This window comes from Pezoporus wallicus, unplaced genomic scaffold (assembly GCF_028554395.1).
Source record: "Pezoporus wallicus isolate ANWC-B61680 ecotype Strahan unplaced genomic scaffold, APGP_CSIRO_Pwel_v1 contig_3858, whole genome shotgun sequence".
Classification (NCBI taxonomy): domain Eukaryota; kingdom Metazoa; phylum Chordata; class Aves; order Psittaciformes; family Psittacidae; genus Pezoporus; species Pezoporus wallicus.
The window spans coordinates 1471166-1543254 of NW_026638754.1; the positions used below are offsets into that span (position 1 = coordinate 1471166).

Sequence of the window (72089 nt, forward strand, 5' to 3'; positions counted from 1 at the left end):
CTGTGTTTCATGCATTACTGTGAGTCATCTGTTTTTTTGCTTTCCTGATTCCATAAGATCATATATTACTTTGTCATAACTAATGCACCAATATTAATCACTATACATTATACATTAAATCTAAAGACAGAAAAGGAAAAAGGATTAAACAAGTTCCATATCTGCTCATTAAATTAATACAGTATCAGCTGTGAGCTAAACCTGTCAAAAAACTGAGCTGGTTTAGTCAAGAAGATTTATCAATGAAGCTTTTACATGGAAGAACTGTGATCTTTAATTAGCACTAAATTTTCTTCTTTGGACTTTGTTCAAAAGCTAAACTAACTTTCACTCTTGGGGCAAAGCAAAATAAGTTATAAAACATCTTGTCTGTGTAACCAAGAATAATTCTTCCAGCGGCTGGAAGACATTCCTGCTTTAACACACACATAGTTTGGGAATGGTTTAATGAAACCATGAAAAATACAGTGGTCTAAACCTGAAATGTTTTATATATTGAATATACTAATATTTATACATGGAATAAAATCATGGCATGGGAAAGCCATCTTCATTCAGCACTTACTTAAAGATATATGAATTAATGACAGGAATAAATCCTCTGATGTCATACAGTTATTCAGTTCCTTCAGAGCTAGAAACTGCTCTCAGGATTGCCTTCTTGGGCAATGGAAAACATGGGACATTCGTACTGCTCCTTATGATACCAGGGATTCCCTCATACCTCTCCTGTTTTTCCATGTGAGCTGTAACAGCTTCAAGACTACTTACATAAATGGAACCCTTAAGCTGAAAATTGAGCTTTTTAAGCAAGACATATCTTGGAGTTTTTATTTGTGTGTAACTTCAACTGAAATGCTTAGTCTGCTTTTAGAACAGAGAACAGCACTGCCAGAGCTGAATTTTTCACCATTGTAAGAAGTTATCAGCCTCACCCTTTCATTCCGCTATGCTTGCTGAGATGCCTGCTCAGTGGTGCCAATTAAACTGTTTTCAGAGCCACATAATAAATGAGGCTGCTGTGATCTACACACACCAATGTGGGTACAGAAATATGCATATGGACACAGTTAAGAGTGAAGGGGACTGCTTTGGAGGAGTCCATGGTAATTTAGACGTATCTTGAACTGCAACCTGAGGATGTTGTTTTGACAGCTTTGGCTTACCTAAAGCAAAGGTGTCACGGTTCCCTCTGATCACTTGTTTCATGCCATCCCTTGATACAAACACTGGCAGAGTGAACTAATTCAGTCAGGTAAACTGGCTAGAATATGTCTAGCTTTCCTGCTGGCTTAGGAAGGAAAGAAAGTTCACTGCAGGATGAGACCAGCAGAAGAGAGGTGGTAAAACCCAGAAACTAGGAGCTGGAAGGTGTGGGGCAGCCTGCTGCTAGAATCAAGTTTGATCAGTTCAAACTGATGTGGAAAGGGAAGTGCAAAGGGGCAGCTTTTCATTGGAAATAAGTCTACAGCTCTCAAAGAGAAGAAAAATGTTGGGTGGGGATGAGGGTAACCGTAAGTTGTTACCTTACAAAAGGTAGACTGATGAGCTGCAGAGCTGTGGAGGCCAGCAATTAATTGTAAATCAGTAACTGACACCTATGATGTTATTTGCTTGTTTTTTCTGATTCACATGAAAGTAATTAAACGTTAAGTTTACTCCATTACCTTGTCAAAGTCAGATGCAACTGCAGTCCCTCAGTATTATAAAAGGGCCAAAGACAGTAGTATTACTAAGTGATTCAAGCATTGATCAAAATTTGGTGCTGGGGAGGGGTTAAGCAGGATGGATTGGAGGAAGAAGAGGCAAAGAAATTAGTCATCCATGTAAGATGAAACCTGCTGGCTAAACTCCTTTGTATTACGCCCACAGCTAGATAAATCAAAATGCTGCTAACTCAGCACCCAGATTATCTTTGGGTCCTATGAGTAATTTGTTTGAACTATTTGGTTTGGTTTCCACAACACAAAGGATCTTTCAAAGTTACTTTCTTCTGAGTTTCTACAAATAGTCTTGCTTTTGATAAAGAACTCTTAACAGAAAGTTGTAAGCCTAATAATATCTGAAATAGCCAAACTAAGAAACATTTCTTGGAATCTTACTTAATGGTTACTCACAGTGATGATGTTAATTCTTACAGTCTTTGGATCTAATGGATGTGAAAGGACCTTCCAAGCTCAGCTGTTCTTTGATTCTGTGGCTGTGTGATTCTGTTAAACTACTCCGGCCTCAAGGCTGCAAATACCCACCACAGCTAGTGGTGATCTGACAAGAAAGAGTGTGATTAACTAAACATTAAAGATAAAAAGAAATTGCTGTCTCTAAAGGATGACTCATATCACCCTAAGACTAGTGTCTAAATAAACCAGATGAATCACACACTAGTAGTACTTACTTCTTTCCACACACTATAAAGGGAGCTCAGAGTGACTAGCTGTGATTCATATATTTTGTTCCTACACATCTAATATTGAATGATGAAAAGCCCTTGCTTAATAATGAGAGACAACTGTATCTGTCTTCAGAGGGAATACAAGAAGCTATAGACTCCCCTACTATCTGCATTTATACCAGGGCAGTAGCAATGATTGGACAGATTTCTACTGAGCAACGATCTGTGGTAAACGTAGGTGCTGTTACCAGCAGCACTGCTGTTACACAGCATACACCTCCCATTTGTAGGTCTCCCCAGTAGCTGAGGTTTGTTCTTTTATTTACTTATTCTGGTTTAGTGTTTGGTCTGTTTATCTTTTCTTTTTTTTTTTTTTTTTTCCAGATAGCTGCTTCTTGTAGCTTCTAGGAACATCCACAGATAACAGCGTATGGGTGACTGAGGCTTTTTTAGGCTGGTTCATGATTAAAAGTCTCCTGCCTCTTTAATCATTAGCTTCCTACTGATTAGGGAGCTGTTCATACACGGTGAGGATACCTATCTAGCTGCTAAATAGAAATGTCACAAACAGTCTGGTAGTTAGCAGGGAAGCTTGTTTAGAGAAGACTTAAAAAGAAGCTACTCCAGGTGGTGTTGGACTGTGCAGCAATCGTGATGATGCACTGTGTAGCGCAGTCTCTGTCGCCAGCTGGTGAAAGAACCCTGGCACATAAAAGACCTCAACCGATGGCAGCTTGGAGGGCAGCTGGCCATTGTGGCTGCGGGGACTCTGGGCTGGGGTTAAAGCTGGCCTCATCTGTGGGAAATGTGCTCTGTTGAGGCTTCTTGGTAAAGGGGACTGACTGCACATGGTGATAGAGAAGGAATAAGAGATCAGCAGGTTCTCACAGGCACTTTGCAGAGACAAGAGACTGAGCTACACAGTCAAGCAAGTAAACATGGCACAAGGCTATGCTTGAACCCATGGGGAATGGAGACTTCCACAGCTGGGAAAACTGGAAGTTTATGACTTCAGGCACTAACAGAATGGGTCGTCCTCTGCCTTCAGATCTGAGGTTGGCATCCTGAGAGCCAACGAAGGGGCACAAGTTCCACTGGGGAGACTCTGGAGCCTGAAATGTGTGTTAGTACCAAGATGATGTGGTGACTGATAATGATTGGAGATCCTCTTATGTAGGGGATAGAGCTGCTCTCCCAGGAAAGTTGCTTTTTGCTGTGGACCTGATCAAAGACATTATGGAAAAACTGCTGAGGGTCATGATGCCCTCACTGCTCATCCGCACAGGCACCAAAAGATAGCTGGAGATAGTCTAGGTGATCTACAGAGCTCAAGAGGCAAAGCTGAAAAACAGGAATCCCAGGAGAATTTTCTTCAGTCCTTCAGGAATGGGAAATGACTGGCAGGAATGAACATCATCTGAGTTACCCACTACCAACCAGTTGCGTGGCTGGTATTACAAGCAGTACTTTGGCTTTCACGACTGTTTTGTAAATTCCTTTTTCCTTGATTAAGACAAAGGGAGATGTAAGTCACAGCCAACATTTATTAGAGCACTTATTAATTAAGCTGTTGTTATTAATAGAAGGTAACTATTTGCACAGTATGTTTCCCTCACCCAGTTGACTTGAACACATGTATATACTTGGAATAACAGTTAAAGGGCCAGCCTCAGCTGCTTACTCAGAAGCAAAGTCATATTGATGAGTCAGTGGCTTGTACATAGGTGATGAGTATAGTCCACCCAACGGTCCTTTGTTTCACCAGCTGTATACACAATCCTATAGTATTCATCTGCGCACATCAGCCACCACTGCTTCTTGTGGTCTGAGCTACACAACCCATTGCTGATGTTAGTGTAAACTAGTGATCAAGTACAAATTCAGCAAACTCTTCATGTCCTGATTTCATCAGTTCGTGTGGATTCTAAAAGGCAACTAGTCTGTGGAGATCCTGGAAGCTGGGATGACCTGACTTCATACAAGGAAAACATTTTTCACTATTAGTATAATTAAGCACTGGAGCAGGTTGCCCAGAAAGGCTGCATAAACTCTATCCTTCGAGGTTTTGACGACCCAAGAGGACAAAACCTGGAGCAATGCAGTCTCAGTGTTAATCCTGCTCTGACCAGGAGGCGGGAATAGATGAGCACTCTTACAATCTGAATGATTTTGTGAAATTCCATTCTTACTTTATAAGTGGGAACTATAAAAATGCTTACAAAAATTAGTACTTTGAGAAGAGTATCACTCTTCCTTCACTGACCCCTAAAGCACAGCAAGGTTACAGTTCGTGGTATACTAAAATCTCACTATAGTTTGGTCATCTGCTTCCTACTGGGCTCAACTTTCCTTCAACAAAGAAAATAAAATAATGAATTATTTAAAAAAAAAATAAATAATTTATAGCAGCCATGGCAGAATTTCATCCTTAGTTGTATTAGAATTTTAAAGCAGAAGGTATATTCATGCTCTACTATACTAAAATGGGGTTAACAATTTAAATCACAGTTACATCTGAAAGTTAATTCAAAATCACTGGCATTTTATAATGATCATCCAGAGATGTGAAAGTCTGTAAAGTAACTAGAGCGTTCTCAGACTTCACAACAAGACTTTTTATGTAATTACAGCAATTAATATCCCTCTGTTAATAACTTACTTTTCAGATTAACAAGCCACCCACGTAATACAATATAAAGAGGCTTCTAATTACAGAGACAACATTGTGATTTTTGAAAACTGTTTAATAATGCGTGATAAGTGACTGCCAACTTGCATCAAGATGTTTTAGGAATACGTCATAGACCTGATGTTTGATAATCCTGTTTTGAAGACATGTTTTAAATTGCAAATTGAATTGAAAGGAAAATGCAGCACCCTTCTGACAGAAGGAGTAGAATCTTGCAGCACTGAGTAGATCTTTAAAAGTGTAGCAGCACTTGATAAAACAAGTCTGTAATTTGTTGTTACTTGATGTAGCTGACCATCTGATGCAAAGCACACTGATGACAGAAAAACTGCTTTTAATAATCTGACTGGATCAAAAGCTGACAAGAATTATATGATTTAAACAAGGCATCCTCCCAGCAGGAAAGACAAGCTGGTCCAAAAGAAATAAATAGATATATGTTATTTGACTTAACTGACATCAGAAAATTGTAAAATGCTGGAACTGTGTCTTCATTTGGTTGATCCAGAGCAATGTATCTATTCTAAGTATTTATGAAGATGCTTATTCCCTTTCTGCATATGAAGCTCTTGGATTCTTGACTGATTTTTTTTTCTTTCTCAAATGTCATATGGGTTTACAGAAGAATTATTGTTTATATTTTATACATGAATACTGGCATACAGAATCATCAGGTTCTTCAAAAAAGAAATCAGTAAGATTTAAAGAATGTTAGCTTTCTTTCTGAAGATTTTTCCCTAACACAATAGTCAGTCATGTAACCATTTCAAGTTGCTGATCGCAGGGTGAATAATTGCTGAGCTACCTGGTAATGACAGGTTCCAAACTGAGCTACCAAAATGTGATAAGTTTTTGTGAACGCAGTTTGCCAGAGGTTTGTAAGATGGCAAAGTTAGGATCAAATTCACCTATTCTTTACAAGCCCTGAAAAGAGAAAACACAAGCTTACTTTATGCAAAAAATTCGAGCATTCAGTGCACAACTTAGAAATATTAGACTTATAGTTTTAGAGGCACTTTCAGAGGGGATAACTGACTTAACAAAAAAAAGTGGCAATTTACAAAACCAGGAAGAAGCGGTATATTTTTCCCAAACCTTATCTCCTAGTGCATAATAAAGTTGCCAGGGTTTGTAGAAATTGGCCAGTTTATAGATTCTAAGTGAAATTACACTCTCAACTGTCCCACATTAAACAGAATGGATAAATATCCAGAAACAGGGGTTTCTTCTTCACAGCAGCTACACTGCAAAAAAAAAAAAAAAGAAAAAAAATGCTTCTTGTCAAAGCTGTTCTACTCAGTACAAAATATTTTATGTACGTACTTGGTGAGACAGAATGTTTCCTTACCTTAGTGATTACAGGATTTGTCAGGGAGATTCAGTATAAAAGAGCAAAATATCAGATGAGGAGCCTCCATATTTCTGTAGCTGAGGACCCTAATCACAAGATGGTCCAAGTGGAGATTGCTACATCCACTTAACTTCTTTGTTGAATGTAGCCATTAACTTCTATTCAAAACACCTGCAAAATGGCCCTCTGGCTGTCAGTAAAATTTTCACTGAGATGGGCACAAAAGTTATTAACTCTGACAAAAGAAGACAGAATTTTCTCCACAATTCATGTTCTCGGAAACACCTTAATTATCTGGTTTTAACAATAAATCAACTTCTTTTTCTCCTCTATTTTTCACCTCTACAAGGAAATAACACAAAAAAGAGACAACAATAGACAAATTTTTAAAACAGAACGATGCACGGTAGGATGTGAGCAGTGAAGTTTTCATCTCAAATGTTTGATGTTTGACAAAGTTATAACAAACTGAAAATAGATGCTGTACTGGGAAGTGTTGGATGGCCTTGGTTATTGGTAATGCAATTTGTCATTCACAGAAAATAAGTGCAGAAAGAAATGAAAGAAAAAGGAGAGGTAGACATGTACGTGGGCACACTGCCTGCTGGCTTTCTTTTCTTGTGTACCTTACTGTGCATATTCACTTAGTAACAGATAAATACAAGACATTATCAAGCTATATTAAAATACTTTTTTTGAGAAAAGAAGGCAAAACATGGATGAGAAAAGTAAACTAAGACTTCAGTCATTCCATATAAGGTAGAGGGAAGAAGATGGAAACCAACTAACAGAACAGCAAAGGGTAAGAAAATGCATATGTAGGAAAGAGAAAAGGAAAATATATTAAAAGCTCTTATCTGATGAACCAAGTTTCCTTTTATTAATGTTTTGTGAATCCTTTAGTCTTTACCAGTAAAGGAGTTACAGCTGTTGCATATAACAAACAACTGTCAGAAATTCTGCTGTAATTTTTCATGCCAAATACATACAGAAAAGAAAAAATACATTATACAGGTAACGAATACATGAAAACAGAAAATACAAGATATGATTTTAACAGCTTCTATTTTCTTCTCATTCATGCATTGTATGTCATCCAACAGCTTTGAGACAGCAATATATCCACTGTTCATTAGAACTAGATGCTTGACCACTTCACAATTTGGGTTTCAGTCCTTAGCTTAAATACTGTAACTATTTTACTGCTGCCCATTGAACAAGCCAGAATCTAGACAGTAATGTACTTCAAGGTATGCAAACATACTGATAATCTTTGGGATTCACAGATTTGTTTCTTCCTTTGTGATATGTACAACAGTCAGTTTCCAGTGATACACTATAAAAGACATGAAATCTGGAATGCCTCCTAAACAACCAGCCACCCATGCTTGCCTCTGCCAGTGTCATCTTCAAGGCCCAACCCCTAATCCTCTCTGGACATCATTTCGTAGTAACATGAATTGCATGCCTCAGGTATAAATAACACCTTTCCCATTAAATGAAGGAACAAATATAAGGCAATTCTCTCCATGGATGACTTTCAAATCTCATCTGGCATTCCCATCTGCTGGATCAGAGTCTAAACTTCATTTAAAGAGGCATCAAGTGCTAGATTTGTAGCAAAGTTATACAATTACTTATGACCACTTAAGTCTGAAGAAGGATTAGAGTGCAGTAGAAAATCTTCCAGGACTAAAAAAAAGAGACGTGACAAGCCCAACCAGGGAGTTTGCTCACTGTAGTTTAGGTATTTGTACTAATTTTATTCTTTCTTACTGTACACCATACATAACACCAGAAACTATAAATCATCCCCACTGAGGCTAGTCCTTTGACAAGCTGTAAGCTACTGGGGAGGATTTCAAATGGGCACCTTTCTGGTTGGGCTAAGAGTGGATTTGATCAGTGAAAGAAAAAGCAAGAATGTCTGACCTATCAAAGTAGCAGCTTGGAGATGTATGACCCTAACATACAAACAATCCACTTGAGAGAAAAAATTCTGCTGGCAGAGCCAAGCCAGAAGATTTTTCAATGGCTATAAAAGGATTCTGGTATGCAGGAAAGCTGATGATCACTTCCTGTTTCCTAAGACTTAACAGACTTTCTTTTCTCAGATGTGGGTGGCAAATATCGTAAGAGTCTGTAATTACAAATGGACACATAAAGAATTCAATTACCTATTAATGTTCCTTGGCATTTGCAGTCATAAAAGCATGATCTCATATACTGTAACTACTTTGAGTAGTGTAGACATCATCTCTGCAAGCCTTGGCTGAAGTTATTAAATATACATTATAGCAAAAGAGTCACTATGATTCTATCCATCTGGTACTTATGTTATGCCTTTTTAGACATTATATACAATCTTTATCTAAATTATTACTAATGGAAAATCTGAGCGCTGCAGAACATTTGCTAGAGCTCTCCTGCATGGGAAAGAAGCCAAACAAGTGCTCATAACATTATATTGTTAACAGAGCTGTACAGGAAATTATTTCCCATCCCATTTTTTTTTTTTTTTGAGAGATCAAAATTGTCTTGCATTGTATTGGAATGAAACCAAGAATGTCCAAAATGAGAAACCTGACAGAAACACCCTTTGCCCTTTACTGAACAGCATACTCCCATAGTGAAAGCATTTACCATAGTTACATATTTCTGGTCTGATCCAGGCAAAGCAGGATCAGATATTGGTCTTCTGTAACTCATGTTAATGCTTTAATCTTAGGTGAGATAGAAATCATTTTCTTATTTTCTCTCACTGTAATCAGAAATTCCACTTCTGATATATGCACTCGAGTTCCCCTCTGCATTTTTTATTTCACCTACCCCAAAACATTCCATGTAACATTTCCTTGTTGTATCCAAATGGATACAAAAAGGCCAATGTTCTTCTTTTCTGAAACTGAAATGTTTTTTGATAACCAGATTAGTGTATTAAGCCGCTTTGAGGCAAGACAGACTCCTACATTTATATTACACTTAGGATTCTACTTACAAAAAATCTTAAAAGCAGACAGTGTCATCCATTATAATGTATGAAGCACTGAGTAAACAGTGCAACCGCAATAATTTATCTGGAAGCTAGTCTGAAGTATTTGCTTCAAAGTTTAAACAAAAGAACTGTATATCAACAGCTCTACTAGAAATACATTTTCAGCATTGCTAAGTCGTTATGATACTATTCTTTCTCCCGTTCAAGGATGGACACATAAACCATCTATATAATCTACGCATCTAATATTTGGAGATACATAGTTACTGCGGATGCATTCATCGTTATGACATCTGAGTGCAAAGGAAATCATAAAACCAGGAAGACAAACTGACATATCATATACTCCCTGTGGTCTGTGGTCGCAGAAGGGAGTACGGAGAAGTATTAGCTTTTTCCCATCTTCTGCCTGTTGTCTCCATGAACATTGTTGTGAGAAAGTTATTGCCGGGGTGCATCTTGCCCTTTCTTCAAAAAATACCAAGATTTAAAACAGGTATTCAATATTTCCTAGACAACTATGAGAAAGACCAGCTCTGTGCCCCAGAACATTTCAATTCTATGAGCCTGGCAACTTCAGAATCCATAAGTGAAAGAGCTATACAGGATTACATTCACAGAATAGAAAGTTATGTCTGCCAGACTAATTAAAGTTGTAGAAAACACAAAACCCACAATCTTAAAATGCATTCTTTATTGATGCAGATCTCAGAGGAAGTGTGTTCCAACAGCGATCTGCTGATTTGCAAAACAGAAGTCTGATGTTACTTTCTGCATTTTCTATTACATACATGAATTTGTAGGCTCCATATACAAATTCATAGATAGCAACGCTGTTAAAGTTTACTATATTTTGGCACTAAATTACACAATTGCAAGATACATAAATCACAACCAGAGCATCTCCAACTTAAGAGATTCAAGAAAAACATAAGCAAACCAAATCATCAGTAACCCAGCAGTATCATAGCTTAGTAGGAAAACAAAACAAAGCCAGAGCAATGTCTTGATCAAAACTACTATTATGCTATTATTTTCAAGGAGATAAAAATAAACAAAATACAGTTAAATTATACAAGATTTTGTTTCACAGTATTTAGCTTCCTAAAACAAAAATATGCTTCTATAACCACTCCCATATGAAAAGCACGTAATGAGAACTATGATACTTTAATCTCTCTGCTTAGCACAGTCAAAGGTACCTAGCAAGTCTTTGTAGTTGCTGGCATTTTTCATTATTACATTGTACCATTTGACAGCACATTCACTGAACAGGAATAATGTCCCGCTTAGTCCTTTGATCTTAGTTGGAGACAGCTGTGAGCATGGAAGGAATTCTAACTTCATAGTCCCAGACGTACCAACATTTCAGACACTCTGACTTCCCCTTGTTTTTCACCCCCAAAACTAGCAGGAAGGAGCCACTAAACCAAACAAAACAGAATGAGAAGAAGAAATGAAAAACAAAACTCCAAATTGAAACAAACAAAATTAATGCAACAACCTTTATTATTCACCTCTCTTAAAAACAGACATTGAGCACAGCAGCATTACCTGATGGCCTATGTTCTCTCATTTTTTCTACTGTTACATCCTGAAAACATCCACTCTTAACTTTGCAATTAACTCCTTGGCAAAGGTCTGCTGCACAGATCCATCGGTAGGAGTGACTGGCCCATGCCTTATACCGTGATGCCTGCCCCAGCAGAAAACTCAAACAGGAGTTTTGCTTCTACCTGTTAACAGACAACAAACAGAACTAGTCTCATTTTCGCTTTGGTGCAAACACCTTTCAACAGGTGATGGCAGATAAAAAAATAGAGCACTGAAAGAAAAGTGTATTTGGCCTCTGGGGAAGAAACAAAATGACCTAACACTTACTTGAGAAAAGTTGATGTGTGGAGAGAAAAGATAAGATCCTACAGATGAATGACAATATAATCTATTAAATCATACGTCACAACTGCATAGGGTAGCTGTAAAGTCTGCATGAATGATTGTTACTTTTTCCAAAGAAGAAAAGAAATATGAAAGAAGAAAATATTTCTGGAAGTATTCTATCTTTTAAATTCTTAATTATTTTCTCATTTTATACCACATATACCTTATATATAAAATATATTTTATATTATCAGTGACATCCCAGGACTGATCATGTGCATCTGAGTTTGAAGACTGGGACCAAAGTATAATTTTTTTTTTTCCACAGTATTCATCCAGTGCCAACAGGAGAAAAATTGTTGTTTGGTTCAATAAATAGCAAAAAAAAATCACTACTGTAAAATGTGTGGTAACACATGATGAGATCAGGTTCTGGAGTGTCAAAACTTTTTGAGTGGATTCGGGTGAAAGTAAATCCACTTGGGCAAAACTAGTAATTTCCTCCAGATGTTATGGAGGTGAAAGGGAGAAGAATTAGGCCACGAAACTGGCTTCAAAGAGCAGTTCTACTCAGTCTCAGGGTTTGGGCTGGGCAGCAGGATCCTGCTGCTGTCATACCTCTGCCGGGGTCACCCTGCACAGCAGTCCCATTCCCCACCACCCCCATAGCAAATGGGCAAAACCAGAGCTCCTCCACTGGCTCAACCAGAGCCCAGCCCTACAACGGTGACTTTGTAACTGGTTTTACTAGGATGTGTCCATCCGATGCCTAGCGCAGCTCAACCGCCCGGCGGCCTTCGGGGCTGCCAAAGGAAGGTGGAGGCTGGGACCCAACCCTTGTAGACATGGCACTTCCCAGGGGGTCGCTGGGGGTGTGGGTACAATCTCGGCAAGGCAAGGGCTCAGCCGCTCTCTTCCCCCTCCCGCTCATGTCTGTAAACCATTGCAGTCTGACACGATGGACTCTGCTTTCCTCCCGAGAGAGGCACGCCGCCTCCAGGCGCCTGCGCTTGGAGGTGAGCGCGGCTCAGCGAACGCCTTCCCCATGACCCTATCACCCGGCAAAGGTGACTCAAACCCCGGGCCGGCCCGCGCCCCCCGGCCGGCACCGGGACGGGATGGGACGGGATGGGACAGGACGGGCAGGGCGCGGCCGCTGATTGGCTGGCGGCCCGTTGGGGGCCGGGCGGGGATTGGCTGCCGCCCTGCCTTTGTTCGGCTGCAGCCACTACCGCAGGGCAGCGGAAGTTTGAGAGCGGCGGCGGGTGCGGTGGTGCCGCCGCTCTACCGCCGTGTGCAGCACCGCGCTCCGCCCGGTGAGCCGCCCGCAGCGCCCCGACGGCAGCCAGCATGGACCTGGAGAGCAAGGTGAAAAAGGTAAGGAGGGAGCTGCCCGCAGAGTTACCTGCCGCGCCGGCCGGCACTCCCTCTGCGGGGAGCGGCGCTCCGCTGGCTCACGTCTGTGTCCCCCTCGTACCACCTCAGCGCGGAGCGGTGCGCCCCTCCCCGCTGTTCCGTCGCCCCATCTCAAGGGTAGGGGGTCGGTGCGGGGCTGGGGAGCTACGACCGAAACGATCTCCGGTGCCTTACCCTCAAACGGAACAAAAGGCGTCTCCCCGCTCCTCGCCTTAATTGAGACGCCGCAGTTGTTCCGCAAGTAGCCAAGCGGATACCTATCCCTGCCTTGTCATGCACGTAAAAGCACGAATTCCTCCCTCAACCCCCCTGAGGTCTAATAGTTGTATTCAGGTATATGCTCTGTGTATTTCGGCGTGCGTGAAACCGAAGTTGCCTGCTGCCAAAATGTCTGTGGATATGCTGAGGGTTAATCTGTGATTTTTCATGAGATTGGCTCATTACAAATGTGTTGTCAGCATTTGTGGGGGTTACTTTCCTGAGACTGAAATTTAGGGCTCGTTTTCCTCTTTCATGTTCATATTGACTAGTTTGGAGTCAAACTGGCAAGAAGTGAAGGATAAGTAATAGGAAGTTATAGGTAATCCAACTGTATTAACTCTCCTTCCAAAATTCACCATTTAAAATTTCATATGTAAAACCGACTTCAAGTGGGAACATCTCTAAATCTTCTAGTTCTTTTGCAAATTAAATGTAGCACTTGAGTGATGACTTCTTTTAGCAAGAGCCTCTTTGTTGTATCTGTTATGGCACTGTTTAATAAAGGCAGAAGGAATTTTGTATGTGAACATGGGTTAAATGTGTACATAACACTTATTGGTGTATAGAAACTAGTAATTTGAAATGCATATTGTATGGACATGCGTGGTTTGTATTCCTGAATTGTTATGTTTAAGGGTATTAAGTTGTTTTAAAGTATGCATTTGCGCTCCTCTATACCTGTGTGCTTTTCTGACTTGCAGGCTAGAAACTGACTCGTACATGGGAACTGACTCATTTGTAAAGTGTGGAAGGCTACCTGTTAAGTCAGGCCTCAATCCTAGTGAAGCAGGTTAGCTCTGAGTTGTAACTTTCCCCAAGTAATGTCACCACATAAGATTATCTCAATGAGGGTCCTGATTTAGAGAAACTAACTTTCTTATTCCCCAGTCAACATTAGGCCATCAGTGTGTGTCTGACGGATGTAGCTAAGTATTATCACTGTTTTTAGAAGGTGGTTGTGTGCACAGGGTTGTTTCCCTTGCATGACTGCTGGCATGTAATAAAAACAAGGTTTTCAATTATTTGTTTGTATTTTCTAAGCATAATTTAGAACTTAAATTTTATGGTGTCATGGAGCTTGTTCACTGAATGTTTGTTAAATTCCAGAAGGAGAGAGTGTGTTCAGTATTAAATCCTTTCCTTTTTTGACTCCTGATATTTACTTCATAAAAACTTCTTCAAATTTTGCACCCTGGAATGAATGAAGAAATTCTTTACTGGAATGGGTTGGACTGGGATGGGCACTGGAGGCACTGGAATGGGTTGCCCAGGGAAGTTGTGAATGCTCCATCCCTGGCGGTGTTCAAGGCCAGGTTGGACAGAGCCTTGGGTAACATGGTTTAGTGTGAGGTGTCCCTGCCCATGGCATAGAGGTTGGAACTAGATGATCTTAAGGTCCTTTCCAACCCTAACTATGCTATGATTCAAATCTGCAATAGCTGCATGTCTTCTGTTTCTGTCCTTTAATTTCTGTTCTTAACCAGCTTGTTTCCTTTAACATCTCTCTTTTTTTTTTTTTTTTTTCCCAACTCCCTCTTTCTTGAAGGGTGGAAGAAAATTCTGAGAAGTTTCCAGTCGGTTCATCAAAACTAGTAATCTACTTGGCCTTTAAGAGAAACTTGTCTTAAGGTGGAGATGTCCATGTCAGACTTTTTAGTCCATCAGCAGTAATGAGTTACTTAACAACATGCTGTGGTTCTCACCCTTATCTTTGTTTTGCAGCTGGGCTGAGATAACAAGTCCTTTTACAAAATCTGCTTGTTACCTTTATATTTGCTTATTATTTTGTAGTAATTTGCACCTATTTACGGTCTGGCACATGGAGGTAGATGTTAGTGACTAGTGAGTGGCTAACGTGCCTTTTGGGTAGGAAGTCCCAGGAACACGGGGCAGGAGAAAGAGGGAATTGACACAGTCCCCAGATACGTTGCATTTACCATGCTCTACTGACCTCAAAGTCTGAGTTTAGAAGTGGTAACCCTCGTGCTCAGCAGAGCAGGGGTAAATGAATGTCCAGTGGAGCAGTGTGTGGTGTGGAGGGTTATATGATCAGCTAATACTGTAGGAATTTTTTTTTTCCCCTGCCCAGAACTGCTAATGTATGACTGTGCAGGGTAATATAATGGATTCTTTTCTGATTCTAGAAAACTTAAGGGATAAAGTTTCCTATGTGGCATTTCTAAGATTCCTCCAGTTGTCAGTAGCCCATGAGTCCATTCTTCAATTGTGAGTTTCTGCATTGTCTCTTTGGAAAGCTGCTGTTGGTTTTCAAGGAGCTGGTACTGTGTTGGCAAAAAAACCATGCATGTATACGTGAATTGTACATTTGTATCTATCTGTCTGGGTTTCTATGAGGAGAAAATGCACTTCTGAAATGGCTCAGGTTTGTAGTTTTTCTCCCAAACTTAACAATTCTCGCACAGTACATCTGACGGGGATTGCTTCCCCTCCAGTACAAGTCAACTAAGACTCAACCAACCTACCTGCCCTTCAGCAGGAAGAACTACTGCCCCACCTGCCACAGTTTCTAGCCCATCCTTTCAGCACCGAACAGCTTATCTATTTTCTGTCTTGTGAGAGAAAAGTAGCAGTCCTATGCAACATACCCTTTAAGTGGAGACACAGTTAATGCAGCTCATACTTTTGACATAACTTCTGTTTGGTTTCTTTTGTGTCATTGTTGTGGTTTAAGCCCATGACAACGTTGTGGTTATTAGCATTGTTCTCAGGCTTAAGTAAAAAACACAGCACTGCACTAGCTACTAAGAAGAAGAAAAATGACTGCTACTGCTGAACCCAGGACAGTCATGAAACTCATCCTGCCATCTTCAGAAGTGGTTGGAAGAAGCAAGTCTACTGTATAGCCAGATGTCTTTTGGTCTGAATCCTGGGTTCTGGACAACCACAGTCTGCAGCACAAACTTCTGAATGAGTTTTCAGCACTGAGATTATATGCAGAATGTATGCATGTATGTGGAATAATGTGTAACCTTTTTGTGTTCAGGTTACCATCCTTCGAAGAGGTATAAAAGGACGGGCAAACACCTAGCTAGGGAATAGTGTGGGAAAACATAGTTGCAAGGCAGTCTTTTTAGCTACTATGTGAATACTAAGTCTCATACTTTAATGTCTGTTAAAATTTCCCTTTAAAGGGGATGGGAAGTTTATTTTAAGACCATGCAGTTTTCTCCTTTTTTTTTTTTTTTTCCAAGAGGAATTGAATTTGCATTTCAGGATCATGAAGATATCTTTGTATATAAAAAGACATGACAGAGCTGAAGCCTGAAAACAGCAGCTCCAGCTTGAAAAGTACTTGAGCAACAAACAGACCACTGTTTCTCCCAAATACAATATACACTGTGTTCTCAAACCTTGCTTTGAGGGTATAGGGAAAGTGAAGATTTAATGCTTTTTGTTGAAGAGTCTGTTAGAACAAAGTCCTGCTAGTCTGGATTCCTGCCCTGTCTGTCACCCCTGTGAACTTGGTGAAATGAATCAGTAGGTCACAGTCCTGCTCCACAGTCCTGCTGGCAGCATGGTCTCATGCTTCACTAGGGGGAATAAAAGAATCTGGCACTGAGTGTGTTATATATAAGCTTTCACAGTACGATACTTGCTTTATGAAAGGAACTTTGACTGCAGTGGAGTTGGGCAGAGGATCTGGGGAAGAAGTGGTGCAACTTCTCCAGTATGGCATGTCTACATGGTTCTTTTCCTATGGTTTGACTTGGCTTGATCTGTTAGGGTGGCAACCAAACACCAGTGCTCTAGACATAGCTAAGTCAACTTAATGCTCTGTAATGCTCTTTGGTAAATAAATAATGAATATAGTACATATAGGTGCAAAGTCAACTTTTCATGTGTTGCAAACCATGATTTTTGCTATCTGCTGGCCTGTGCTTCCTGTTGAGGTCACTGTTTGTTTTGGTGTTGCTGCTATGGAAACCCACAATAGTAGAGCTTCCCCCCCCTTTATGTATAGTAAGATCAAAGAAATGCAATTGTATTCATAGGTGAGTTTTGCAGAGAAGAATAAAGACAAGTGTGGTGATAAGAGGAGCTACTTCAGTTTTGTTAACAAAGAAACTGAGTAATTGCTTCCTGCATATGTTGTGGTGGGATATTTTTTTGGTTTTTTTCCTCTTAAATGCCTCTTAAAAAAAAAAGTTCTTCTGGAGCACCAAGCTGAATGTGCACCCCTGCTGACGTGCCTGGATATCAGCTTGGCAAAGACAGCAACGCTAAATTAATTTTAATTTTCACGGTTTTGGGGATCCTTTGGTTCTGTGGTTTTTTTTTTTTTGTCATGTGGGTTTTTTTTACTGTGGAAAAAGTACTCCCCAGGTGTTTGACCATAAAATATCACAGAATGCCTGAATAGCAGGCCAGGAAACTCTTTGAATAACTTCTAAGTTCAGGTGAAACCTTCTTTGATATGGCGTAATTATAAGCCAAGTATTAAACAATGAGATGGAAAATTAGCTTAACTTGGAGTATTCTGTCACTAAAGCCACAAAGATTTTATTCTGCAAGTATTCCTGGAAAAAAAAAGAAACGTTTTCCCTTTCCTCTAAGTAAAATAATAATATTGAGCATTGTGAGTGAAATTTTATTGCTAAAAGTTGCTTCAAAACATATTTTTTTTTACCTCATGAAAGTATATGCATGTCCTGCAAATTAAAGGCTTCTTCCTAGCAAGCGTACAGGTATAATGGGGTAGATGCTACAATTTTGAAATACAGTACAGTATATATTTTATTTTACAATCTAGTTAGGTATGCATGTTTGGTTTACATAGATCTATAACATGTGTATAGGATCTGTGTGTGTATGTATATGCTTTATGAAGGGTGTGTATGTAAAACCAAAAAACCAAACAAGCCTCACCCGATATATACGTTCTGCTGAAGTGCAGAGTCAGTGAGGCCTGTAGGAAGAGTAAGGCTGTGAAGATGTAAGCTTGTCATACCTCTTATCTAGTTTTAGACTTGGTCAAGTGAACAAGTCAAGGAAGCAAGGAGGCTTCTGTCATGACAGTTCCAGATTACATCAGATAATTCCATGTGTTTCTGGGCTGTTGTTGATTTGTTTGTTTTTTAAGTCTGCCTAACCCTTCCATTGTGCCTTGCTTTCAATCTGAGGTTGTCTAACTGCGGCTTCTGAAAGAATTGGCTAAAATACCCCATGCACTTTCATGCATGTCTTAAGGTACTAATAAAGAGAGTGTGTAGATTTCCAGGTCTGCTTCTGAAAACATATTGAAAGATAAAACTGGGCAAGAGCACAGATGTCAAAACAAAATATGGCAGGTATCGTGAAAATGCCTCTGCAGCATTGGGTGATGGGTAGTGCTTATTAGTTTTATAGACAGTTTTATAGTGGGTGTCAGCTGCATTCAAACTTAGCTAGTGCAAGACTGAACTTTGTGAATAAACACCACTTGTTTTCTATCCAGCTGATATATCTTTAATAGCTGTTGGTGTTTTGACAGTGGACTGTGTAGCAGCGTCTTAAATATTTATATTCTAAGCTGTTTGATATTTAGTTTAAGACATCACAATAAAATAAATTCTAAGTACTTGTGTGCTATCATACACTGCTGAAGCTCCTTGATTTATTCTTCTGCCTATCCTGCCTGGATCATCTCTCAAATATTTTTCTTGGATGCAACTCCTTTTTGGCATCCTTTTCTTCCTTATCCAAACTTCTACATCGTAATTCCAGTCAACCTTTTCCCTAAATTGAAATGCATATTTAAAAAAAGCTAGGACAGACTTGCCATCAGTTTTAATAGACATGCTAAACAAAAACATAGAGTGGTTTGTGGGATATTGATCTTCACTACAGATGAAACTTTTCCTGTCTTCTCATAAAGTGTCTATAGAAGTAAGCGTTGTCCAGATATAAACGTACCTGGTACAGATATAGTGATACAAGATCAGGTCTTGGTAATAAAGCATGTGTAACACATGAGTTTTCTAATGTGCCTTGTTCTAACCTGTTCCTTTTTTTTTTTTTCCATAATTGGCGTTACCTTCACTTCTTTGGAAGCTCCTGAAGTACATTAGGATATGCTAGAAATCTGTTCTGTTGTGCTGTATAGGTGCTTTTCTCAAGTTTACATTCGGAATGGGGAAAAAATATCACTTGTTGAGAATCTTCAAACATTGAAACAGATCAATAATTAAGTAATTCTGAAACCAGAAGATTCCTGGGATTTTGTTAAATCCAAGAATAACTTTAGTCTCTTCAAATCTGCTCTTGGAGCACTCAAGGGCACAGGAGAGAAAGATCTACAAAAAAGAACTGTGAAGAGGATTTAAGTCTGTTCTGGGGCTCACTATTAATTATCACTGCCCACTAATGACAGCCTTCTTACTGTATAGCCACAACTTTTCAAATTCTGGAGGTGTCTCAAACAGTGGAAAAACTTCTGATCTTCTGCCGAGGCTAGGTAATGGTATTGTGCCTTGCTGTCTGTGGCATCATGAAAGATTAATACAGCTTGCCTGTGCGGTGCTACAAGATTCCCACCATGGGCAGGAAGAAAAGGCACCCAAGACCTGAGTTAGTCCCCCTATTTGGTGGGACTGAGGTGGTGAAAGAAATCTGGTGGGAGGCAGACCTGGAAATGCCAAATGGAGCTTCTGCATTTTCTAACAGAGCCCTCTTACCTTCTTACTGCTGCATGCCAGGAGCTCCTTTGCAAGGGGGCAGGAAGGTCAGAGCAGCTAGCTTTATTTGTGCTTGGCCTGATGACTTTTAAATGGTAACTATTAAGACTTTTGGTGGAACTCTGTCAGGATACTCTCTATATTGTTAGTGCCTAGCTGCTTAGTGTGAGAGAATAGAAAAGACAGAACTGGACTTCAGTCACCCACAGTGATAATACCGAGAGACAGTGGACAGAAGTTGCCGTGTGAGGAAATTCTGCTTAAACATACGGATTTTCTTGGCAGCATTGTAATAGGCTGTTGTACCTGCATCTGGACAGGGCCCTGGATAGATAAGGTTTCACTGCACTTGCTCTTTGTGGGCAATTGGATGACCTCCAGAGCACTCTTTCAACTTAAAATAATCTATACTTTAAAAGCAAGTACAGACAAGCTTTAAAAACTACTGCTTTGTCTTATGCTTTAATTCATCCAAGATATCTTAGGGCTTATCTTTGTTTTTCTTATAACTGTCAACAATATTCTTGACTTCTGTGCCATTACACTTTCTTAACTATTAAAAGAACTAATCCTCCATTCATCACATTAGGTTTTTTCCTACCAGCCCTGTGAACTGTGGTACTGTTTGTTCTACACAGGGAGAAATTTGTCTGTTTTATCATGTTTTACCATGTAAGAGAAACTGTAGCTGACAAAATATAGTTGCATTTGTATCAGCCTGCAGACTAAACTGACATCCATGATATTTTTTTATTCTTAGCACTCCATGTGGGGAGATATTTTATTGTCTGATGGTCTCTGAAGTCTGATGTATTTATAGACAATACTAATTTCAGTATTTGTATTCAAAATTGCAATGAAGTAGGACTTCAACTGTAGGTTTAAATTAGTGTCGTTGGACTTTCATTCTTTATCATGTTCAATAAACTTAAAAGTAAGCCTTTATAATAAGCCAGGTTTAAACAATTTCATCGCAACTGCTGTGCCTCTCCTGAGCAAGGCATTAGAAACTTGCATGGGACCATTTGGGTTTTTAAGGTGACAGTAAGCCTCTATGCATGGTTCCGTAATGCAAAGACATTCACCTACTGACACTGGATTCCAGTCTGAACTGAAACAGGTCAGTCTTTCACGAATTCTCACTTACCTGTAACAATTTGAAATACTTTGCCCTTGAGGTCTATTTAATTTTGAAAGGAGCATGGAATGGATGATTTCAGTCATATTTATATCATCTTCTGCACTCAAACTATTTAGATCTGTATTGCTTATGTTAGTAATATCAGATGGCTTTGGAAAGGTTTTGCTGTAAAATGAAAATTAATGGCAGTAGACAGGCAGGGACCTTCTTCTGGCAGTATTTCAGCTGACCTATCTGTGCCATTTCTCCCATAATTCCATTTATGGGGAAAGCTGAATTCCCTCCTGTCCTAAGGCATGCGATCCTGCTCAAGTGTGTGCTCAGCCTGCTCTGCATCTCTGGGTGCTCCAGCATGGAGTTGGCCAGAAGGTCTGGGGAATAGATGTAGGCAGCAGCAATGAAGCGCATTGTAGTTTTAGGCATTCTGAATTTCCCTGATTACAGCAGAATTGGCTGCTGAAGAAGAAATAGTCACTTCTGAGGCTGATAGTTCCTTATCACTGAAGGAGGTGCCATTACAGGCACATATAGGAATATTTGATATGCACTGACCTTCAGATAGAGTAGAACCCGGAAGCGCAGAGTGTGCTGTTGTTACTTTTATCTGTATTTTTGGGAAGCAACCATATAGTTTTCTGTCAGAACAAAGGCAGGGGCTGTGCAGCCATCTGGAATCGCATCTAATTTGTTTCTCGATGTGCCCTTTAGTTTTGAGCTAAACTTTTTCCAGAAAAAGGTCCAAAGGTCAAACCAGACCTTGCATATAGAAAGGTCATCTCATTTCTGTTTCACATCAGGCTGGTTAGTTTGTTTTTGTTTTTTTTTATGGCAGTGCAAACACATTTTTAGTTTAAGAGCTTTTTAGCGAGGATGAACTTAAAAACCAGCCAAACAAAAATAGGTGATTGTTTTGTGTTTGGTTTAGCTTCCTTTTCCTCTTTAGAGAACATCCTGGCCAACCCTTCCTCAAGAGTGCTCTGTTTTCTTCTGATGTACAGTGTGTGTATGGCGAGGCTCTTGATGAGAAGACCCCTGTAAATGCCTGTCTTCAATGGAGATGAATATCTATTAACCCACTAGCTTTATGTATCCAATATAAACAAAAATGTAATTTATGAAAGAGAACTGAATCTTTAAAATTATGTTTATTTTAGATGCCTACTGGTCTGGCTTCAGGTTAGCACCTATAGCATATGAACTTCTTTTAAGCCCTTAGGCTCACAAAGGTATGGCCATGATCACAGCAGGATTGTATCCCTTCTAGATAAGAAGGGAAGAAATAATTTAATGTCCCTCTGTCCATCCCTGCAGATGCAAGCAGAATCTTAGTAACTGCCAAAATACCTCTTCTCCCTGAACTGACCGTAATCTAAAGGAAATTTTTTGTAATTTCCTCGGGGATGTCTAATGACTGTGGAGGCAATGATCCTTCAAACTGTAAAATACCTTTAAGCATAGTCTTCTCTGCATCTTGCGTGTTCTGTGTTGAGCGGGTGGCTTGTGAATAATCTTGTCCTTCAGTTTGGACAAAACCACAGTGAAGGCTGAGCTGTTTATAGCCTTGTATATACAACAATAGTAGTATGACTTCTCAGAGTAAATTGCAAAGTTCTTAATAATAAAACTCTCACCACATCTACTTAACCCTGGCATTGTATTAGTGTTGCCAGAACTAAGATTAGTCAGTTCTAGTTCACTTTCCATTCATGGTAAAAAATAAACTGCAGGTGAGCTGTCTCCTTTGCGATGACCACCCTTCCCACTGTGCCTACCCTTCTGGGCTAACTGGGTGTGCTCCTCACGCTGCTGGAGCACTGGGTGCGGGTTCCCCTCTACATGTTGGGCATGTGCCTGCATATCCAACCATGGCCACAGTTCCATGGTTATTCATCCATCTGATTTAAGAGCAACATTTCCCAAAGGTTTAAAGAGCATATTCATATAACTGTAAATTTAGTGCATAAGTTACGGTGTTTGGGGTCTATTTTTCACCTTCAACTTCCAGCGGTTATTAGTTAAATTTGCTGATGTGTTGATACATTGTGTGGATACCTGGCCTTTACTCTGTGCTGATTTTAATATTCTCTCATATTTCCTCTGCATTATGAATTTGTCATCTGTCCTTTTAATCTTTTCACAGTAAAACCCTTTGAAAATCCTTTATGGTCATTGCTTTTGCTAACTGTGCTGTTTCTCTTTCTCCTTAGAAAGTAAGCTGGTATTAGTGCAGCTGAAACATAGTTGTAAAGGGTATGTTCTGCTCTCAATCACTATCAAAGTAGTCTCAAATATACCCTGGAATATTAGACTAATCACTTAGATGTTTTCTTTATTCCTATCAGATGGCCAGGTTAGTGCATATAAATGTGGGATCTGTTTACATCTGGATCTTCTGTGTTCTGCCAAGTCATATACTACAAATCACTTTGTCCTGACAGCTGGATTAAATGTGCTTTGACTTGAGGTATTATGGCCTGGCTTGCTGTGTTTTCACAGCCACAGACCTAAAGAAGGACTGCAAAGAATCTGCTGCTTCCCTTGTGTGAAGCTTGCAGATCAAGCCAGGCTGGGACGACAAGTCACTGAAAGAATACTTGGTTTTGGCTAGTGCTAACTTTTGGCTTGCTAGTTCAACCCTATCAACAGGCTTGTGCAAACACTGTCACTTATGTGGGTACAACAGAAAGGTGAGTGGACCCCAAAATATTGTTCTACCATGATAGCCAAATGCTTAATCTTTTACTTGGTTGTGGACTGTAGATTATAAAGACAGCAGTAAGATCATTCCTGAAGCGTATTTCTTGAAGCTGACTGTAGTCATCTTGCTCTGTACACAGATGGGCTTGGGCCATGAGCAAGGATTTGGTGCCCCCTGCTTAAAATGCAAGGACAAGTGTGAAGGATTTGAGCTTCATTTCTGGAGGTAAGTGACACCAGATGTCTCCTAAGCTTTGACTCAGCACTACAGATCTTGGCACATCTATGCAAATGTGTAAGTAACTGCTCTTGTTCTCTCTCTCAATTAATCTGTTCAGATGCTTTAAAGCTGTGTCTAGGTTCAGGGCCAGGGCTTCTCAGCTGCATTATAAGAGTGTTTAAGTATGTAATCACTCGGGAGCATACATTTCATCTGCGCTGAAATTAATGGTAGTGCTTCTGCTGAAGCATTTGCTTTAGCTTAATAAACAGTTGAAGTAGGTTTGTTAAAACATCTCTGTCCTTACAGTAAGAGAGCTGACAGGGAAGAAGTGTGCTTTATTTCAGTAATAAAATGCATTCTGAGCTCCTGATGAAATAAGTAAGTTTTGATCTGAGATTCTGGGCAAAATTCTTATCTGTGTTGAAACTTTGTACACCTCTGCGAATGACTTGGGGAGATGGGGTGAAGAGGCGTCATAATTCAAGTAAGTTGGATAGTACTTGCCCTTGGACGATGCACTGTTCCTAAACCAACACCAGTTGGTAATAGTGGGACTAAATACTCTGCTGTGTTTGTTCTATGTCATTACTTCTGTAGAAACTTTGTATTCTATTAAGACCTTCCTTGTTTTAGTAAAACAAGATGTATATATGTTATACAGTAATACATACAGCTAGCTAGCCCTGTTCACTGATTATACTTTAAGATGTATAAGATGTATACTGTAAGATGTATACTGAAGGTGTGCTTTAAGATGCAGCTTAGTGGATTCCCATTCTTTTTTTTTAAAAAAGAAAGAATTCCTCTCATAGGGAACAGCTTGGAAGAGGACATAAGAATAAATAAATGATTGTTAATACTCTAGCATGTGCTAGCAATGAAAATGATTCTATTTCACCAGTGCTATTTAGGTACAGTCATAACTGTATCTGCAGTAGGGTTTTATTTACGGGGTTTTGTGGGTTTTTTTTATGGTAGTTTTCACATTCTACTGGCAACAGGTGCAGGACCATACCTAGGAGATTTTACATCTTAGCCCAAGTATTTGACTGCATCTGTGACTCAGTTTAGAAAATAAACAGGCAAACAGTCTACAGCAAAGTCTTCTGTAAGTTGATAAGGGTATAGCTTCTTGGTTATGTATCTGTAATATGGAGGTACAGAAACAGCTTACAAATAACAGCATGAGGCAAGAAGTGCTAACACACTTTAGAAGCATGATCATCTAAAGATAAAAGGACTCATTAATTTATGGAAAGATTCTTTTTCAGTATGCATTCAGTCACTGAGGGGACTCATGTAGAGGTACTAGTAAAAAAAAAACAACACAGTTAATGTGTGTAGGTATTTCAGTAAAATGGAATTAAAAGAGCACAGGAGTAAATAGTATTTGTATTAGTAAATGTGGCACATACCTCAGAAACCGTTGAAAAGTTAGCCATTGAGGCAGTTCAAGAATGGGTTAGAAAACAGCTGCTTCTCTAACAGAGCTGCTTCTGGGGAGAGTAAGGGTGTGAATCTGAAGTCTGAAATCTGTTTTGTATAAACCATTTTAAAAGCAAATATGTATTAATGTGCTTTGCTTGATAGAGAGATTTTGGAGAATCTACAACTTGAAGGGGTGGATCCCATCTGTTTACTAAGTCATTAGCCTTAAATTTGAAACTCTATTTTAATTAGAAGCAAACTATAGTACAAGTGGGCAGGGTGTTGTCTTTAAACCCTGAATTATCAAAATCAGTTAAAGTTGAGTCATCAATTTCACTATTGCTAATCTGTGAAAGGTAAGTGTTGAAAGAGAGATTGTAGTTAGAGAAACTATTGTACATTATGGGGAAGATTAACTGGTGAGTTGACCCCAGCCGGCAGCCAGGCACCCACAAAGCTGTTTGTTCCCTGTCCCCTCAAAGCATGGTGGAGGAGAGGAAAGGAAGAACAAAAATGAGAAAACTCACGGATCAAAATGAAGTCGGTTCAATAGGAAGGATAGGGAGCAAGTGATGCAAAGGCAATAATTCACGACCTCCCATCAGCAGATCGATGACTGGCCAGTCTTAATGCACTGTCTAATCTGGAAATGAGAAACCCTGCCCTTCATCCTCTACCCCTGTATTATTGCTAGATCATGACATCAGATAATGCGGAGTACCCCTCTGGCCAAGTTGAGCCAGCTGTGCCCTGTCCCAGCTTCTTGACCACCCCCAGTTTACTTGCTGAAGCAGTGCCAGCATCAAAAAAAGAGGCAGCCTTGACACTGTGCCAGAAGTGCTCAGTAATAGCAAGTGCCATCAATGCAGTTTCAGCCACAAATTCAGGTGGACGCAGTACAGCGAGGCAGCAGTTGTGTTTGCAGGCTGTGGTCTTGAAGGTGACACTGCCCTCTCCTGGCGGGAGCTAAGGAGCTTCAGCAGGTCACATGATTCTTGGTTTGATACGTAGCAACTCTAGTGTACCTCAAAGAGCTAAGATGTTATTTGTTTATTTCTGTAGGAAGGAGCTTCAGTTCTGCCTTTGGAGAGTTAGACTGGAAAGTGCACGTGGGGAAAGAAAATCAAGCATACCTATTTAGTAGCAGGGTTTTACATGGAGTTGCTGCACTGTTCTTTATACTGGGAGTGTTTGGAAAATACCTCTTCTGGGCCAACAAGTATGCTTTAAGCACTTCGTGCTATGATTCTTGGCACAGTGTGTGGAATGGTTATATAGGTGCAGAACTGTTAATTTAGGCTAGGATAGAAATGGTGGTAAACAAGGCCCTTAGCAAAATTTTTTCCTAAATTTTGAAGCTCTGAAAGCTGCAGTGTTGTGAGCTGAACACAAAATGAATACAGCAACAGCTGCGGTCTACAGTAGCAGCTGCTGAGTGATTACCTGCCTTATCTCCTTTCAGACTGCTTGGTAGCCTAGAATTAGCAAGGCAGGCTGGCTGTAACAGTCTGTTCCTCCAATACATGTTTGTTCTTTGGATACGTGTTTCCCACTAGAGGGAGGTGTGGGGCAGGAGTCAAAAGCTGCTAAAAGCAGGAGGAAAGATTCTGATTTATCTTTGTCATGCATATACTGGAAAGCAATAATTCTCTGATGTGGGTGCCAAGATATTAAAAAGCTTCTGGAGGCAAGAATCTTGGGCTTGGGAATGATTTATCAGCATCTGGCTTCTCTGCACAAATACAACCTCCAGGCAGGGAGAGTTTGAAGTTGGCTTTAGTATTTTCTAATAATACAACTGACAGGCAAGTACCGAGGCACAGTTCAAAGTATTTGCAATTACCATAGCTGTATGAATAGAAAGAAAAAGTAATAGAAGGAATCATATAAAGAGGTTAGTCTTTCTGTGTGAGACAAAAGCCTCAGGACTTACCAGGGATTTGTTGAGGGCTTCTCTTTGCTTACAGCTGCCACCTCCTGTCACTAGGAGCCACTGCAAAGCCAGAGTAGGAAGGGTCATGATCCAAATTAATTTTCCTCTCCATAGAACAAAATGTAAAAAAGCAAGAGTAGTAGTTGACGTTTTGGAGAAGGAACTTGAAGTCTTTGATACCTTTTTTCAGTAGATGTCCAAGACAAAGGAATTTACCAACCTGGAAGAGAAAGTAGAACCAGTTTACCTTCTTCCTCTTTCTACCCACCCAAGGCCTGGAAGCAAAGTACAGTCTACTAATTCTGTGATATGCAACTTTTAATTCCACAAATTTTGAAGCTTCCTCCTTATCTTCCATGTTTTCAATGGGAAAAAAATTGCCTAATTGATGAGATTTGACTGGAGGAAAATTTCTCTCCCCTGCTGAAGTCCTGAGAGCTCTAAACACAGAAGCAGGGTCTCTAATACCTCTTTCAGTAGGTGTCTTGCTGAATGTCCTCAAGTGAAGGGAAAATCTTTTTGACAATGCAGATGGAGAGAAGAATAAATTCTCACTGCCTGTCTTCTTGATAGAGCCAAAGGAGATAGTTCCGTCCATACATATACTTGTGTTTATATACACACAGATGTGTGTATATATGTGTGTGTGTGAGTAATAGCAACTGATGCTCCTGGCACATGTAGAGTGTTTCAAGCATAAGTTATCAGACAGACTTGTGAAGTGTAAATGTGAGGTAATGAGACAGGGTCACTTCAGTAAGATAGCTGTATTGCAGTCAAAGAAATGGTGAGCTGATCTATTCTAAGCAGAAGTAATTGGCCATATCCCTTCAGCAGAAAGGACAATGACTAATGAACAAGACTCTGATGTGGAAGCTTAGTGGAAGAACATATGACTAAATTGCAAAAGGTACTATGTAGGAAGAGTTGTGTGTGTTTAAATATCAAGTGGGTATGTTTTAGGGTTGGAAATTAGTCAGGAAAAGGGATTGTAAATCAGGACAGGAAACATTTTTTGGCTGTTAGCAAGGTACAGACATCTTCATGTGGCTGAGATCCAGGGGAGCCTTGGGGGGGAGCAGTGGAAAGGACAACAGCTTAGCGAATTGTTACTGAGATATGCTGACACCAGTGGTGACTCAGCTTTCTGCACATTATTTCTGGATTTTTTTTCTCCTGCATTTGGAGATTTAATGATCCACAACCTCCAATGCCAGGGCCACGACACTTGCAGTTTTGTAACATGGTCCCTGTAACAGCTTCTTGCAAGGTCTATGTAGGCAAATCATGAAAGAGCAAGGAGATAACATCAAACTGAAATGTACACACTCAAATTCTTATTTAAGTAAGTTTGGAGTGGGGGGAGAGTAGCGATATCTCATTCTTTTCAATGCAATTATAAAGAACAGTAGTTCCATGCCAGCTTTCACAGTGGGACCCAGGAAGGACCTGAGGACAAATTGTATGCTTGTACTCTGTTGCAGCTATGTGTTTATCTGTTAATCAGGGCAACAAAAAAAATCTCTCACAGCCACTGAAATTAGTGAAAAATGTTAAGCCTTCAGTGAGACTGAGGATGATAAAAGCAAGTGCATCAGAGTGTTTTCCTAGTTGGAAACAGAAAAGGGATCTCAAAGCTGCTCTGCATTTGGAGAGAATACTAGTAGAAAATAGATAAGCCATTTCATGATGTAGCATAAACAAAACCAAGGTGCCTTGTGGCTTTTCCAGCACGTGTGAAAGTCTTGGAAAGAATTCCAGCACAGCTTATCGTGGGCAGTCTAGTCTTAGCAGGCTGTCAATGCTGCTTCAATGCAGTTGGATTCTGTACAGGGTGAGGAGAGCTGCACAAGCTGTCATGCTGCTCTTGACCACAACATGAATTGTGCATACTGAGAACTGGTTTGCAAGCAGAGCAGTTCTGGACAGCGACTATACTTTGCTTGCATGAGTCTGAGCAGTTTACCTGAGCTTGTTGACCCATATTATTAGATTACATCCTGTCAAGAGACAATACTATTGCTAAAAAATTAAACTGAAAAAAATGATGAAAATATCTAGTAAGTTATTGCTCAAATGAACTGTTAGAATTCAAGATGCATGTGTGCTATGAGGCATGTAGCTGCATGATAGTCATCATAGAACTGCGTGATGACTGTGATATAATAATGAACTAAACCTGCAAAAATAAAGTCTGTTTCTGTTGCCTCATTTTAAATCTCAAAGAAGACATCATGGAGAGCTGTTAACAAGGTATAATCCTATGTGTACCTTAAAAGGTAAGCAGAGTGAATATAAATTGATTTATTACTGTATTAAATACTCTCTTAAGTATTAGCTAGGTAAAGGATTCATCTAGACTAATGTTGAAGATTTAGCAAAATTTGATGTTGTAGTAGCTTGAGATGCATAGTGCAGCATTTAGGCTTAAGGGGCAATGTTAGCTCATGATTGAATGTTTTGGTAAACTGTGAGATTGCAGAGTGCTTGGTGTTTACTGAGTATCCAGATCCAGTATGAGCTTTGAAATTCTATGTCTTTCCTGTCGCGGAAATGAGTTGGAAGTCATGCAAGCTGTCAGGCAGCACACGCTTCAGTTACTGAGCTCTTTAGGTTTGTGTGTCGCAAAGCAGAGTCTGTTCTGCCTAACGTTCTTATTTTGTTTGTTATTGTAGAGTGGCTTATATCTATAGCAGAGTTAGCTATTTTTGTTTGGGGTTGGCTTCATAACTTAGCAACCATAAGTTATAGTAACCTGTATAATCACATGACCAGAGCAGCATCCATCACACACACTGAAATGATAGTATCCCACAGTGTGCACACTACATATGTATACCAGTTTATCTTTGGGGCTGGCTGTGTACTGATTTCATGGTCAGGTATGTGCAGGTTCTCTGTTCTTCCTTTACCATCACTTAATTTGCCTTCTATAGTCGCAGCTTCTATTTGTCATGTACTCGTTAGGTGTCTTAAGATAAGGTATGTGTTTTGCCTTCAAGGCTTTAGAAAGCAAGAGGTAGAACAATGTTAGAGTTCAATGGGCTTTGGCAAGCGGGGTTGAGAAGCAGTTTATAGGTAGGTTTGTTATTTCTTGTGTGAAGGATAAATAATGGGATAAAATATTATTCATTCCTCTTCAAACTCTAGAGATCCTGAAGGTTGATCTGTTTTGTTAGGCTATAATAACAACCTTCAGTTATATCCAGGTTCACTAATTTGCATGTACTGTGTTTGACTGCTTTGAACTGAAGTTCTGGGGAAGCCATTAAGAAATAGTAAACTAGCTTGTCTAATCCAACTTTCTGTTTATTATATGTGAATTGTTAAATTATGCTTAAGGTAATAAATTGCCATCTAATATCCTTTATTCAAATGAGTTCAAATGTGTTGTATATGAAGAATACCATTTATATCTAAGTAAGTAAAGCCTTCTACCTTTTAAGGATATTATCTGTGAGAATTCCTTCTACAGTGTGTGCCAGAGGAGCTCTGACTTGGTTCAGAGCTGTTTGAAAGGCTTTGTCCAGATAAGCCTTCCATTTTTTTCATCTTCTTTATTAAATGCTGACTTTGAATAGATCTTGGTGCAATTGCACTATATATATGGCTGTATGTATTTTTTTTCCTTTCTAGGAAATATTTGTTTCTACTTGATAGCAACCCTGTGGTAACCAATTATCATGCATACAGTGAATATGAAGAAAATAAGTGTGTGTAACTGAGCATATAAAGAGAATCTGAAAGAAAAAAAAAGTCCAAATAAGTGATTGCTGGGGGAGGTGGTGTCATATTGATGCATTTAAGTTAACTCATGGGTGACTAACCATACTAAATCTGGTAGGCAGGTGATGACAGACATGTACATGTGTGATCAGTACTGAGATATAACTGAAGGAATGGTATAGCATCATGTTCAAAATGCCTTAGCATAGCTGACTGATAAATATCTGATTGCAATCCCTGTGAACAAAGATGTAAATAATAGATCAGGAGAAATAAGGAGTATCTTGAAGATGTGTTTGACACATTGCAGAGTAACTTGTATGTTCTCTAATGAAAGCATTGAAGACAAGGCTTTGGGTTGCCAGTGATGTTTACTACACCTGCAGCCGGGGTCAGATGTAATTTTCAGCTGAGACTGTAACTTTGTTGCTGTTTCCATAAATTTCAGGAAAATATGCCGCAACTGCAAATGTGGCCAGGAAGAGCATGATGTCCTCACGAGCAACGAGGAAGATCGGAAAGTGGGGAAACTCTTTGAAGATACAAAGTACACGACCCTTATTGCAAAGCTGAAGAGCGATGGCATTCCCATGTACAAACGCAATGTAATGATACTGACTAACCCAGTGCCAGCCAAGAAGAACATATCCATCAATACTGTGACTTACGAGTGGGCTCCTCCTGTTCAGAATCAGACTCTTGTAAGTCAGAGTCACTACTTCATATTCAAGGCAGGAGTTGATGGGAGATAAAAAGAAGTAGAGCCTACTGGAAGGATAAGTTTGCCATTTGTAATTGTCTTCCTTGCAGATAGGATTAAGTGTTATCTATTAAGCCCCTAGAGCCCAGTTTCTCTAACCTGTTTGTTTGGGGCTTTTGTTTGTTTGTTTTAGTAAAGTTGAAAAATTTGCATGGAGTTTGGGCTTAAAAGAAGAAACAAGGGGAAGGGGGGGAGGAGGAACACACCACCCAACAAACTAACTGCACAACAATTTATGTCATTGTTTAAAGCAAAGGGAAACACTCGGTCTTGCGTATAGCTTTTACTGTATATGGTAAGAGCAAGATCAGTGCTGACATCTAAGAGATCAACTGTCTTCCAGTATGTTTTCAGCTGAAGTAGATGAGATGGTAGATAGCCTTCTGAGGATTTTGCTTCACTTTTCAAACTTTGATTGCTATTTTACTGTACTACAGTTTTGTGTGTTCCATGCTGGAATTACATTATCTCTGACCTACGCCTCAAAATATCATTTTTCAGTGAATTAACCAAACTTTGTTCATCTAAATCAATGGTTACTTTAAAATTCAAAGTGGTAACTGAATGTTGTCTTGTCCTTGCTTTACTAAAACTGAGCTTTTTTCTTTATTTAAGTAAAATTATTTCTTCAATGGGCTGTGTGCCCCAGGCAGACTATTTCAGCTCCACTTTTTTTAAAGCTATCCTCATGATTGGTAGCTTTAGATTGCCTCTTTGAAGAGGCAAGGTGCTGTGTAAATGCTATTTATTCTGAGAAGTAATAGCTCTGTTCTTCATGTTGTAAAATGCTTAAAAGAAAGCCTCTTACTCTGGGAAGAAGCCAGTTAATGCATCTGCTGTATTTTATCTTCATCTACTGTGTTTCAGGAGCTTAATGTTTATGGAAAGAACCTTGTTTTTGACAAATTTGACTGTCGCTAACAACAGTAGAGATTTTAGTCACATGTTTGCCTAAAAGGATGGGTATGTAGTTGAAGTGGCATCTTAATATCTAATTCCTTCTGGTTCAGGCTAGACAGTATATGCAGATGCTACCAAAGGAGAAGCAGCCTGTTGCTGGCTCAGAAGGCGCGCAGTACAGGAAGAAGCAGTTGGCTAAGCAGCTGCCTGCTCATGATCAGGATCCTTCAAAATGCCATGAGCTCTCCCCCAGTGAAGTTAAACAGATGGAACAGTTTGTGAAGAAATACAAAAATGAGGCACTCGGTGTAGGAGATGTTAAGCTTCCTGGTGAGGTGGAAACAAGAGCTGCTGACAAGAGCAATTTGAACAATGGTGACAGAGGTACCTCAGCTGCTGTAGGAGCAATGGAGGAGAAGTCCCCAGATCAGAAGACATCTCAGTATGTAAGTATAAAATAGGAAAGATAAAACAAGAAGGTATACTACTATCACAGTGCTTTTCCTGGTCATTTAAGTCTAATTAACTTGTTTGTGAATTTAGAATATGGAAAATCTGGGGAGGGAAAGAAGGAACTGGAAATCTTGAATGCCTGCAGAGAATCCTGGTCTTTAACTGTATTTAGTATATTGCAGAAAATAACTTCCTAGATGACCTTTTCATCTTTGTTGCAAAAACATGCGTGCTTGGAGATGTAGTATAGCAGGGTGTTTTTTGCAGAATAATAATCAAGAAACTTAGTCTTGCAGACTAATGGCTATGCTTTCCTCCTCTTAAAAAGTTTAGTTTAATTTTAGAAGCTTGTTTTCTCCTCTTACTTGGAAGAGCACCAAAATTACCCACTTGACAAATCGTTTAAACTTAAACAAAACTAAGAAGTAATATAAAGTAACACCTTTCCATGTCCAACAAGCCAAGCCATACATCTGTTTCAACTAGCTGCTTTTTCATATTCACTTTATATTCTTATCTATGTTTGTCTTTGGCATCTGATTTCTGCCTTGTAATAGCTAAACAAAAAATAAGATATGTAAAATTTTCCAGTCTTCATTGATACTTCTAAAACTATAGCCTTAAAGCATTTCTGGCATAACTTGCTAACTTCTGTAGTGCATGTCTCAGCTACCAATTACAAATAGAAAATAGATGTAGGATTACTGAAGTGACATTATATTAGTTTAGTGAAGGTAGACCTTCAATTTAGAGTGGCAAAAGCTCCTATAACTTGATTTCCAGGAATGTTGCTATTATACATATGAAAAATTATTTGTCTCCAGGTTACTCACAGAAAATGAATGTAGAAGTTTTAGACTGAGATAAAAATTTGCTTGTTAACGTGGTTGTAGAATAGGGTATCCATTGTTATTGGAGGCTGTGGAGTGCTGGTTTTTGGTATCTTTCTTTTTTGGTGGTGTATGAGTTTTGGGGGTTTGTTGTTTTGGTTTTTTTTTATGACACAGTGTATTCTGGTGTAATTCATATGGGAATATAAAATGCACTTTTAAGTTTTAGCTTTGAACATGCTTATTTACCTCAATCAGTGATATGCTGTGCCGTTTGGTTATCAGTAGTTACTTTCTAAAATTAGTTACTCTGGCTTTGCTGCTACCTTGTCATGGAGATTCTAAGATACTAAATAGTTACTTTATCCCGGCTTGATTATGTTGCTGTCATTTTATCTTAATGCAGTCTCTCTTGCTGGATCACTTAGTTTCACCACAGCAATTCTTCATTTACCTCCTTTAGAAAGTCCTACAGAAATTCCTTGCACTGTACCCTGCTGACCAGCTGTCTTGGACTACCTCAAGTCAAGAGCAGGAGGCATTCTGTCCTCTTGAGTAATCATTTCAAAATGTGCTTCACTTCTACGTTACACCTATTTATCACTTCCAGACTTTTCTTATTCAAGCACTTGAGTATACGTCCTACTTTTTAGGCCAGGCATATCTCATCACTGTGATGAATTGGAGGCTTAGAAGTGTTTAATAGTGCAAGTGAACATCTGAGTTTATCTGTTGTTAGCTTTGAGTTTATGTTGGGCAAAATCAGGATTTAGGTATGTTAAAGAATTTTGTTTGATTTCTGCAATGTGACTTAGTCTCAGCTATGTGCTGTAGCATTATCTCAACTTTTTTTTTTAAACAGTTCAAAATAAACCAATATGGAGAAAAGCTCTTAAATATCTTGCAGAATAATTGCCATTCTTGTCTACACTTTTTTCTATCCATTAGTTCTGCATCTTTGTTCTCCAGATTTTCTTGTACATTGCCTTTTAGACTGAGTCTGAAACATGTATTCCTGTAGCTGTGATAAACGATCTCTTGAAAAAAATATTTTTTGCTATAGGAATAGATTGCTATTCTTTTAAACCTATTTTTAAAAACAAACAACCCCCCACCACAAACAACCAGGTCTCCACTAGCAATAATTGCTGCTGTGTTTAAAACAAACACAAACCTATTTCACCATGACTGAAAGCTGAATAACAAATTTACATTCAGCATAGTTGCTTCTTATAAAGAAGCAAAGCTCTTTATACACCTTTTATCCACCAAGGCTGAGGGTATTGCAAATGGTAAGTAAATGAATCAACTTGCCCTCATCTGGGTCTGTACAACTACTAAGCCTCCCAGCCGACTCCTCGTGGAGTGTGAGGTTGAAGTTACAAAGAGAAACAAAAAGCTTTATGTACATATATATTTTCATTTTCCCTTTCATTAGTTCCCCTTTCATCTTGTTCCAAGATGTTCTTCCTCCCCTTTTGATGTCTTTGTGTATATTTTGAAAGTGCTTGTCTGAAACGAGTGTGGGGATCTGATCAATACCCTTCTCAGCTGAGAACCTTTATATGTTTTTGGTTTTGTGGTGTGGTTTTTGGTTTTGGTTTTTGGTGTTTTTTTTTTTCTACGTATGCACGCAATTAAAACAGCTGTTTATGCTGGGCTTGAAGTGATGTGAATCATAGAGAGAACCTTCCCAGGATGTTCAACTGAGCCCACAGACCAACTGGAGTTCAGGAGATACCAAATTGGTGATTAAACTGTAAAGAATTTTTTTTTCACCTGTGTTATTTGACTTGATGACAGGACCCTCTCTGTAAGCAGGAGTAGGGCAGAAGATTTACTGTGGACTTTTTGGAACTATTTGTATTGTAGCTGTGTTCATGAACTTTTATAGTCTCTTTTCCCTACTCGCTGTTCCCATCCCAAGATCGTTACTCGCAGACTGTTGGATAACAGCCATGAGTGACTAGCATCCCTAGAACACAGCTTTACACAGAATGAGTTTGCAATACTCACAGTACTTTTTGTCTCGCCAGTGATGCAGTTACGTTTTGATCTTCTTACGCCCAGCTGTTCTCTTGTCATGTGTTCTAGTCATAATCTAGTTGGTTACCTTTGGAGACTCCTTATTATTCTCTCCTTGCTCTTGAGTCTGTAAGGCTTATAGCACATAACATGAATTTTAATTGCCTGGGCTTTTTTTAGAAATGAACTGTACTTGCAGAAACATGAGTTTGGGGAACTACAGTAATCCATTTGAGAAGCACTAGTGCTGTGTCAATAAAATGTGTGTCATCTTGTATTGCTTAGACAAACCTGTAATGTGGCATCATGCCACACTACCATCTGATCGGGGGGCTAAATTCATCAATTTCAGCCTGGGAAGGTGGAATTATTAAACATGCTTGTAATATATAACTGCTGTAATTGTATCTCTTCTTTCCAGTCCTGCTATCGCTGCAAACTGATCATGAAAGAAGGTGACCCAGCTGTCTACGCAGAACGTGCTGGATATGACAAATTGTGGCACCCAGCTTGTTTTGTCTGTTGCACCTGCAGTGAACTTCTAGTAGACATGATTTATTTCTGGAAGAATGGTAATCTGTACTGCGGAAGACATTATTGTGATAGTGAAAAACCTCGCTGTGCTGGATGTGATGAGGTAGGAAATATCCTAGTCCTTTGTTTTAGCATATGTTTGCTCCCCTGAGAACTATGATTTCTAGTAAAATATTTCAGTGTAGGGAGATCATGTGCCTTTACCAGTTTTAGCCGATTGTACCTGCAAGGAACTGAAACTGATATAGACATGCCACATTCAGGAAGACCCAGTTTATTTTGGCTTTCATGCAGATTTTATGCGGCCCAAAGTGACATAGAAGGTAATATGTAAGTGCAAATTCTTCTGTGCTCTGTTATGCAGTTTTTGCCTCATAAAGGGCACTAGGGGGAGCATTTTACCAAATTACACCGTGTACAGCATACACAGAACAGGCTGCCTGGTGTCTTTGGCATCTCTTGGCTCTCAGTAAATGAAACACAGGCTTTTGGGAAACTGTCAAACAAGTGAATGCTTTTGGTTTTGTTATTGAAATAATTTGAGATGGTGGAATTTCCAGGAGTTCCCTGGAAATTATGAAACATCCCGAGAGTAGCTTTATTAAAGGAATACCATTCAAATGCATGCATTAATACTTGTTTATATCTTCCTCATAGCTAATATTCAGCAATGAATATACACAAGCAGAAGGTCAGAACTGGCATCTGAAACACTTCTGCTGTTTTGATTGTGATTGCGTTTTGGCTGGGGAAATCTACGTAATGGTGAATGACAAGCCAGTCTGCAAGCCCTGCTATGTGAAAAACCATGCTGCGGTAAGATCTGTACAGACATGTTGGTGCTGTGAAGGAATAGGAATGTACATCTATGGAGCTTGAAACTTTTACTTGCCCCCAGTGTGGGAGTATCTGAAGAATGTAAATTGAATGCAAATTTAGGCTCAAGCCAATCATCTTTTTCCCCTTTGGAAGAAAAGAAAACAAACAAAAACCTTAAAAGCAGACAAGTGTTGTCAATTCATAAACTTGAACAAAAGCCACTGGCAGGGTGGGTGAGGGGGAGGCTGTTCTGAAAGTACCTTGAACTTCTCTAGCGGTGAAGCAGGATTTTGTAATGGGAGGAGTGAAGTAGGTGAAGGTGAGTAATGCTGCTAAACATTCAGTTTCTTTCGATCGTAGTTCATTGTGACCAGTGGGATTCAACTTCAGCTGGTTTGCTGGAAGCCCATAGTGGCAACTGCAACCTAGGTACTTTGTTTCTTTGTTCTTAGAACCGTCTGAGTTATAAAGGAGTGTGACTCTCAGAGTCAAGCTAGAAGTTTGGGTAAGGATGGCAGTTCTTGATTCCTAGTTATGGGAAGAATTCTGAGATGATGGTCCATTCATATCTACCAATTAACTACCTATTAGTTGGGAGTTCAGTATAATGTGCATCTAGACTGTTTATATACTTAATGGAGGGATAATCTATTACCTCTAGCTGTCAGTTAATGATTTTCTAAGGTAGGTATGAGGATTTATCTTTTGGAGAGGCTTTTTTTTTTCTCTTAAAACATTAACTTAAAAATTAACCTCCTTTTAAAACATTGAGATCTAAATGATAATTTTTGACAACCAGATTTTAAAATTAATTATATCTAAGACTTTCTAGGAACCTTTTTTGTCATTGCTTTACAGCTGCCAGTGCACAGGAAGATTTGTTATCTCTTCAAATGTATGGGTTAATATATGGAAATCTGTGGCATGACAAGTTTTTATCATTATTTGGGCACTGGGAAATCATAACCATGATATAACTGTTCATGTTTAGTCCCAGAAGCAACTAACTTCTTGTGTGCATTTTATTTTTTCTTTATATCCTTAGATGCATTCTGATCAGAAACTCTGCTTTAACAATAAAAGAAAATTGAAATACTTAGTTCAAAGGGTTCTTTTAACACCTGCCTCTCTTCTCCAAAACCACTTAAGAATTCCAGCTTTTATGGGACTCTAAAGAGCATGTGTATGCTTCATTTAGGTATTTTTTTCCTGAACAGATCTGCCAAGGCTGTCATAATGCTATAGATCCAGAAGTTCAGCGTGTGACATACAACAACTTCAACTGGCATGCTACGCAAGAATGCTTCTTGTGTTCCTGTTGCAGCAAGTGCCTAATTGGCCAGAAGTTCATGCCAGTGGAGGGGATGGTCTTTTGCTCTGTGGAATGTAAGAAAAAGATGATGTCATAAGAGAAGACATGCATAGAATCGAGCATTGCTGCGTTCCAAAGGCTCTTGTATTTCTACTGTAAAATATATAGTATCAGGGCATTTAAAGTTATTGAAAGTGTTTAATAGCATTTTCCCAAAGATTTTTCTTTTTGAATGACTAAAACTTGCTATGTAATCTTAATTTCTTAAACATAATAATACTTTCTTTTTTGGAATATTGTTCCTGACTCTTATGTCAAATGACTTTGTATCCCAGAAATGTAAGAAAAAAAATGCTATGAACTATACACACTTTAAGGGAGCTCTTCACCGTGAAGGATCTTTTTGCTTTATCTTGTCTAATGGAAGAAGAAAACGTGAAAATGCTCCAATTTTTCTTGTATTATAAAAGTAACTCTTCCACTTTTGGTTTCACTAATTTATCATTTTCATAGTTTCCCTGCTTTCATCAAGCACTTTAGACAAAATGATCAGCTTTACAACCTCATACAGTTTTGCTTACTAGACTTCAAGTATGCAGGGAGAATGTAGCTTAAAAAAAAAGTTCCCTGCAATTGTTTGCTTGTTGACACATTAGTTCTGAGGGATGGTAACCACTGTCACACCTAGTTTGTAAAGTAACTCTGTACCAGCAGAAAACTGCTGATACATGTTTCTCTTATAACTGTTCATTGAAAAGTTCTTATTTTACAAATATTGGTGTCACTTTACAGATACTGGGCAGAAGGAGAGAAAATATAGGAGGAGGTCTTGCCCAGATTTAAAAAAAAATAGGCAATAAAATCCACCAATGTTAGTGTGTGTCACCCTTATCCTTTCAGAACTGGATTCTGATTTGGTTTTTTTGAATGAATGTTGTTCTTGTAAATTGTGCCTTCTGTCAGAGGGACATGGCTCACAATAACATATGTATTTCCAAGAATGTAATTCTGCAAAAGGATCGTACTTAAGCTTTTGATTTGTAAGTTCTTAGTTCTTAACCAAAGCAAAATGAGTCTTTCAAAGAAGACGTCCAGAACTTGAGTGGAAAAAATCACAGCTGTGTATTAGATTTGTTTACTAGATAAGCCAAATGTGTGGTTCTCTTTAAGAGTTACAGATCTAGGGTGAAACTTGTTAGCTTTGTGCCAAACAGTGAATGGAGAGTCTTTGGCCTAAAGAGGAAAAAAAATGAAATTTTAAAAAATCTATGCAAGTTTTATGTTCAGCTCTTAAGTTTTATGGTGGCTGTATTGTAACACAAATAAAAATTAGTGGTGTTCACTTGAGTTGTCTACTAATTCTGTTCTTGTTGAATCTCCTTTAGGGGTGGTAATGAGGAGGAGAAATGCTTCCAGACTTCTCTAGCTTTGACACTATTTCCAAAAAAACCTTAAGGCATATATTACTATCAAGCGCTTACTGTCTTGTGTAATATTGATGTGCTTAGAGGTGCAGATTAGTGGACCTTGTTCTGACACATACGACTTCAGAGCTTAATGTGGATTTAATTTTTGTTCACATAAACTATGGCATTAATTATATTTTAACATAGCATGGGAAGTTTTGAATTCACACAGTATAATGTGTATTGTGATCCTTTGAGTACTGCAAAAATAAGACACTTTGTATGTTGTCTGAATTGAGATTTAAACTTCAGGTCCATGTTCTGAAAGCCTCTACAGCTTTTCCCAGGGATACTCAGGATGTACAACAAAGTGTGTATCTTTCATCTCATACCAATGAGGTGGTATTCTTTCCAGAGCTGCAGTATTAAACCAAGGAAAACCAGGATGCCTCAGTAAGAGAAGGTATTTCTGTTTGTTTCCGTTGAAGTGCTCCTTAATCTACAGCAGGACATGCTGCGAGAATGACGTTTGAGGGTTGGTGTAGGGTCTTATTTAATGATTATCTCTAAGGATGGCTTAATAGTGAGTGTTTGGGTTTTACTTGTCTTGAGTGTATCTGTCCTCACCCACTCACTAACATCTATTCTAAAAGATGCAGATGATCTTTATAAAGAACTCTGTGAAAATCGATTGTGCAGCTTTCCCTACCGTTCTCCTGCCATCCCATTTAACAGTACTATATCTCTTTAATGTGATTGCTTGCACCAATGGCAGTCTTACTTTTGACTTCAAATCTTGTTCTGTGCAGTTTTGTTTGTTAAACTTCATTGTGTAACTTTTATTTAAAAGGATAAACAGGCACTATCTCAGGACTTACTCATTCTTTCAAGACTTACTTGCTAAGGAAATTTATGTCAAACCAAACATCTTAACAGTTCATCATTTTCTGGGACTGCCTTTTTCTGTGCCTCTTCTGAAGCATGCTGTCTTGCTGTTTTTAGCTAGCTCTCTTTGAGAATCTTCCCTTGCCTTCTTGATCCCTTTTGGCTCTCTTCTGTGGAACCTGATGTATCTAGGTGTTTCTGCTGTGATGTAGCCAAAGCTTAATTTATGTCCATGCAGTAACTGGAAAGGATCATGCCATGGGAAGGTCAAGTGTAATGTGTAGCTGAGGCAAAGGTACTGCTGTGTGACCATAGATCAGAAGATGATTAGGAGTGATAAACAGCTCTTATAATGAGCTAGAAAAGAATTTTTCCTGAAGATAACCCTTTTTGTGTTAGTCAAAAGATAAGTCAACATACTGGAGCTTAAAAACAAGCATTAAGGAGATTTTGTTCTCTCACTGCCATAATGAAAATATTGGCAGTTAAGTGTCGGGGTGTTTTTACTCTTGTACTTTTTGGCTCTTTTATCATGAAGGTCCCTTCAGATCTATTTATCTTACTAAGTTAAGAATAGAAGATGGAAATTTTTTGCGTGTTTCAGTGATAAAAGTACATACTTTGCAGATCAAATCTGAACTTAAAGTATGAAAGTTGAAGTTCTATGCTTAAGAGTAGAGCTTTATTGGTAAAAAGCCTTATAAGCACTCAGTATAACAAGAAACAGCAAGAAGAGGCACTTAGCCAGCTGTAGTTATCATGCCACTGTCAGTGACATTTAACTCTTCAGAAGTTAAACAACAAATGAAGACAAAGATTTACAGCAGAATACAAGATTGGCCTTGTCACTCTCAGCATGTGTGAGGAGGAAAATCCCAAATATTCCTTTGGGATTATAACCTTTTGTTTGTCTTAGCATTGCGTTCTATGTTGTGTTTTATGTGGCTACTTGACAATGTAAGTTGTTATGATTCAGTCTGATGTTTTTAGAGTTGTGCTTTTAGCAACTGGTTGTAAAGAACAAGTAGGGTTATACAGTAGAAAAACTTAACAATAGGGATTAAACAAAAGTGGGGTTTAGTTTAAGCACTAAAGGTGCAGCTGAGAGCACCAAAGAGACCATCTCATCACTGGCCTAATTGAGACATCTGATTTTTATTTTCCATGTGGCAATTAGCAGTCAGCTTTTTCAAAGAACCCCTGCAACTACCAGGTTTCTGTCCACTTCTACTGAAACTTTGAAATTTTCCCAGTGCCCAAAATTTACAGAGAAAGTGCAATACTGTTCAGATTATTAGTTAATTCTGTTTCAGTTAACCTGTTGATAACCTTGGCTGGATCATCTAGGTATGACCTATTGCAGAGCTCAGGTGCCCAGAACACCCATTGGACAAGCATTGCAACACAGCCTCTGTCATGCTCCAAGAGCAAAGAAGGTCTGTAGCACTCTGACCAGGCATGACTCCTGGTGCTTTTTAGGAGATACATGTTTATACATGTGACAAGCTTTTAGCATACTTGGGCTTTTATGGTTTTGGTTTGTTTCGTTTTCTTAACCACTTCATATACTAAAACTTGTGTATGCCATTCCAAGTATCAGTGTATTGGAATCATTGAATCAACTAGGTTGGAAAAGAACTTTAAGATAATTAAGTCTAATTCACATCAATATATATTGAGTGCTTTTGTGTGTGGTAGAAAAGGACATGATGGGCCAGTAAAAAATGTTTTGCTAGGCCCCCACAGCTCTTCATGTGTTAGGACTGTAGAGTGCCCTGTTTTATTCTGAACTAACAGGAGCCCAGCCCAGCTGCTGGTATAAGGCCTGCTGCCCACATACACACCATACTCAATTGGGCACAAACAGTTTTTTTCATTATAGCTTTCTGTGTGAAACACAGGGAAGTTACGTTCACCTTCTGTTGTGTCTCTGGATGAGTGAAGCATTTACTTCCAGAAGTGTGAACTCTGGGCTTGGTGTTCTCAAGCATTTCCCTTCCGAATTCTGCCTCACACCTTCTGGAAGAACATCCCAACCACCAAGCTGTAGTGTCACCTATCCAGCAGTGAGCAGGATCACACAGGATTAGATTTGGTGACTTTGATCTTGAGAATAGGTGCTTGCTAATGATATAAAGCTGAAGACTCTCTATATTTACAAAGGCTGTAACTAACTATCCTGTTCATGTATTGAATCTGCTACCCTATTGCTTCAAAGTGCCAAGGCTAAAAAAAGTCTTTAGGCCAGCACCTTCTAAGTCTACTCAATTTATAATATGGTAAATAATAAGTAAATTTAGGTTTTAAGTATAAAGCTTAAAAATATTACTTAATGAAATTAAATGTACTGCCAAAGAGGTCCCAGAATTAGGTGTTAAATAGAAAATAAATCAACAGTCCAGGAGAAGTGGAGAGGAAAACGTTCGGTCAAAGTACCAAAAATAACATGTTGATTATTGCAGTGTCTTTGTTAACAAAATGATGGATGAAATAGCATTAGGGAACAAAAGTCCAAAACAGTGTGAGGCAGAACTAGGTTCAGATTGTAGAGTGCCACGCTGTGTTCACTGCATAAATCACAAATAATGAGCCAGGTATTTTTTACCCTGCTCCCTGGTGACCACCTAGGCAGTACCTACGTCACCGTGCCGCTATCGGGACAGCAATGCTGAGTTTTACAGTTGCTATGAGCAGTCACAACAAAATGTAACAGGTCAGAGTTTCTCCATTGCCTCCCCCCTAACCAAGTGAAAAATGACCCAAATAAGAGGATGTTTCTGCTACAGATTAAGCCCAGCATTGTTCAGGTTTGGCTTCAAGCCTGGCATTGTTGTTGAAAACTTGCACCCAGTTCGTGAGACACTAGTCAAGCTTCAGCTATTTGTAAACTTTTAATTTGTTAAAAAAAAAGTAACATCACAATAAAATATCAAGAGTATTTATTGGTTGCCCCAGATGCGTTGTTTGTGTGAATCAAGACTTGATTCTTATGCTTGCTTATTGAAATAAGTCAGAGAAGCCACATGATGTTCTTGAGTTACCCAGCAGATGCCGTCTGTGCTACACTGAGCAGACATGCTGCACATGCACGGCAAAGCCCTGGGAAGCGTTCAGCACAAATGAAAAAAGGAGGTTTAATCTGATAGAAAAGAGGTGTTCTGAAAGTTACGAGAAAGAAATAAGCTGCAGAGGGGTCTGTAAGCCCCGGTGTGTGTGCAAGAGTGGAAAGCAGTGTGTTCATGGATTTAGAGAGAAGGAGGAGGCACAGGGGCGGTATTTTAGGATGAATATGGGTTGAGTCAAAAAAAAGGGGGAAAAGTGAAACAAGCCATGGGAGATGATGCTGAATCATGGAGGCACTCTGGAGTAATTTTGACTTACTCTGAAAAAGTAGAAAACTTAAGGTGGCAAAGGATGATTGCTCTGAACAAGGAAAGCTGATGATACTGTTTAGTTACTATGGGTAGAAAATAGATCAGAAGCTTAGGGAACAGCCTGCAGTAATCAAGGTTGTGGGATAAGGAGGACATCAAGAGGATGGGTAGTGAGGAAAGGTTTTTCATTAGTAATCTATCCTAATGCTGAATACTTATATCTAAAATCTGATCAGTTACACCTGTATGTTGATTAATAGACATGCCCCATTTAAATACTGAAAGCAAAATGGGGGAGTGTGTGATAATGGTCTATGCTGAAATCTGCTGTCTGAGTTTAGCTTTATGACACTTCCTAGGAAGCAGGAGGAGTCAGATCAGGAGTGGATCACAGGAATAGCAAGAGAAGGCATTAGGAAAACTCAGAATGAATCCATATGTTCCCAAACAAGCAGGACACTAATGCCCATTAAAATTTTCCAAAAGCTATGGGCATCCAGGCCAAATGTTCATACACCGTTAAAAAGCAAAATAACAGCAAAACAATTACTTTTATTTTAACTGTGAATTCAGGGTTTGAGGGCTCTAACATCGCAGAAAGGTTTAAGCTGAGGAGACCTCTTTGAGTCATCAAGTCCAATTCTCTGCTGAAAGCAGGGCAAACTTCATGGCTATATCAAGTTACCCAGGGCCTTGCCCCACCAAGTTATAGTGACCAACATGCTTATTCCACCAACAGGTGCAATTTATTTTTTGATATTTCATGGCATGATCTGCTTTTCACTATCCTGTATCACCAAAAGGTACCCCCAGATGCTCTTTGTCCTTCTAGCTGAGACCATTGCTCCATTGAGTCTTTCCTAATTAAACCCAGAGCTCCCAGTAAAGACATGCAGCTGGATCCTGGGACTGGGAACAAGCATTCCTGAGCACTTGAACCAAAGCAGCTTAGCTCCCAGTGGTTTTGTGATTAATTGACAACCTAATTGTATTATACTAAGCTGCAGCAGGAGTTTATCCCTTACAGACTTCAGAGAATCTAATTGGGAAACCATACTTATAAGTGTATTTATGACTTCTATCCCCATTTGCATTTTACTGGGTAGCAGAGACTCCATACAGGTGAGAACTCCAGTCTGAGGTTTTTCTGCTGTTTAATATATAAACTCTGACTAAAGCATTTCCCATGGTTAGGAAATTTGTTAGATCTCATTCGCCTATGTGAAGTTTGTCTTTTAGGTGCTGAGGCTGAGCAATAACAGACAAAACTTGTCTTGCAAGTTTCCCAAAAACTTGTAGAAACTTCCTATGTGTTAGATCTCCATCCTTCTGCCGAGTTTGTCTGGGGTTACAGGACAAGAGACTCTGTCTGTCTCTCTCTCTCTCACACACACACCTCCTACATGGAAAATGCATCCACACATGACTCAGTCTGAAGAGTCCTTCCAAAAATTCTTTAGTGTAGTCTGCACCCATTTCTACCTGACACAGAACAGGCTGAAAACCCCATGTTCAGCATTTCCAACCAGTGCGTTTTAGTGGGGTGACTGCTCAGCATGCTGAACCTTTTACGCGTTTCAGGCTCTGGACCTAAAAATGACATTTGCTGTCAGCTAGGTTTAAGGTACTGACACACTTACGTGGTCTCCAGGTGCAAACAAAAGATTGTGTAGGAACCTGACTTAATGGAAGCTATTGGGGCTTAATTTGCCTCATTTGGACAGATTTCATCGAAGAAAATGTGGAAAATAAACAACAACATAGCTTAAAGTTCCAGCTGAAACAAGCTGGGAGGCATTTTGAATGAATAACTTTGAAAGTGTATTCAGGACAGAAATCAGAAATAATCAGTAAGAATAAAATCAGTAAACAGTTCATCAGTTCTTAGAAAACATTTTAATGACCTTCCAGAATAAGAAGCCAGAACATTGTGGGCAGAATGCAAACAGCATCTTTCTCATTCCAGAAATTCAGTGCACATTTTTCAGATCAAAACCTCTCTGTTATATGCATTCAGAAGCTTTTCAAGGCTGCCTTTATGGACTTGCATCTATTCCATTGCTTCTTTCTGTTTTCATATTTTCCTTCGTATTTATTATTTTTTATATTTTCTGGGAATTATCTCTAAAACTGACTATTCCTCTACAAATTTCTTATTTACAGCAAAAAAAGGGACTCTTGGCCTCTTCTAATTTAATCATAATGCATTGAGAGTATCAATATAAGCTGTTTGGAATCCCTTTTAGTAATACTTTCTTCCTGTCTAAAGGCATAAAGAGTCAGCATAGTTTAGTAGACTGCAGAATATGACTGCAAAGCAGAAACATCTGAAATCTAATTCCAGTCTTCTGCTGAGTGCAGGGGGACATTTTCTAAATTCCTTGGCCATTCTGTTCCTCAGCTAACATCCTATGTGTGAAGGGGGTAAGAGCAACACCACGGTGATATTTCAAGGCTTGATTCACACTAAGTTGTGAAGTTTATTGAAACTGTAAACTGTGTAACTGCATCCGTTACAATGCACAAATGGTCTTAACAGTCTTCTTCACAATACTTTTTATTTTCTTCATTTTGGCATTCCCATACAAAACTGCCTAACAGCATCTGAGGTTTATATTTATGAAGCCTGTAAGCATTCCATGAAGTTCAAGAAAACTGGCAGTGATCTGGAAATCTTAGGAGGTAATAAAAGGTTACCAGCAGGAATGCAGAGCTGCCTTGTATGGTAGTGGAGAGTAGAACCAGTACATATTTTGATGGTACAGCACAGCTCTTGTCTTTTGGGTGGGCCTTGATTGTGTTGCTCTGCCTGCATCTGAAACACATGGCAGTATAAACTTTCTTCTAGCAACACAGAGGTTCTCTTAAACATTTGTAAATAGTTCAGCAGTTTTGAGAAACGGGGTGGAGCCTGGACAAGGCTAAAGAAAGGAGCATTATTTTCATGCTTGTTGAACTCACTGTCCCAAGCCTAGTTCTGCTCTTAATGTAAACTGCTGCCGCTGGCCTTCAGGCACAATTGTAGAACGTACGTTTGGCCAGACTTGGAAGGCACATGCTGTTCCAGAGCACGATGGGGCTGTACTGCATCCAAACTTGACCCAAATTTGATACCTTAAACTGAGGATTTGTTTCTACTTAGCAGAAAAGGTGCAGTACTGGCTGCATTGTGAGTGGTTTGGAGGAAATACTATTGTTTTACAGGAAACTACTTATGGTAGAAGATGTAGAGGGAAAACCAAAATTTTAGGATCAAATTCAGTAACAGTTTTGACAGCTTTGATTATGTCAGAAAAGCAACTTTGCAGGGTAAGCATGAAGTCCACATAGGATAGAAAATTTTGAATTTCAAGCATGCTCATGTTAGTTAACTAGTTCATCCATTTCATTAGAATTACAGTAGTGCGTTCCTGGGGAAAGATAATAATACCACACTTGTAGTGATAGTTACAAAATTAAGGGTGCTCATGAAGGACCAGAACTCCTGAGGTATCATTTTGGTGCTGGCTTTTCTTTCTTTCACTGCTAAGCACTCATAGAAAACCATTATCTTTTCTAATTCTGTGGTCTCATTTTTTAATTGAGGACAGCACTAAAATTTCTGGAATTTTCTGGAGTGAATTTATAATTTAGAATAACCTGAAGATGGGAGGTGATAAATATTCTACTCCAGATCATTGCCTGCTTTCTAAACATTCTGGTTTCACCAAACTCACTATGCAGGTTTTCTTGGCCAGCACTGCATGTGGGTCTTGAGGCTCTCAGCTCCCATGCTCTGAATTTCAGTTCACGGTGCAGTTTCTTGTATTTCAGAAATACCCTAATGCTGTTACTGCAGGTAGCTTAGTTCAACCTATTGAACTTGTACACTTGTACTTGGATTAGCTCCAGCTGTCTATTTACTTACCATAAAACAACATTTTAAATAAAGAAATGAAAATAAATTAAATTAATAATAGAACACACCATAATTTAATCTAAAATAATCCAAAATGATCTAATCAAGATGGCCTGAGTCTAAGTATTGTTTGCTATGGCAGCACTATTACTGCCAGTCATTCAGAGAATATCTAACAGGTGGGAGATCTCATTAGTGCAGGAAAACATTGTATCTGCAAGTTCTTCATCTTTCAAACTGGTAAGAACAGGTTCCCACTGACAGAAGTATGTGGGAATGGAATAGCGTGTGGAATTTAAGACTCCCGTCTAGATTGAGCCTGCCAGTATTCATCATATGTGGTGGCACACAGGTCTCAGTCCCATTAGCAGAAGTAATAGGAAGATGGAGCTGTGTAAAAAGGGTCCCCTAGAGACTCTTGTAACAGGCTGGGAATTAGAAGTCTCTGAGGAACATCAAAGCTCCACCCCATGAGCTACTCCATGTCCTTCACTTTACATTCTTAGGAATAGGGCTGTCATCTATATATGGAGCAATCGTATATCTGAGTAATCTAGCAGATTATTTTCACAAGGTTCTCCACTTCACATGAAGTGGAAAAGAAATATGAAGGTATAATTTTTGCTTGAATACAACTCTTTCACATCAAGCCAATGCCATCACTTCTGCTATTCCAGAGAAGGGCCACGAGGATGATCAGGGGACTGGAGCACCTCCTGTATGAAGATAGGCTGAGAAAGCTGGGGCTGTTCAGCCTGGAGAAGAGAAGGCTGAGTGGAGACCTCAGAGCAGCCTTCCAGTGTCTGAAGGGGACCTATAGGGATGCTGGGGAGGGACTCTTCATTAGGGACTGTAGTAATAGGACAAGGGGTAACGGGTTAAAACTTAAACAGGGGAAGTTTAGCTTGGATATAAGGAGGAAATTCTTTCCTGTTAGGGTGGTGAGGCACTGGAATGGGTTGCCCAGGGAGGTTGTGAATGCTCCGTCCCTGGCAGTGCTCAAGACCAGGTTGGACGAAGCCTTGGGTGATATGGTTTAGTGTGAGGTGTCCCTGCCCATAGTAGGGGGGTTGAAACTTGATGATCTTAAGGTCCTTTCCAACCCTGACTATTCTATGATTCTGCTCCTAATGCTGATCCCTACAAAAACAACTGTCAGAAGGGGAGACACAGAAATGAGACCTCGCCAGTTGCACACATGTACCAGTCTGCAGCCAATTTTACTGCCTGACAATTCCCAGGTTTAGGAGGGAATTCTTTCTTTTGGGCTGTTGTGGAGGAAGAATTTGCTTTACTGAGGCCAAAAGACAATCATCCAGAATGCCTGCATGCATCTGGCAGTTTGTCTTCTATTAAAATAAAGCTTGCTAGATACTCTGTCAGGACTGTACAGCACCTTACTTAGAGCATGACACTGAGACTGTATGCGTGGAAAAGTAGCATGAGACCATTTGAAGATAAGTGATGATGCAAATTCTGGTGAATAATAGTAGAAAACTGTGTTGAGAAGAAGCGAAAAGTGTTCTCCTTTGGAAAATGTTGCTTTTGGGTCTCCCAAATGAACAGTCTCTTAATCCATCAGACTGCACTAGGTGTTGATTTAGAAGGAGATTAGAAGATGGCCAAAACCAAGCACGATAAAAACTGTTGAACAGTGTGGATGATGATGAGACACATGCTTTAGTTCTGCCTCTGGTCTTTTTTACTTAGCAGCCTAGACATGGCCTGACATTAAATTGACTTTATAAAACTTCAGTAATGTCAGCATAAACAAATACAGATGATGAGCTAGTGAAGATACCTCTGAACTTTTCTGCAAGTGTCTGAGGTCATACTTTACCTCGTCTGTTCCAATACGTAGCCATGGAAGCAAACATGTAAAGATCTGTGTTTCACTCGGATTAAAAGGCTCAGATTTATGGGATGCTGGAGCCTGGTGGCTCAGGCATCAGAAGGGGTGTGAAAATACAAACCATGGAATCGTAGTTATGACACTGGCCCGCAGACCTCCTGCCACAGAAGGAACATCTTTCTCTCCTGTGCACCACCTTGTGCAGCTCTGCAAGGCCAGAACTGTATGCAGGGCTTGTTAAGAACAGTATATTACAAAGAGGTCCTCTTTGACTTGTCCTTCGTTACATTTTTGCTACTAATGCCATACTAGAGACGGTGAAGGGGTCCTGCAGGTAACTGCAACAAGTCTCCTTTATTACTACTTTTTCATTCAGAACGGTGGAGGTGGCTTTCTGTTAGACACCTGCTTGCTTTCATTGCTCAGCACTCAATACCAGAGTGGTGTGTGAAACTGGCAAGTCTGAGAGTTATCAGAAGTACTGACATTCATATTTTACCTTAATAAGGCTGTCAGGATAAGGTCTCTTCTTTAAACTAATAAACAATGCTTCACATCAACAAATAGATCAAGGAGGTAATTTCCTTCCCCTGTGTGTAAGGAAGTGATGTGACTGTAGAAACTGGTCCATCCCACATGAAATTATTTGCCAGCTTAAGCAGATATTTCACTTCCTGCCATGGGTGGGAAAATGAAGATTTAGGCCACTAACTTAGACAATACTTTTGTCAGAATGAAGCTATTTGCAGTGGAGCCTCACAAAAAGTATGAGTCATCTTGGATGACCAGTACTGTCAAACACCTATTGCAACAACTGGAGTTGGAGAAGCATATGCAAAGCCCTGGTTTATGTAAAATGTAAATAAGTCAGTGTGTAATAGTCTTCAAAATTTGAAATGTTTTCTTTCCTTTGTTTTGACTAGATTTGTAATAAATTAAATAGTATAATGAAAGTCAGAACAGAGCTGCTTAAGCCAATCCTCTCCTTGGCCTAAAACAACAGCAATGTAGGTGAAAGGTTTTTTTACTCTTTCTGGTCATTCTGGAAACTAAACTGGGTGGCTAAGTGTGTCAGAATCTATTTTTCTGGAAATCTGTGATAAACCCAATAAGTTTCTTTTGGCAGGATGATACTGTGCTATAATCCCCATATTCAAAGTCATAGACTCATAGAATCGTAGAATAGTTAGGGTTGGAAAGGACCTTAAGATCATCTAGCTCCAACACCCCTGCCATGGGCAGGGACACCTCATGCTAAACCATATCATCCAAGGCCTCGTCCAACCTGGTCTTGAACACCACCAGGGATGGAGCAATCACAACCTCCCTGCGCAACCTATTCCACTGCCTCACCACCCTAACATGAAAGAATTTCCTCCTTATATCCAAGCTAAACTTTCCCTGTTTAAGTTTGAACCCATTACCCCTTGTCCTGTCACTACAGTCCCTAATGAAGAGTCCCTCCCCAGCATCCCTATAGGTCCCCTTCAGACACTGGAAAGCTGCTCTGAGGTCTCCACTCAGCCTTCTCTTCTCCAGGCTGAACAGCCCCAGCTTTCTCAGCCTATCTTCATACAGGAGGTGCTCCAGTCCCCTGATCATCCTCGTGGCCCTCCTCTGGACTTCTTCCAACAGTTTCATGTCCTTCTTATGTTGAAGACATCAGAAATGCACACAATACTCCAGGTGAGGTCTCACAAGAGCAGAGTAGAGGGGCAGGGTCACCTCCTTCGACCTGCTGGTCACTCTCCTTTTGATGCAGCCCAGGATATGGTTGGCTTTCTGGGCTGGAAGCGCACACTGCCGGCCCATGTTCATTTTCTCATTGACCAGCACCCACAAGTCCTTCTCTTCAGGGCTGCTCTGAATCTCTTCTCTGCCCAACCTGTAGCTGTGCCTGGGATTGCCCTGATCCAGGTGTAGGACCTTGCACTTGTCATGGTTAAGCTTCATGAGGTTGGCATCAACCCACCTCACAAGTGTGTCAAGGTCCCTCTGGATGGCATTCCTTCCCTCCAGCGTACCAATTGAACCACACAGCTTGGTATCATCGGCAAACTTTCTGAGGGTGCACTCAATCCCACTGTCCATGTCACTGACAAAGATGTTGAACGAGACCGGTCCCAACACTGATCCCTAAGGGACACCACTCGTTACTGGTCTGCAGCTGGACATTGAGCCATTGACCACAACTCTTTGTGTGCGGCCATCCAGCCAGTTCTTTATCCACCAAGTGGTCCATCCATCAAATTGATGTCTCTCCAATTTAGAGACAAGGATGTCCATGCAGGACAGTGTTGAACGCTTTACATAAGTCCAGGTAGATGACATCAACTGCTCTACCCCTGTCCATCAGTTCTGTAGCCCCATCATAGAAGGCCACCAAATTGGTCAGGCAGGATTTCCCCTTAGTGAAGCCGTGCTGGCTGTCACCAAGCACCTTGTTGATTTTCATGTGCCTTAGCATGCCTTCCAGGAGAATCTGCTCCAAGATTTTGCCAGGCACAGAGGTGAGGCTGACTGGTCTGTACTTCCCTGGCTCATCCATTTTCCCCTTCTTGAAAATGGGGGTTATATTTCCCTTTTTCCAGTCGTCGGGAACTTCACCTGACTGCCATGATTTCTCAAATATGATGGCCAGTGGCTTCGCAACTTCATTTGCCAGCTCCTTCAGGACCCGCGGATGGATTTCATCAGGTCCCATGGACTTGTGCACGTTCAGATTTTTACATGGTCTCGAACCAGATCCTCCCCTACAGTGGGCACAAGGTCTTTATTCTCACAGTCCCTGTATCTGCCTTCCAAGATTTGGGTGGTGTGGTCAGAGCCTTTGGCAGTGAAGACCGAGGCAAAGAAGTCATTCAGAACCTCAGCCTTCTCCAAATCCTGTGTAGCCAGTTCTCCTGACAGCTTCCTGAGGGGGCCTACATTCTCCCTAGTCTGTTTTTATTTGCTATGTATTGTAGAATCCCTTCCTGTTATCCTTAATACCACTAGCCAAGTTTAATTCTAACTGGGCCTTAGTTTTCCTAACCTCATCCCTAGCTTCCTGGACAACATCCCTGTACTCTTCCCATGCCACCTGTCCTTGCTTCCACTTATTTTTTCATTTGAGTTTTCCACTCTTTTTTCATTTGAGTTTTCCTCAGGAGCTCCTTATCCATCCAAGGAGGTCTCCTGGCCCTCCTGCTGCACTTCCTTCTGGTTGGGATGCAACACTCCTGAGCTTGCAGCAGGTGATCCTTGAATATCAACCAAGAGCCTTGGGCCCCCCTGCCCTCTACGGTTATATCCCATGGAACCTTACTAAGCAGGTTCCTGAAGAGGCCAAAGTCTGCTCTTTTGAAGTCCAGGGCAGTGAGCTTGCTGCACGCTCTTCTCACTGTCCTGAAGATCTCAAATTCGAGCATCTCATGATCACTGCATCCAAGGCTGCCCTGGAGCGTCACATTTCCAACGAGCCCTTCCCTGTTGGTGAGCACGAGGTCAAGCACGGCACCTCTCCTTGCTGGCTCCTCTATTACTTGCAGAAGGAAGTTGTCTTCCACACAATGGAGGAACCTCCTGCATTGCTTGTGCCGGGCCATACCGTCCTTCCAACAGATGTCAGGGTGGTTGAAGTCACCCATGGGAACATGGGCCTGTGAGTGTGAGGCTTTTCCTATCTGTCTATAAAGTGCTTCATCCGCAGGTTCTCCTTGATCAGGCGGTCTGTAACAGATCCCCACAGCAATGTCTCCCATAGCTGTCCTCCCTTTAACCCTGACCCACAAACTCTCTGTGGACTGCTCACCTGTCCCCAGACAGAGTTCCATACTCTCCAGCCTATCCCTAACATAAAGGCCAACCCCTCCTCCCCACCTGCCAGGCCTGTCTTTTCTAAAAAGCCTGTAACCTTCCATTCCAACACTCCAGTCATAGGAGCCATCCCACCATGTTTCTGCGATGCCTATTATATCATACCCCCATAGACGTGCCCACATTGTTCCCCATGCTACGGGCATTTTTATAGAGCTCCAAATGAAGCCAGCTCATTGGCTGGAGCGGCTGGGATATCTCTACATTGCTCCGAGCATTTATTATAGGTGCTGGCAACTGACTGGGTGTGTTGGGATGGAAGGATGCCCCCCTCCCCCAACACATCTAGTTTAAAGCCTCCTTGACCAGTCTGGCAAGCCTCCTACCAAAACTGCTCTTTCCCTTCTTTTATCATCAGACCAGCTCCACCAGCCCCCACCAGACCTGGCCTACAAGCTTGGGTCCCGTTTCAAGGCACCCAAACCCCTGACTATGGCACCACCCTTCTAACCATTTATTAACCTGGCTAATCCTCCTAGCTTTTTTTAGGTCTTCCCCTGTACCCTGGAGAATTGATGAAAAGACCACCTGAGCTCCAGAGCCCCTAACCACCTCCCCCAGGGCTCTGTAGTCCTTCTTTATGTTCCCCAGGCTACTACTATCTATGTCCCTAGCACCCACATGTATCACCAGGAGTGGGTAATAGTTCGTGGGACTTACTAGAGCAGGCAGCCTCTCTGCCACAACCCTGATCCGTGCCCCTGGTAGACAGCACACCTCCCTTGAGACGGGGTCTGGCCGGCAGACAAGTGCTCCTGTCCCTTTCAGTGTAGAGTCCCCTCTACTACCACCCGCCGTTTTCTCCTGGCAGCACCAGTAGAGATCTTCTTTAGGAGTGCATCAGCCGGCTGTTTCTGGCTCGGGTGCGTTTCCTCATCAGCCCCCTGCAGGACAGCAAAGCGGTTCTGCGTGGGGACAGGGGATTTAGGGGGAAGCCCCTTGCTTTTGGTTGTCCTTTTCCTTTTTTTTTTTTTTGTCACTAATTCCCAACTTCCCGGGTTAACGGCCTCCTTCTTTCCTTCATGAGCTAGAGGTGAAGCTCGAGGCCCCTGCACAGTTTGGGCCAGGAGCAAGCATTGCTGCTTTCCTCTCAGCTTTCCTGACACCTCGCAGTCTGTTGACAGCGTCCCGCAGCTCAGCCCCTGCTGCAGGAGCACCTCCACCAGGGAGCACCGAGTGCAGCCCTGCCCATTGCGCACCCTCCCCTCACCAGACCAGTGCAGGCACTCTCCTCTCTGCACCCCGAGCTCTGCCCTGCAGCCTCCCCTCTCATCGGCTCTGTCTGGGTGCCTACGCTGCCACCGCCGGGGCAGCCAGAGCAGAGCTCCCGGACCGGTCCCTGCTCACAGGACGAGTGCTCACCATCCCGCCCGCCTGCCCGCACAAACTGTCCTCCTCGCCGCGCTCCCTGGGGCAGGTTTTTACCCACTCGGGGCTGGTGCCGCTGCTCCTGGCTCCGCCCCGTGTGAGTCAGCTGCTGGCGTCAGCTGAGCTGCCGGCTCCTGGGCAGGTCCTGTCGAGGACTTGAGGCTCCCTCGGTGGCTCTCGCCGCTCTGAGTTGAGGCTCCTGGAGGCTGATCTCTCCCCCGCTCCGGTGTTGAAGGCGTCCTCTCTCGAGCTACTCACCTCAGCAATTGACCCAAAGTCAAGGCATAGCATTGCTAACTTGCTTCTGTTTTATCCTTGTGGTATGTACACAAAGAGAGTTGAGCTTCTCTATACTCAAACTGCAACACGGTTTATGCAGGCCACTTGTCTAGACTGCTGTAAAATAGCACTGTAAAATACGGTAAACACTGTGTGAAAAAAAAACATTTTTGTGCTGCTTAGACACAAAGCTTCAGTGAAAGCAGGGTTTGCTTGCCGATTTACAGAGGAGTTAAATGGGCTCAAAAAGGTGGTCTCTGTTCTTGCAGTATCATATTTTTCCATGTGTAGTTTATACCTTGCCAGGAAACAACCAGACATTAACATTGCAATTAAATAGCAAAACAAGTAACACTGGAGATTAGGGGCAGCCTACTCTGATGTTCCCACTGGCCCCTTTTTTCCTATGGACTGTACAGGAAATCTAGCTCCCTAAACATGCATGTCCTGAACTGAACTTGTGGTAGTAGCTTAGTAGCGGACTAAGTAAATTTAATAAGTATATGTAAAATCTATTCTCACTTCAGTGTTCGTGTTGTGAACATTCCTGCCTTTTTAAGAAAATCCTCAATGAAAATTACTTTCAGATGCTCAGTATGCAGCAATTTGTAAGATGTGAAAGCTCTTTTTCTACACCTTCACTTCCTTTTGGTAAAGACAGCAGCACAGATGAATGGTAAAAAACTCCTTTCAAGTCTGGCCTTCACATTTTGAAGCTGCAACTGCACATTAGAGCAATGATACTGGTAGGAAATTCAAGTGCTAAACACAATTAAAGATACAATGTTTGATCCTGCAAACTGATGAGCACCCTGGACGTGCTCCAGCAAAACCCTTAGAAATATTTATGGCACTTGTCTTACATTTAAGTATAAGCTTCCTATTAAATGCTTTGCTGTATTGGGTGGAAATAGATAATGTCAAGATAAGGTTCATGTCACCTAATTTTAGCCATTTTAAAGTAAGTTGTCAAACTGAAGCTAATCGTCAAAGCTCAGCCTGTTACTAATGAGGGGTAAGTATCTCCAGAGGGTGATTCTGATTTAGACATTTATTTCTGAATGGACTCAGTTCCTCTCCTTCTTTCTCTCTCTTTAGCTTATACAAAACACTTGGCTTCCAGAGAATCAAATTCAGTTTAATTATCTATTCATTGTCTATTAATTTCTGCAGAATCTGTACTGATTTCACATTTAATTTATGAGTTTTACAGATCATATTTAAAACATTAAACCTCATCACCTCAAAATGTTTATATAATTTAAATGCAAAGCTAGACCTGAATCTCTCTGCTGTCATATGTGCACAGAAAGAGAAAACAAATGCTTTCAGCCTCTTAAACTCTTATTAAATACTGCAGAAGGGGTGAAATCACTTTACCACCAAATTGTCATTGTAATTTCTTTTCTTGCTACCTATTACTGAATCTGCAGCTTGCTGTCACACCCACAGTATTAAAAAAGAAGGTAAATTTATACCCAGTTCTCTGACGGAAAGGATTCAGGAAGGGAGCGGTAGCTTCATATTATGAGTGGAGCTCTTGTCTAGACATGGAGTCCCACCTAAAAATGAATTAATAACTTGTCGAGACAGCACAGCACTTTAGTTTTTAATATTAAAGTATTTTTGTAACCAGTTGATCATAACTGAAGCTAGAGATTCTCAAAAAGGCAGGCACACAGCATTGTGGAACTCTGTATTTGATGTTTGCCAAAGACCTCCTTGTGTGGTCCTGAGATCCTCTGAATGCTAACAAAAATCCTAAAAAAAAGTGATGCTATCTAATGTCTTTTATCTGGAAGAACACTTGGTACTGGAAGGAAGACACAGAAAGCTTAATCATAAGAAACTAGGATGAGTAAAAACATGGATAGAAGGTGGGTGCATGGCTACATTTTTAATTTAAGGCTGCATGGACACCTCATAGCAGCCTGAAGCGGGGGCTATAGGGATGCTGGGGAAGGAGTCTTCATTAGGGACTGTAGTGATAGGACAAGGGGTAATGGGTTAAAACTTAAACAGATTGGATATAAGGAAGAAGTTCTTTACAGTAAGGGTGGTGAGGCACTGGAATGGGTTGCTCAGGAAGGTTGTGAGTACTCCATTCCTGGCGGTGTTCAGTGCCAGGCTGAAGAGAGCCTTGGGTGACATTGTTTAGTGTGAGGTGTCCCTGCCCATGGCAGGGGGGTTGGAACTAGATGATCTTAAGGTCCTTTCCACCCCTAACTATTCTATGATTCTATGTAATATCAATAAAATGAAACTTTTATCAAAAATTTGACACAATATATTTTTAATGTGGTGAAGTACTGGATAAGGCACTTTAATTATATGTTTCCGCAAACACAAAATAGGACATCTTAATTGCCTGTCAGTCAAATCGCATATGGTTAGTTACTAGGAAGAGTAAGTCCTACCTGAGTAAAAATGCTTCTGGAAAGTGATTAATTTGCTTTGATCAATACGGAAAATTAAAGTGCCACTTATTTTTTTCTTTCTTGTGTTTTCCCTAAACATAGTTATATTTAAAATAAAGTTTTCATTTGTAGTAAATTTGTGAGTTTTTTCCACAAATTTGAACTAGATTTCTACAAAACTTTACATGTTTCTTCCTAACAGATGATTACAATGTGGTTTATTTTGCTTCCAAACTACATCAACTCCAGTTCTTTCTTTTAATCACACACAAATGTGTTTGTTTCAAATAAATCTATTTGTGCACCTTTGTTTTCAAGAGGTGCATTTCTCGTTTGACAATTTAGGTATCTGATTTGAGCTTACATGGTTACTTTTTCATTTAAGACCCTTTGTACATTTTAATTCATTCCTGGATGTCAATTTAAATTGAATTTTCTCTTTAGGAAGAAGTGATAAAATTGAAGTATACCCATCAAAAGACCATACTGCACTAGTTATAAAAGGTAGTACTCTGTCCTGCAGCACGGTTAGCCTGTGTGGACCCAGAAAGGTTACTGGGATTCCTTGTGAATGCAAGAGTTCATGTTGGATGTAGGGCTGAGGCATAATTATCTGTTTGCTTTACCTAGGAAATGGATTTGAAATATTCCTGGGAGAGCTTTCAGGCTTTACCCAGATGAATGTGTTCCATACTTAAGATGGATAATGCTGATAACACACAGATGTTGTTTATGTGTAGAAACCCATTTCTTAGATTTTAGAACTATCAAGGGTATCCTGAGGAAAAAGGATTTTCCAGCATGGTGCAGCCTACTCTTTTTAATGAAGCATTTGACCCCTTCCGTAATCTGCACCCCCAACAAGTGACTCACAGACAGTCTGAGGTAGCTAGAACCATGTAGAATTGCAAAAAGATTCTGGGAAAAGGCATCTCTGAAAACTATTTGGTAGCCATGAAAACCGTATCGTATCTAAGAGAACTTCCAACGGCTGATGGGTTACATCTCCAGCTGCTGTCAATAAGTGTCATTCATAACATTATGGCATTGGGACAGTTGGGACAGTTAGACCAACATTCTGTCACCAGCAGCGACCACAGGTCAATGTCTAAGGAAGAGTGTGAGAACAAGGAAAACAGAAGATATTTCATTGAGATGCATTCTCATTCTTGAGTCATTTTCAGATAAAATCAATTTCTGGGTAGAATTAATTTACCTGAGATCAATACAGGTAGGTTGTTTGGTTCACTTTGGTTTAGTTTTGGTTTTATTTGTAATATTTAATAGATTTTTACCAATGGGCTTGTCCAGTCCCCCCATAATGCTGTGTAAAATTTTAGCATTCACAGCATCCTGTGACAAGCACTTCCCAAGCTGAACGATTTTGTACAGAACAATAATTGTGCTTTTCTTTGTTTCACACCTACCTGCCTTAAGCTAGAGACCACAATATGGACAGCTGTGGCAATTCATTGAGGTTTTCCACTGTGACTCTCATTCAGAAAGTACTGTTTTGCAGCTGATTCAGCTTTTGCGCTGATGAGTGCTGCTTCGTTTGCACCTGATGCCTCTTCTTTCCCTTCCGGAGGAGCAGCCAGGGTCAGTTCCCAGTTCTTGGGCAGGCTGCCTCTGCACTCCCTTGGGCACTGACCTTATCTGCATAACCAAGTGTTGAAAGTGCTGGCACTTTAATCTCCTTATGCTTAATTTCTGCATTCTTAACAATAGTTTACTTTCCCCATCCTTTGCTTATCTTGTATATGTAGACAGAATGGTTTGTCTGGCAAAGCGCCTGCTTTTTTTCTTAGTATTGGTAGTCCCCCACATCCAGAAAGTGCACAAATAAACTTTGAGGTTGACCTCAAAATTGTGGCACTTAAGAAATGAAAAAGGAAAAAAATCTATCTTATTTCTATTCCATGTCTTGTTTTGAACTCTTAAGGTTTTCCTGCACAGTTATGTGAATCAGAATTTATTTTGTTTATTAAGTAATAGTTGAGACTCTCACATAGCACAGGAAAATGGAAAAAATGCTTGAAGAACAACACTAAAAATCCTGAAAGCCATCATGAAATCATAAATATTACTAACTTCAATTACTGTATCTTTACACAGTGACTAACACAACAGGCAACTAATATCATGTGTTATTTTTACCCTTATATTGTTGACAGCTGCTGATCTCAGGAGTATTATGCTTCTGAGATAAAGCAGAAGAACGAAGCACACTTTCTGCAAGTAGTTTTCCTTACTACTACTCACTTTCTACCAAAGAGAAAACTACTTGCAAGAAGTAGTTTTCTCCTTGGTCTAGTTATATTCATGACCCTTTTACTTGCAAGAGGTTATCTCGTAGCTCACACTATGAAATTCAAGAACATTTGCTTTGGGAGTATTTCAGGTGAAGCTGCACTAAGTGTGATCACAGTGTTGTGTCAAAGTATTATCAGGGTCAGAGTAAAGAGTTTGGGAATGTGCCTTATGCACATCTTCAAGGTAAGCACTTCTTTAGATCTTGATTTAGGTCAAAATCACTGTAGCTTTTACTACAAATTTGGGCCTATTGAGAGATCCATTGGCTTCAACAGAAGTGGAATTGATCTTTTTTTAAGGTCAAATGATGTATCTCTGAATTCAGATCAACAAACATGGTTTCCATCATTTTATCTTTCCCTTAATATATAAGAAATAGAAGGGTGAAAGGGATCTCAGGATATCACTAACTCACTTTCCACTGAAACCATTCCCCAAGATGATTGTTTATACTGTCCTTATAGATCCCAATGAAGAATAACCTGCAGCATCCCTCGATCGTTTGATATAACTCATTGACCATCCACTGTTAAGCAAATCATACTATTTGCTGGAAAACATTCTCATTTTGGTAATTTAACCTTAGTGAGATCTGCTTAATAAATAAATTGTTCATGAGAGCCTTAATTGTAATGCCTCCATCCCCACTAAACTCATTAGGCAGTCATGCTTTATTTATATCTAACACAGATTTTTATGCATCTCAAAGTTGTAGCCTTTTAATATCCTGGAAAGTGTTGATTGAAAAGAAGCATGGATTACTCTGCAGAGTACCTGTTCGAGTATGTAGCTGATAAACTAGGGGGTTTCTTCTTTTCCTTCTAAACATACCCTTCCTCAACCAAAGCTCTTAGTAAAAGAAGCACATTTATGACCTTTGCAGTGTTGCAGCACAGAAAAGCAGTGAGCAGGAAAAGTGTCCCTCCCTTTCATGGATGCAATGTTCAGAACCCCACCATCGCCCCCAGGAAGGCCAGTGGCCCTGCGTGCAGCCAGCCCACTCTGTGAAGACATGGAGACCACTGCAGCTTACTGCCGGGGAAGCTAATGAAAAGTTATTGAAATGAACCCGAAAAAAAGAAAAAAAGCTCTCTTTTTTTTTAACTTCACTGTTGTACACATAGTTCAATCCAGCTTAGCTTCACTGAGGACCAAGTGTTTTTACTGCATTTGAAACCTTTCACTAGCTAAATACAGACAGAAAAAAAACCACATTTAGAAATAGCCAGCTTTGAAAACTATGTAACAAATGCAGCTGCAGCCATGAATAATGCTCGTGGGCATTCCCTCAACATATTGCAGATCATTTACAGGTCTCAGCAAAATGCCTACAGAGTGCCAGGACCAGAGAGTGAATTAGTGTGCTTCACACCAGCGAAGCCATTTTCTTTAAACACAATACAAAGTTTAGGAAATGCATGAACTTTCCAAATTGCATTTTCTCCTTATCTGGATAAGCAGCAGTAACCAATTAATTATTTCTGGTTGGTTATTCTTAGATTTTTATGATTCTTCTTTCAGCTCCACTGTCATTGAGCAATCTCTCTATGTGTTTCAGGTCTGTTACCCAGATTGCTGTCCTTGAGCTTGCTTACCACCATTTGATATTCTTTTTTTCCTGTAATTTGCACGAGATATGTCTGTAATCTGGCAGGATGTACTCTGTCAAATAGCCAGGCATCTTGCAAAACTCTCTTATTATTTTTGTCTAGCTTAGCACTTTCTGTGCCTTGCATGTTAAATGGGTATATTGGTATCTGCTGGAAAGGAAGATTTTTTTCCTGACTGATTCTAAAGAGCATGGATTCTACTTTATTTGTAATAAAATGGTTATTTCTGCTCATGTAAAAGAATTTTTCAGACCAACTGGGATAATAATGTGACATGCAGCTACAGTCCAAGTAACCAGCCAACCAGAGTATGATCCTTTATCATAGTTTTGCATTGTTCTGCTAAGTGCATGATGCCAAAAAATAATAATAATAAAGAGAAATCCTTTGTTCCCTTTCACTAACCTAGAAGGTCACAAAACAGACAGTTCCTTCTTGATTACTCTAAATAAATAAAAGTCTGATTCACAGAGGGGAAACAATCATCTGCCAACTGCCAAACCCTATAAAGGGTAAATCTGCTTTTACTTTGTGAGCCAGATTGATGAGTCACAGAGTCTATGACTAATACCAGCAAGAATTAAAATGTACCCAATAATATAACCTCCCTTTGTGTCACAGAATGGTTATTCAACAGCAGACCCCGGTCCAACAGGTGCTACTAAGGAGCAGGGACCACCCCAATCTCTGCTCTCCAGAACTACGGGCTCTCCCTATCACAGCTACTGACATATATTTGCTGCATTCACAGGCATAAGCACAGCGTGGGAGTTGAATAATTAGGTTCTTCATTTGGGAAATCAGCCACTATGGAAATAAACACCCCCATCTCCTCCCTCCCCCCTGGGTGAGCTGCCTTTTAGAACATACCGTAACCAGAGGTTCCTCCCGGAGCCCCAGTGATATGCACTTGAACAGCAGGAGGTTTTCTAACAGGAAAACCTGAGGAGGCTGGTTCAGAGAAAGGCAGGGGTTTCCAGAGAAAGACTGGGGTTTGAATTTGGGTCTTCTAGGAAAACATGCACTTCAGCAGGCTCATGAATTCTGCATGAAATGAAATGGTTGCTTATTATTTTGAGAATTACATAAGAAAAATGTGTTCGAACAACAGCAACAAGAAAAAAAAAACAAAAACCAAACCTAAAACCAACAGTTTATTCATTCATTTCCATTATTTAAATGTGTGCATTTGCTAGTCCATTACAGTCACTGACAAAATTTCTGGTGATGGCAACTGGAGGAGGATTCCACCAAATGTACTCATCCCCTAACTGCATATTTTAGTAACTCATCAGAAACTACCTAATGCTCTAAGACTTTTGGTTTTAAGTACAGCTCTTACCACCAAGACACATCACAACCCAACAGAAACTGTCATCAGAGAGATAAGGCAGATCTTTGTCATTCTTTCATTCAGCAGTGCTATAGTTCCTATCATTAACCCTCCTGCACCCTCAGCCCCTCATGCTCAGGTTTTCTGGATAATACTCAGAAATTACATGGAAGAAGAGTCATCTGAAGTGAACTAAAATTAAATGAGAAAAATATAACAATTGCCTAAGGATGAAAATAGTTGTCAATCCACAGATTGACATATACATTGTCAGTCTGGCAGGTACCTCACTGCATTTGGGACACTGCAACAAAACCTAGCACGGAACTGAGCCCCAAAATTTGGGTTTTACGTATTAAAAATAAACTAGAGCTTCACCATGTATTAGGTTAATTCTCCAGTCACCTGATTAGAAATAGTTTTGATGAGGATGTCCCAGTCAGAAAAAGAAAGAAAGAGAATGGCACTGCACTCAAAGACTGTGTCACGAACAAGGAAGAACGTGAGTACCTGTAGACCTTTATAGACTCCAGATGGATCTAAAAAGCAGAGCAGCTTTGACATGTTTCAGACTGAAACAATTGCAACTGCTACTTAAAACAGAGAAAATATTTCCATTTCTCTCCTGAACTGTAATTGAATGCTGTAGCCTTTGGAGAGTAAGGTTACCAGTGCAGAACTGAAAAACAGTACCTTATTTTTTACTGAATTTTATTTGGTTTTATTTAAAATGTTATAAATTATTCATTTTTCTGATCAAGCAAAGTGTTTACATTGATTCAAATATTTTAACTTAATTTTATTTGTATTACCATTCAGCCTTTGAACAAATCGAAGTTCTTTGCACAGCTCCATGCATGGTTAAAAATCAGTTCCTTTTTCTTTTTCATTAGAATTTCAACCTTTCACTTTCAATTATTGTTGCAACAATGGCAATTGGGTATGGAGCAAAATATAAAGAAGTATGTAGAGAAGTTCCATAAATTATTTGGCCTATAGAGTCACTATGTGATGGAGGAAGTTCAGATACCAATCCCACCTGTTTTCCCAGCATTCCTTAGGATATAAATACCTACATTTTTTTCCCTGTTGATTCTATCAGAACAAATCAGTGTATGTCCCTTGAGAGAACAGGGTTATAAACTACAGTCATATCACTGTCTATGAAACCTCTGAATAATACATGTAATTTGTGACTCATACGACAAGAATCCAAATTCCATGTGCTTGTCAGCACTACTAAATGTTCTAATTATTATTTTTGTTAATAAATGAAAGAAATGCTGTTTACCAGTCTTTTAACAGTTATAAAACTCCCAAAAGCACAAAAGCATATATAACCTTTACAAATGGGTCAGGGAAGTCAGTAAACTGGGACTGACTCTCATTTCAGATTCAAACTGAACCACTGGAATCTTTTTACCTGACCTTGAGCAAGTAGCTAATTTTCCTGTTACAATAAGCTCATAACAATTCTTTACCTTGAAGAAGTGGTGTGATGACAAACCCATAATTATTTGAAAGATTTACATATACAATGGTGAAGGGAGCCATAAAAACAAGTAGGCAGATAAAAGTGATTCATTAGCTGAAATAAAGTTATGCTAGTTAAATGCATTTCAAGTTTCATCTTTTTGTCTGTATATAGAAACCTATGGCATGGGAAATAAACCATGGGTTTATTGCTGACGAGTAGACTTGAAGAGAAATATATTAAATCTCCTTCTGGTTTCCATCATTTTGTTCTTCTTTCTTTCTATATCTCAACCTCTTGGATTCAATTTTTCCATGACTCTTCGGGTATTTCCAAATAGTTTCCAGCCGAAACAAAATATCTGGACACAAGTGTGGGCTCAGGCTATGCAGGAGAGCTTGTTGGCAAGAGCAGCCTGGAGCATGACAGGGTTGTGAGCCTTTGAAGGAATGGGGCTGTGCCCCAGACTCAATCAATAAAAATATCTTAGGGAGAGAGAGACCCATGACCTGGCAGAAGGATATGCTCGGAGAGGAAAGATGACAGACATGTAGAGGAATCCGACTGAACTTAGAAAAGACCTAGGAGTGTGAAGGGACAGAACCCCAAATGCCAACAGCAGGTTGTGTTCAGTCTTACAGCTCTGTGTGAATGTGTTACCTAGAGTGAGGAATAAAGTATAGTGTTTAGAAATTTTTAGGCTACTATTTGTTTCAGCTACCGTAAGCCTCCAAAGAAGACTTTGAAGTCCAGATAATGCAGAAGGCTGGAAGGCTTCAAGCCATATGCATGAATTTGACACCTGATTACTACTGGGTTTCTGTGTTTGAAAGGCTCCCAGATTCCGCCAAGAAGAAGCAAATAGAAAGCAGTGCATGCAACCAGTGTCTAAATGAAAAGAGCAGGAGAACACTATGGCTCCAGGGAAGCTGAAGAGTGAGCTCAGTTTAAGAGGCCCAAAGACAAGCAGCCTAAAGGTTAATTAATACAAGCAGCCCAATGGTTTCTTTCCAGTAAACTTAAAAAGGTTACTGCAACAGCTATAAAAGCAAGCAAACAAGCAAACAAATAAAGCTGTAATTCTGTCAAACAAATATTTAGCTGGAATACAATCTTCTTGCTGCAGAACTGTAAACTGCATCTCTGTGTATGAGACGTAGCAGATGCCTTAATAAAGCATGTTGATAAGAGAAGAGATTTTGGAGTAATGTTTGCAATAGAAGCTGTAAGAGTATAAAATCTACTGCTAGCAGTGAAATGATTGCTTGATTGTGCATAGCTTTCTCCAAGCCAAAGAAGGTTGTAAAGGTGACGAGCTTTTCTGTTCTTCAAGCTTTATGCAGTGCTGGTGTAGAGACTTTGAGAACTGCCTTCAAGACGTGTTGTTTGAAAGAGGGCAAGGTGGATGGAGGCAGCAACAGTACTGCTATTGTGGATGTAACTGCCTAAGCTGATGAGCAAAGTGCTGTCTTAGCACTGAGTGATTCTCTCTCACAAAGTTACCAGCTCTCCCTACAGCCTGGCCTCACTTAGGAGAAGGATAAAAGTAGTGTAAAGCTTTGAAGTTTCTTACTGTTGGTGCTTATGTTTCTTACTTGCCTTTGAGCTGTATGTCAAGACAGGCTGGTTATTTTGGGATTCTTGGCAAATAAAAATAGGACAGAAAGGGAAAAATACAGTGTGGCATATCAGATTCCTGGCTTGAACAAATGAAATGAAAACAGGGTAACATTTCCTTTCTGAATGTGCTCTAGAACACAAATTGTGAAAATACAATGAAATTGAAAAGACAGATGACAAAATAGAGTTGTCACAGCTTAGCCGCAGAATCTAGCAGGAAGGAAAGGCCATATGTCCTTCAGGTAGTCTTAAGAAAATTAGCTGTGTAAAAAACCAGTTTTTACAAATGTAGTGAAGAACCTAGAGATCAGCATAACACCAAATTGCATCAAACTACTAATTTATGCAACCATCTTATCTCATTAATGTTTGTATACCCGCAGTAGTGGGATGAGAGTTGAATTTGGAGTAAGACTAGAACTGTAGCTGTAAATGATGCCAGTGGAAAGCATGAAGAATTCAAAAGAAAGTCTACAGGTGAGAAAACGGGAAAACAGGAAACCCATCTCAAGAGTTCATTCGAAAAGACCCTACCAAAAGCTAAATGCTGAAAAAGCTAAGGAGAGAACTGACCGCACCTAAAAAAAAAACAACAGTAGAGGTTTATATGCTGAAATTTACAAGTTCTATACCATGACAAGAAAAAAGAATGATAATAAGGTTCAGATTAGGGCCTCGCGCAAGGAGAAAGCAGTGGCACAGAAAGAAAAAGAAAATCATAAAGAAACAGGAGTAGCAGCAACAGATATGAAGTACTACTAATTTGTCTTGAGTAACAAACAAGAGAAGTAGAAAAACTAAAGCTAATTAATGGCAACTTCTAATAATATGATGACAACATCAATTACTAATAGAAAAGGATGTTATGTATTACTGTTGTCATTGTTTTTTATTATTTGGCTGACGATTGCCAAGTGATTTTTCTACTTGATATTGATTTTCTGCAGATATGATCCCTAAATACCCAGGGCATTACAGACCAGTCAGTCTCACCTCTGTGACTGGCAAAATCTTGGAGCAGATTCTCCTGGAAGGCATGCTAAGGCACATGAAAATCAACAAGGTGCTTGGTGACAGCCAGCATGGCTTCACTAAGGGGAAATCCTGCCTGACCAATTTGGTGGCCTTCTATGATGGGGCTACAGAACTGATGGACAGGGGTAGAGCAGTTGATGTCATCTACCTGGACTTGTGTAAAGCGTTCAACACTGTCCCACATGACATCCTTGTCTCTAAATTGGAGAGACATCAATTTCATGGATGGACCACTCGGTGGATTAAGTGCATCCTCAGCAAGTTTGCCGATGACACCAAGCTGTGTGGTTCAGTTGATACGCTGGAGGGAAGGATGCCATCCAGAGGGACCTTGACACACTTGTGAGGGCTGATGCCAACCTCATGAAGTTTAACCATGACAAGTGCAAGGTCCTACACCTGGGGCAGAGCAATCCCAGGCACAGCTACAGGTTGGGCAGAGAAGAGATTCAGAGCAGCCCTGAAGAGAAGGACTTGGGGGTGCTGGTTGATGAGAAAATGAACATGAGCTGGCTTCAGTGTGCGCTATCAGCCCAGAAAGCCAACCGTATCCTGGGCTGCATCAAAAGGAGAGAGACCAGCTGGTTGAAGGAGGTGATCCTGCCCCGCTACTCTGCACTCGTGAGGCCTCACTTGGAGTGTTGTGTGCAGTTGTGGTGTCCTCAACATAAGAAGGACATGGAACTGTTGGAACAAGTCCAGAGAAGGGCCACAAGGATGATCAGGGGACTGGAGCACCTCCTGTATGAAGACAGGCTGAGAAAGTTGGGGCTGCTCAGCCTGGAGAAGAGAAGGCTGCATGGAGACCTCATAGCAGCCTTCCAGTGTCTGAAGGGGGCCTATGAGGATGCTGGGGAGGGACTCTTCATTAGGGACTGTAGTGATAGGACAAGGGGTAATGGGTTCAAACTTAAACAGGGGAAGTTTAGCTTGGATATAAGGAAGAAGTTCTTTACTGTTAGGGTGGTGAGGCACTGGAATGGGTTGCCCAGGGAGGTTGTGAATGCTCCATCCCTGGTGGTGTTTAAGACCAGGTTGGACGAGGCCTTGGGTGATATGATTTAGCGTGAGGTGTCCCTGCCCATGGCAGGGGTGTTGGAACTAGATGATCTTAAGGTCCTTTCCAACCCTAACTATTCTATGATTCTATGATTCTAATATAATTTTCAAGCATATATGTCCATCTACAGACCATAATGGTATGTAAAGAAGAGCTGCTTTACTTTTCCAACATTATTTTTTTTACTGTTGGATTACATTGATTATATGCAGAGCTTATTTCTGCTTTTTACTCTGAGGAGCACCTGTCAGTATGAAAACAAGCTCTCAACAAGTACAAACAACTACTGAGAGAAAAACTTGATTATAGGCTTCCACATGGCAAGCATTAGCATCAACTGCCAGAGCCACGTATGTTCAAAAAACATGTCTATATAGAAGAAATAGGATCAGAGAGGCAGACAAGTGACAAAAGTGTGGCATGGAAGAAAAGGACAGAAAAAGCTTCTTAAAGCAGCTGCTCACTGTAAAGAGAGAAAAGGGGCCCCTCCTGCTCTGTAATAACTTCAGAATAACATGATTTTTCATGCAACAGAACTGAATTGCCAATGGGAAGTACCTGACTTTCCAAAGGCAATAAGCCAGCAAGATCACTAAATACTTGTGTCAGCTTTGGAGAATATAATTTATTGGCCCGAATGCTGCATGTGTATAAACACATGAGAAGATCATCTGCATGTAATTTATTCTCCTCAACATAAAGGAACATTTGGCTGCATAGTGTGTTCAGTTTTAACAGCATTGTGCCAGTTGTGAAGACTAATGTACAGTTTATAAATTCTGATTTGAGTACTCAGCCTCTGCCCACTATAAACCATGCTCCTCCTAATATAAAAGGCAGGGAAATAATCATTTCCTGATGACCGGGAATCATGTTTCAATAATTTTGTTTCATATATGTAAGTCACTGGTATGTATGTAAATGCTCCCAAATAACAAAGGATGTGAGACTGGCAAAATCGTGAACTTACCAGCTCTTCAGCATAAAGGATAAAGACTTCTGTGTTTTAGCTGAAAAAGCCATTGGTTTATTTACTGATGCTAACCAAGATAAAATTCATACAGGCCTGCCTGGAGTAAGTGTTTTCTTTGCAGAGGAGAAAGACAAATCACTGGATTATATATGAAATGCCAAAGCCTTCACCCTGTTATGAAGAGGTTTTTGAGAAATGAGCCCTGTCACAAGGACTTCGCAGAAATCCTGCCCAGCTGAAAAATGACACTGACAGTCTTTTGCCACTCTTTGAAGAACCTTGTACTTTGTGTGCTTTATTTCAATAACCTCTAAATGGGAATAAAACCATGGATAGCCAGTCTAAGAGATGTACCCATCTCTGCATATTGTGTGGGGAAGAGCAGAATGAGGCACAGATCAGGAGGAGGTAACACAGACAGTGGAAGTAAATACACTGCCAGAAAAGAAAGTTGTGGTGCGGTAAACCCAGCAACAACTTTTCTTCTTTCCCTTGACCCTCAAGTTATTATTTGATTTTTGCTGGAGGGAGACTTTTCCACAATCTCGCCATGTACTTGTCCGAGTCAGTTCTGACTCAGAACAAGAGACTCAAACCTCTACAAATAAGCATACAAAAGGAAAGTGCCAAACAGCTGAGACTACAATGAAAACTCTTGTTCAAGGACAAGAAATAAAACAGGACAGCTGAGCTCAACTGCTTTGTCATTTGTTGTAAAACTAAAGCCCAAGCGTTTTTCCTACTAGTCCAGCTGGCAGCCTTCACTAACCATTCCTACACCTAGACGCAGCTGGCAAGCATGAGTCAGTGACCCAAAGAGCAGGAATGCGAGCCACAGGGAGGAGCTGGGCACTTACTTATAGTGGGACTGGACTGAAACCAGGCAGAAAAAAAAAGCTGGTCACCTAACATTGTCTTTTCACTTCAGCTGATGAATTTTTCCCACCTCTGTGGGAAAAGCTCAACCCGTCAGCCAGCGGAACACCTTAAACACTAGATCACTGGAGAAGTCTTATTAATGTAATAACTGAAAAAAAAACCACTAGAAAAAACACCAGATTCCTTCATAATAAGAATAATGGTGGGAATTCTATGGTTGGGAACCACAGGAAGAACTGGAAAAGGAAGAATGGTTCTGTTCTAAACAACATATGGGTTACAAGCCAGCAGCTGGCAAAGCCAGCCTTGAGATTTGAGATGGCCTGAGCTGCTGGTGGTAGGACTGCACCACAAGCTGTCCTCTTCTGCTCTCTGGCCAGTGGTGGAACAATCATAAAGAAAATTCCTTCCAGCTCCATCTCAGCTGTCCAAAAGTGAGCTCAGTGCTGGTGACCTACATTCCCTGCACTTATCTCTGACCACAGTTATCTGGCAAATTGTATATTAGTCAGACCAGACTCTCAGCGAGAGCCAGCTGCTGCTGCTTCACTGGTGCCACTTGCACTAGCTCAGGATATAGCACTCATTTGCAAGGTACCAGTACACCCAGGACTTTTAATTATCACCCCAGAAGGAGTTTCAATGGAGTTACATAAATTCCATGAGATGATGGAAATTAATCTCAAGAGCCAGGTGTTAATAGGTATTTTTTAGAGAGACACGCATTGTTTCTCTCCAAGTGCCATAGCATGCTATGCCTTCTACTAGATTGCAATGTATGTATTCAAATTATAGTGTAGTTCAGGGCAAAGAACAATTAAAAAGGACAAATATTAACTGCAGCAACTGAATTAATAAGTCCTCAATTGCAGGTATTAGGAATTTTTTTAAGGGCAGAAACATCCTAGCAGTTAGTGATAGATATCCTGTGTACTCCAGAAACTACTCAGTTTATTTCTGTTTTTTCTTTCTCCACTGGTCCAACTTTACTTGATTAATTAATTTTCATCTTCCCAACCCTTCTCAGCCCTACACAGCAATTCATTCTGTCAGCACTAATGTTGTTAAAAGCACATAATGCTATATCTTTTCTGTGAAAATAATAACAAGAAAAGGCTATCACATTACTTTTCAATCTTTTTGAGTTGCTTTCAGTTGGAAAAGAAACAGAATTAGCTTTTTCATACCATTTCCTTGGACTTTTAAAAGACATTACATTGAAGCAGTTGAGTTTCCCTATACTCTCTCCTCATTTTACATTCCACCAACCCTCCCCATCACATGATAGTGAACGATTTCAGGGTCTCATTTTTGCATTTTGCACATCCTTGCTCCCTTCCCTGAGGGAGTTTCCCAGGTGGATTTCCCTGGAGCTCATGCACAGCCGAGTATTTAGAAGCAGTGTTCTTCCCCCATAGGGTCCACACTCCGTGAACATCTTTCATTTTATGATGTTTCTGTCCTTGGTAGTCTTGACTCCAGCACATTCTAAGCAGGAAAGCTCTGGCCTGTTAGAAAGACATCTCCCATATCTCCTATTTGCCTCACTGTCATCATCACCTTCCTCAGTCCATCTTGGTTAGGGGTACCTGCTGACTGAGACTTGGCTTAAATAGAAGGCAGCTTCTTAGTTCTCCCATATTCAGATTCCTTCCATAGTAAGTCTTTCCACTTCTCGAGCCCAGTCCCTGAGGTCAAGCCCCTTTCTTTCTCAGGGCATGGCTTAGAGGGCTCTGGGCATCACCTCAGGTTTCCATCAGCCCCTCCAGCTCACCATGACTGGGACAAAAGACCTGAACGTCACCACACCAAGCCTTCCCTGAAGAGAGTGTGGTACCTTCCCAGACAGGTATTAGCACCTGAGCAAAGCACCTGGGTCCTACTTCCAAATGGTGCTGCTGGTACACCTTCTGACAAGCCCCACTATGAGCTGGATGGAGATATGGAAGCCAAAGGGACTGCCTCCAGCCTCAGAAGGCCTGTAAATCCTGGTCACACCAGGGAGACACTATGTT

The 72089-nt window shown here is 40.3% G+C and overlaps 1 protein-coding gene across 1 annotated transcript; it reads left to right on the forward strand.

Moving 5' to 3' along the window:
- Positions 1-12660: 12660 nt before the first annotated feature.
- Positions 12661-38925, forward strand: TES (testin LIM domain protein). Its single transcript, XM_057412191.1, has 7 exons — positions 12661-12685; positions 23638-23723; positions 31256-31508; positions 32578-32913; positions 36197-36412; positions 36967-37125; positions 38346-38925. The coding sequence occupies exons 2-7, from the start codon at positions 23638-23640 to the stop codon at positions 38535-38537; spliced, it is 1242 nt and encodes a 413-aa protein (XP_057268174.1). The 5' UTR covers positions 12661-12685; the 3' UTR covers positions 38538-38925.
- Positions 38926-72089: the final 33164 nt, after the last annotated feature.

What these genes read in the sequence shown, in the direction of transcription:
- TES (XM_057412191.1), top strand. Translation starts at nt 23,638, where the DNA reads ATGGGCTTGGGCCATGAGCAAGGATTTGGTGCCCCCTGCTTAAAATGC. An exon ending in ATCAGAAGACATCTCAGTAT is followed by an intron (nt 32,914 to 36,196) that starts GTAAGTATAAAA and finishes TCTTCTTTCCAG; the next exon opens with TCCTGCTATCGCTGCAAACT. An exon ending in GCTGTGCTGGATGTGATGAG is followed by an intron (nt 36,413 to 36,966) that starts GTAGGAAATATC and finishes TCTTCCTCATAG; the next exon opens with CTAATATTCAGCAATGAATA.